At 36.9% G+C, this 53,198-nt stretch overlaps 7 protein-coding genes and 2 pseudogenes across 7 annotated transcripts; 1 reads left to right on the plus strand and 8 right to left on the minus strand.

Annotated features, from left to right (window-relative positions):
- Positions 1–513: 513 nt before the first annotated feature.
- On the minus strand, positions 514–3,379 carry LOC113758923 (disease resistance protein RPM1-like). The gene is made up of 2 exons (XM_027301598.1): positions 976–3,379; positions 514–866 (listed from the first exon to the last, which is right to left on the minus strand). The coding sequence occupies exons 1-2, from the start codon at positions 3,377–3,379 to the stop codon at positions 514–516; spliced, it is 2,757 nt and encodes a 918-aa protein (XP_027157399.1).
- A 3,243-nt stretch (positions 3,380–6,622) lies between these two features.
- LOC113758924 lies at positions 6,623–7,589 on the plus strand (annotated as a pseudogene).
- A 3,482-nt stretch (positions 7,590–11,071) lies between these two features.
- LOC113758932 lies at positions 11,072–11,698 on the minus strand. Its single transcript, XM_027301603.1, has one exon. The coding sequence runs from the start codon at positions 11,614–11,616 to the stop codon at positions 11,308–11,310; it is 309 nt and encodes a 102-aa protein (XP_027157404.1). The 5' UTR covers positions 11,617–11,698; the 3' UTR covers positions 11,072–11,307.
- A 2,862-nt stretch (positions 11,699–14,560) lies between these two features.
- Positions 14,561–18,217, minus strand: LOC113758912 (disease resistance protein RPM1-like). The gene has a single exon (XM_027301588.1). The coding sequence runs from the start codon at positions 17,643–17,645 to the stop codon at positions 14,760–14,762; it is 2,886 nt and encodes a 961-aa protein (XP_027157389.1). The 5' UTR covers positions 17,646–18,217; the 3' UTR covers positions 14,561–14,759.
- Positions 18,218–22,859: 4,642 nt separating this feature from the next.
- On the minus strand, positions 22,860–23,473 carry LOC113758913. The gene has a single exon (XM_027301589.1). It carries the CDS (start codon positions 23,400–23,402, stop codon positions 23,094–23,096), a length of 309 nt encoding a protein of 102 aa, XP_027157390.1. The 5' UTR covers positions 23,403–23,473; the 3' UTR covers positions 22,860–23,093.
- A 2,220-nt stretch (positions 23,474–25,693) lies between these two features.
- LOC113758925 (disease resistance protein RPM1-like) lies at positions 25,694–31,136 on the minus strand. The gene is made up of 5 exons (XM_027301599.1): positions 30,967–31,136; positions 30,060–30,153; positions 27,257–28,564; positions 25,878–27,083; positions 25,694–25,795 (listed from the first exon to the last, which is right to left on the minus strand). The coding sequence occupies exons 1-5, from the start codon at positions 31,134–31,136 to the stop codon at positions 25,694–25,696; spliced, it is 2,880 nt and encodes a 959-aa protein (XP_027157400.1).
- Positions 31,137–35,653: 4,517 nt separating this feature from the next.
- LOC113758914 lies at positions 35,654–36,232 on the minus strand. The gene has a single exon (XM_027301590.1). The coding sequence runs from the start codon at positions 36,194–36,196 to the stop codon at positions 35,888–35,890; it is 309 nt and encodes a 102-aa protein (XP_027157391.1). The 5' UTR covers positions 36,197–36,232; the 3' UTR covers positions 35,654–35,887.
- Positions 36,233–36,976: 744 nt separating this feature from the next.
- Positions 36,977–39,185, minus strand: LOC113758926 (annotated as a pseudogene).
- A 9,424-nt stretch (positions 39,186–48,609) lies between these two features.
- Positions 48,610–49,000, minus strand: LOC113758934. Its single transcript, XM_027301606.1, has one exon. The coding sequence runs from the start codon at positions 48,930–48,932 to the stop codon at positions 48,624–48,626; it is 309 nt and encodes a 102-aa protein (XP_027157407.1). The 5' UTR covers positions 48,933–49,000; the 3' UTR covers positions 48,610–48,623.
- Between the last annotated feature and the right edge of the window lie 4,198 nt (positions 49,001–53,198).

Consider the following 53,198-nt stretch of genomic DNA (forward strand, 5'->3'; position numbering starts at 1 on the left):
CTGTAAGCTGCCCTTTATTTGTTTAGTATTTTTTTTTTCTTATATACGCAACTAGAAGTTGAGGAGCTTCTTAAATCCCATTTTTATGCTCCTAAAAAATTGGCAAATCTAGAGAAACTTTTAGAAATAAATCAAAATTGGGATCAGACCCTTTTGTTATCCAAAATCGAAGAGTGAAAAGAAGATTGTCATTCTCAAATTTCGCACAATGCTATATGCATTGCAATCTTTATGCAGACTTATGGGCAAATTGATTCCTGTACTTAGTTATCGTTGAGCTCATGATCTCACAAGTGCTTATTTGGGGAGGTAGGTAAGAATGCTTCATTTGCTGAAGTTAAAATTAAAGAAAAACAGTTAAAAAAAAATACATTAACAAAATACAGCTTATGAACAAGATGACGATGCAATGCAGTGGAGAAGATAGAAAACATCAGAAACTTCTCAGAAAAATAGAAGAAGAAGAGAAAGGAAAGCCACGGGATGCTGCTAGTGCTAGGTAAGGATTGTTTTCTACTTCTTCCCCCACAGCCGGCGGATTATCCATTCCCCATCATCGGCATAGAAACCAATGTCAATTTCAGGAATGTGTGCTATTCTTCTGTAATCTTCACTGTCTTCCTTTTGATTCCCTACCTTTTCCATCAGTTGAGAACTCATCTCATACAAATAAAGCTCTTGAAGATGGCTCAAGTGCTGAATTCCCGAAGGTAAGTCCTCTAGTGATGGAAGTCGAGGAAGAATTAGTCTTTGGAGATGAGGGCATGCACCCTCCTCCACTGCCATCCATCTCAACCCTTCCATTTTCTTTAACCACAACCATTTCAGCTTTTGGAACCCTCCAGCCTTGAAACATAACCCTTCTCCTTGGTAACATCCACAGAAATTAATTGCATCCAAATTGGGCAAATGTTGGAGGGATTTAAGCGGATCCTCATCTGCCCTTAACCTACTCCAGCTCAAATTTATTTTTACCAAGTTTTGAAGATGAGTGATCCATACTGGCATCGTTTCTAAGCGGCCACGCACTAGTAGCAAACGAAGAGATTGAAGAAACGAACAAGAAGAAGAAGAAGAAAAGAGAACGTTGATGATGATTTAGATCGATTATCTCAAAATCATAACCTTTTCCAACTGAAGCAATCCTTAATTGCTGAAGGCTGGTGAGGTTGACAAGGGAGGAGCAGAGCTCCTTTCCATCTTCTCTTCTCAACTGTGTAATATATAACACTCTTAATTGGGTCAATTTTCCTATCTCTTTAACTATTACAGACCCACTACTTGCATCTATGGTGTTTAACCTTTGTAGAGCGAGAAGCCCTCCCAATTTTGACGGACCTTTAAACCCATGATATCCATAATCACTATCTGAGGGATCAACTTGTTGATATACTCTGAGATGCCGAAGCTTTAGCAGCTTTAGGATTTCCACGGGTAATTCCCTAACTCCAGTGTTCCCCAAATTCAGATGTTCCAAATGTTGAAGCTTTCCAATTGCTCTCGGGACTCTTGCCACTTTTGTACCATATAGGCTCAGATACGTGAGATGCAACAAGCTGAAAATCTCATTTGGTGTTTCCTCTATCTCTTCACCTCTCAAATCCAAAACCTTTAGCAACTTACTGCTCCTTAGAACCTCAGATAGGAAAGTTTTGGACAGTAATGGGTTGGTGGAACTAACTGCGATGAATGATCGAAGGTGTTCAAAGGAATAAAATTGTCTTTGTTGGTGGTATTGGATGTTGCTGCTGTTACTACTACTATGGAGTGCTAGACGGCGTACCTTCTCAGATGGCCACGTCATTGGTTGTCCAGTAGTAACTGTCACCATGTTTTGTTCCCTTGACTTGATGAGAATAACTTCTCTCAATAGGTCATAGATTTGACACTTGTCGGGCAATCCTTCATAAAACACTTTAGCTGCTTGAATTAGGCTTCTACTGATGAGTTCACTAAGATAACCCCAGGCTACATCTTCAATACTCATTCCTTCTCTCCATTCTACAAATTTTTCAGCAATCCATAAGGGAATCAGTGTCTGGCAGTCTATTAGATAATCCTCCGGATAAATGCTTAAATACAACAGACAGGGTTTGAGATGCGAAGGCAGATCGTTGTAACTCAGAGAAAGTATTCTTTTAACTCTCTCTAATTTACCGGTGCCTTCTAATTCACCCCCAAGACTGTGTTGAATCATCTCCCATTCATCTATTCTGCTCACGTCCTTCGAAGCCAAGAGCCCACCGATCGCAACAATCGCCAAAGGCAAACCGTCACATTTGTCCAATACAGCTTTTGCAACATCCATCAGGTGGGTGGGGCAACGATTTCCTTTAAAGATCTTGTTACAAAATAGGGTCCACGAATCTTCAATTGATAGTGGCTTCTTTTTGTAGACATAATCCTGAGATTCTGTGCAAGAGGCAGAGGCTACATCGGCTTTTCGTATTGTTAGCATGACGCGATTGCCGTAGTTACCCTCAGGCAGTGCAAATTTGATTTCATTCCAAAATTCCACGTCCCACACGTCATCGAACACAATTGCATACCTTCCAGCTTGTTGAAGAAAATCTTTGACAAATTTTTTCAACTCAATGATAGAAATAGATTCGATGAATTGTGGGACTGATTTGTTCAATTCCTTGTGCAACTGCCAAATCAAGTCTCTCAGGAGCTTCGGAAAGTCGCATGTTTGAGAGACGGTTACCCAGGCACGAACTGGGAAATTCTTTCTAACATCTGGATCTTCATGGACCTTTTTGACTAGGGTAGTTTTCCCTAGTCCAGCCATACCAACCACTGAAATAACTTTGAGTTGGTGGTCGTGCCCCTCGAGAAGCTTAGAAATCAGATGTTGTTTGGGCTGGTCAATGCCAACCAATTTTGCTTCCTCCACTAGAAATGCATCATCCCTGCTATAGCGCCATGAGTCGTTCATGGTTGAAGATCCAGTGACACGGTGGTCGATGCCAAATTCAACTTGGTATCTCTGACGTCCTTCTGAAATATTTTTGATCCTGGACTTTATGCTTTGAATTTCACTGGCAACCTGATGACGAGCTCGCAAGCTCTTAATGGCTTTGAGAATTCTCTGAAGAGAGCCACAGAATCCATGATGTCGGTAGCCAGCAAAGCGCAGTACAAATTCATCGAGAACATCTTCAATGTCATAAGCAGCTTCGCGCACTTGGTTGATCCATTCTTGGAGCCTGGGATCATCATCTTCTTTTGCTTCAGCCACTTTGAGGAAAGCTTTCATATGCCCCAACTCATCCTTGATTAGTTGGACCTCTTTTCGAAGCCCTCCCAATAGGCTTCCCTCCTCTCGGAGTAAGGTTGCGAGATGATTTGAAACAAAAGAGACAACAGTTGCTGCCATTTTCAGTCTTCCTTTTTAACCTAAGAATGTCGGGGAAGGCGGCTTCTGGTTTATAGGATAGGACAGTCCAGTTGTAATATCTTGAAAGGAAGAAGGAAGAGGAAGTTATACAGATTCATAAGCTGATGTTCTTCGGTGCAGTATTTATCAAAAAGAAAAACAGCGTCAAACAGAAAAAGAAAGAATTAACCAATTAGAAGAAACTAAAGCAAGAAACATCTGATTGTGAAAGACGAAGCTGCCTTACTTGCCACAATACAAAATCATGGACATTATGACATGTATAAGATCCTCCTTCTATGGAACTAATTTCTGCTTTTTTTTCTTTTGACCATTTGGACCATCTAGTATTTGTAATAAAAACGGATGGAATATATCAAGGAACAAACCAGCCCAAAGCGGTGTAGACGAAATTTACAGTATAGACATGAACGCGTGTTTGAGTAGTTAAAGTGGAAAGAGCACAAGAGAATGAGAAGAAAACCCCACCCCAAAAGAAAATTGACAGTTCTGAATCAAATGGAAGCCAGCTATGAGTTTTCCAGGAACATGTGATGCAGAGGAAGGTGAATTTCTTCGGAGTGGAACAGAAAAGCCAACTCAAGACTAAGGATGGCAGCGGATCAGCGGTAAGCCCATAGGTTTTTGCTTCAATGTTTAGTGGCAACTTAATGCAAGTCTTGGCAAAATTTGCTTCACAAATTTCATATCCTTGTTGCTGTTAGAGATAAACTAGACTTCTTGATCTTGTCCGTTGTTGTCACTGCCTCATCACATGCTAAGTCAGTCATTGGCATTATCTATTTCCTTGACTAATGAAAACAATCGCCTTAACAACCCCAAAAAAAAAAAAAAGAGGCCTTCAAGATGTTGAAATGTTGTTTTTTCTCCCCCCTTTTTGAGGCCGTATATCACAAACAAAATCCCTTTCTTTCTTTGTTTCTTTTTTTTTTTGGTCCCTTGGTAAGATAAAATTTGATTCTTGATCCACAGAATGGAGAATAATGGAGTTGATTTTTGAGGAGCATAAACTTAACCTCCAAAGTTAATAGTTAGTGGAATTTGTGTTTCACAAGAAAGTTAATACACTAATTTGGTGGTTGACTAAACATCGTGATATTGGCTTTTTTTCCCCCATAGCTAGCACCAGACTAAAGGATAAATAATTAATAGAGAAAAAAAAAAAATGATCAAGATTTTAAGATGATTTTGCTGATACATTATAACATATGTATAGCTATCTGAACATAAAAGCCAATCTCATTATTACTCACTAAAGAACTGGAGTTGTCTACCAACTAGTATACTTTTCATTCCTATTCTTATTGTAGAGTTGAATTTTCTGCTTTTTGTGAGAAAATGAAAAAAAAAAAGATAATAAAGAGAACTCTTTTTACAATAATAAATTCTGACATGAATATAATGTCTCATAGATTTCTTTCTAGAGTAATAGACTGTGATGCAGTGCAAAGTGAATTTCTTCGGAGTGGAACAGAAAAAGCAACTCAAGACTAAGAATGGCAACAGGATGGCCCGCAGGAGGCTACCCTGCCCGGCATCCGTTTAAAAAAAATAAATATATATGTGCATATAATTATATATAAAATATATAATTTAATTAATTATAAACTTATAATAATAATAATATTATTAGTTATATGTATTATATAATATCACTATCAATTATATTAATAATATATATATTAATAGAAATTATTAATTAGTTATATTAAATTTACTAATATATTTATATTAAATCTCTAATTATACTTAATATAATAATATTTTTTCTCAAAAAAAGCACAAGTAAAATAATAAATTAGTGATTGTATTTCTATCAAAAGTAAAAATTTAACTACTTTAATTGTATTTATTTTATCATATTGGATTGTATTCAATAATTTTTGTTTGATTATTTTTATAAGTTTCAATTGTAAAATTATAATGAATAATAATTTAATGATGTATTTATATTTTAATATTTGATTATTTATTAAAATTTAATTATAATAAATTTATATAATAAATTTTTATTAGCCCGTCAGGAAAGAAGGATGGGAACGGGACGGGGAGGGGGAGGGGTGGGACTAGGGCTGCAAATGAGCCGAGCCGAGTCGAACTTTGGCCTTATCGAGTCGAATCTTGACTTAATTTCATCGAACTCGACGAGTTGGTAATTTTCAAGTTCGAGCTCGAGCTCGAAAAAAATAAAAATAATTATTTTATTTTTTAAAAAAAATAAATAAAATAATATTTTTTCTTAATAAATAATAAAATATTAAGGATATTTATGTAATTTTACTATTAAAATAAAAATAATAAATAAATAAATATATATATACTCGATCTCACGAGCCGGCTCGCGAGCTAACGAACTTAATATTTTGAACTCGTGCTTGAATCGAGCCGCTCTGCACCCCTAGGTGGGACGAAGCTGCCTTACCTCCCACAATATAAAATCATGAAAGCTATTAAGAAGACTGTGCACATGTCTTCGGGACCTTCTTTCAACCGTGGGTTGGATAAAGATAAAAAGGAGCATCGTTCGACTGTGGGTTCTTTAAACAGCTCCCTTTAGTGGAATTGACCATCACTTTTAGTGTGGGATGGGAGGTTAAGAGTTCAACTTTTGCCTTCTATCATAGGTGGCCACCTAATGTGGCTGTGCTTAAGATTCATGTGGGTGCTTTGCACTCGTATGGTCCGATGGTGATTTAGTCCCCATCGGTTCCCTGTGACCCTGTTGGGTTACCTCCCCTTGTATAGGTTAGATTAGAACTAAGAGTAGGTGTAGACGTAGATGATGACAAATAATAATAAAAAAAAAGACTGTGAGGTTCTTTACAAGGGGAAGGACATTATTGATTTCATTGACGAAGAAATAAAAACCTTACTCTATGGAACTAATTTCTGCTGACCAATTAGTATTTGTAATATCAAAGAAATGTGAACTGTATTGATTTAAGAGGTCTATGAACAGCATGCAAATTTAGCAAAAAAAAAAAAAGGAATTGCAGAAAATGGTAAGGAGTAAATTAAAAATAATCAATTTTCTTTACAATTAAGGATTACAAATTTGTTGGAATAGCTGTACCACTCAATCATGACATGGCTTATTTCTATGCCCTTCACTTTGTCAATTAATTTAATGTCTCATTTATATCATCTTTGCAGCTATCTTTTTTAACTGCATAGGGAAAATTTAAGTTTCTTTTTTAACTCAATCAAATACCAATTAATATCATAAAGTCAGGGGGGATTGTATTGCAGATATTGGTAAGTTTACTGTTGATTGCAGCGTTAGTTATATAATGATATCTATTACTTGTTCTATGATAAGGAAGCTGCAAGATGCCTTGTGGCCTTTATTTCATGGTCATTGCTTCTTATTATCGCTTTGACTTTTGTTGCAGGCATGTGCTTTGTACAACAATTGGTGGCCAATGCTAACAGGTACAAGAATGTGAGATATTTGGCACGATGTCGATTACCTATTCTTGATAATTGCCTTCTTCATATGACTGTGATATCTTGGAATTTTCCTGCCATTTTGATAAAATAGGAATCTAGTTTCGTGCAACTTGCTCTTTTGGGCATATTTAATGTGGAAACCAGATTAACAGTTAAGAATGTTGTCTCAAAAGATGAGTATCTGCACTGATCTGCAAACTAATCCAAGAAGCCCTTTGTAGCTCAGAATTAGTTAATTTTGTTACATCAATGCCTTCTCAAAATGGTACAACAACTTACGATAGTGTCTGACGATTATACGATTGTCTGCTTGCAGTAATAATGTATGTGCCCTTAATTTTTTTGGCTGGTTTGGATACTTCATCTCTCTTCTCTGAATCTCAAAGTGGGTAAGGTTTTTTTTTCCCCTTCCGCACTGTGTCTCTGATGAGATGCTTTTATACAAGTTTATTTATATAGATTTTTTGGCCTTATTTGGTTTTCATGAACAATGTGGCAACAGCTGAGCGGATGTGACCAAATTCTTAACTGGGGCTTCGGCTATTGGTAGCATAGCAATACCAATCATCTTAAAGCATGCTGGAGTAATTGGGTGGGGGGCAATGGCAATGGAGCTCTCATCCTTTTTCACATTTGTTCTAGCAATCGTGTGTTTCATTGGAACGAGCGAAGATGATGGTTATAGCATCCTTTGAACGCGACTCTCTTTAAAAATTTTAACTTTTCCATTGTGCGGAAAACGTAGAAGTTTCCCTTTTTCTTGATTGCTGAGCATTGCCTCTCATTTTGTGCTTTGTAAATACAAGAGTGGTTACTTTTCTTCAGTGAATGAATGCCTGAGTTGCACATTAAATAATCTTGCCATTAAGGTCATATACCGCATCAGACACCACACTTGCTGTCCGTGTCAAATGTACAAGGTTGCAGAATTTCTGAAGGAACAAGCCATAATATCAAAGATACTCCTGAAGGCAGGCAATTTGTAACCATGAAACAGAAGTTGACCAGAATGTTGTATTACAAACACATCAGTGTTTGTTGTGCCAACAAAATTCTTGAAGCGGGTGCAGCTTCAAGCTCTTCGGACCGAATTTGAGACTTTACGCATGAAATCAAGCGAATCAGTCACTGATTATTTCGCAAGAACGATGGCAATCGCTAACAAAATGAGGATCCATGGAGAAAATTTGAAGGACGCCACCATTGTCGAGAAGATTCTTCGATTAATGACAACAAAATTTAATTTTGTTGTATGCTGTATAGAGGAATCGAAAGATATTGATGCAATTTCAATTGATGAGTTGCAAAGTTCTTTGTTGGTTCATGAGCAAAAAATTAACCAGCAAGAGAAAGAGGAGCAAGCACTGGTGGCTTCAGCAGAAAGTCACTCAACATGGAGAAGAGGCAGAGGCAGAGGTAGAGGAAATAATGATCGTAGTAACCAACAACAACAATACCAGCACCAAGAAAATCAATTTCAAGGAAGAAGAAGAGAACGAGGAGGCTATCCATTAACAAATCAAAGGCCAAAGTCAGCAGACAAGTCCAATGTTGAATGCTACAAATGTCATAGGTATGGCCATTATCAGTCCGAATGTCGAACTAATTTGAATAGACAAAATGGAGAAAGGACTAATTTTGCAGAAAAAGAAGAAGAAGTGTCTCTTTTGATGGTGTGCCACATGAGTGAAGAAACTCAACAAAACACGTGGTATTTAGACCCCGGTTGCAGCAATCACATGTGTGGAGATAAGAAGGCATTCTCTGAATTGGACGAGTCATTCCGTAGCACTGTCAAATTTGGTGACAACTCTACAATTTCTATTATGGGAAAATGAAGGGTAATTATCCAAGCTAAAGAAAATTCTTCTACCCACACTATTACTGATGTTCTTTTTGTTCCGGACTTAAAGACAAATTTGCTTAGCGTGGGTCAGTTGCTCGAAAAAGGGTACGAGATTTCAATCAAAGATGGTGTATGTCAGATTCGAAATGCCAAGTTGGGCTTAATTGCTCAAGTTAAAATGACAGCGAATCATATGTTCCCACTCTATTTGCAGAACTTGACTCATTCATGTTTCTCGACAAAATCGAAAGATGTGGCATGGTTATGGCATTTTCGTTATGGACATTTGAATTTTGGTGGATTGAAAACTCTGCAACAAAAGAATGTGGTAGCTGATTTACCTCAAATCACAACTCCTTCAGAAGTTTGTGAAGAGTGTGTTATTGGCAAACAACATCGGGATAGCTTTCCAAAAGGAAAATCGTGGAGAGCAAAAAATGTCTTGGAGTTGGTTCACTCTGATCTATGCGGACCCATAAATCCGTCATCTAATGGTGGAAAACGTTATTTTATGACGTTTACTGATGATTATAGTCGAAAAACTTGGGTCTATTTTTTGCAGGAAAAATCTGAAGCATTTTCAACATTAAAAAATTTCATGACTCTTGTCGAAAAGGAAGCAGGCAAATCCATAAATTTTTTCTGCAGTGATCGTGGTGGAGAGTATAATTCACAAGAATTTATAAATTTTTCCGCAGTTGCCTTTTTCTTGATTGCTGCCTCTCATTTTGTGCTTTGTAAATACAAGAGTGGTTATTTTTCTTCAGTGAATGAATACCTGAGTTGCACATTAAACAATCTTGCCATTAAGGTCATATACCGCATCAGACACCACACTTGCTGTCCGTGTCAAATGTACAAGGTTGCAGAATTTCTGAAGGAACAAGCCATAATATCAAAGATACTCCTGAAGGCAGGCAATTTGTAACCATGGAACAGAAGTTGACCAGAATGTTGTATTACAAACACATCACTGTTCATTAGGAGCCAAGACAAAGCATGGAAAACTTTCATTGTTTTGGTCCCACCAAGAACATTACAAGCAAAAAGATCCATGTACCTTTAACAAATAAGGATTGAACTGTGTCCTCTTTATCCTTAATTCTTTTTTCTGTTTCAACCAAGTTTAGCTGAATGTTGAGAATACATATCTTCTTGAACCATCATGTAACTACAATGACACCAAGAAGATAGCACCAGCTACGACTACTTAAGTGCAAGTCTAGACACTACATTTGGAATATGTACTAGAGGAATGATGATAATTGATAGCTTATACTACACTTATTAGCATGATAACGTTTTAAAGTATCTACAATCAGTTGCAGCAAATTTGAACTATGAATTTCAAGGAGCAAATGCTATTTAATCCACTTTAACCACAAAAAGCAAAACTGCTGCATTCCCACTATCATTTGAAAAAAAAAAAATTGTTTTCATCCATTCTACTTTTCAAATCAGTCCTTGGAAACTTCTACTTGGTACTTAATATTAACCAAAAGCTTCTAAAGTCTCCCTTCCCTCACAATATAGAATCCAAATCATAGAGTCAAATGTAAAAAATGAATGCAATTGCTTCAATTTTATTTGACAAACAAACCAAGCAAATGTAAAAGCAACTTAAAAAGCATGAAGAGTTTAGGCTCAAAGCTTTCTCTGCCCACATACATTTCAACATGACCTGATAAATGCTCTACATGGTACACCAATTCATATAAGCTCACCCTTATTGACATAGACATAGTTACATACACAAAACAAGAACACATACACTCCCCATCCTCCATCCTCCTCGCAACCCTGCCAACACAGTCGCAGGCACACACACAAAGCAGATCTAAACTACTAGACAGAGTGTCTATAAAAGCACTCATCCCATCCCATCCTTCCTTGAAACACTCTTAAGCAAAGAAAAGCCAAGTTCTTACATTGTAAAACGGGATAAAAGGACTCCAACAAATCTACAGCTTCTCCAGTCTCCACTCTGCCAAGTCCAGTTAATAACAGGGAAAGTTTCAAGAACAGGGCATGCTTGGAACCTTATTTGATAAAGAAAGCACAATGTTCGGCTATCTATAGAAGGCCTTCATGCCTGAAATGTATTTTCGTGTACACATACTGGTACATTTTGTACAAACGTCAGTGCAAATGCCCGTCACATTTGGCCTAAAAACCTGAACCCTTTACCGATTAGGGCTTCAAGGGCTCCCTTTTCCACGATAATTCTACAGCAAAGTGCAGGAAACAGAAGAAAATGTGCATCTATCATCCAACAACGCAATAACCAATCTATCACAACAAATTTCCTTCTTTCCTCTTCCTTCTCTTGTTTTCAAGCCAAATTTGGACCCAACCGAAAAAATGGGAAAAACAAGTGCAGTAAAGGTCTTTATCATATTCTAATCAAAGTGTCAAACAGAGCTAAATTACAGAGAAACTTCAAAAATGAAAGAAAAAAAATGATACAAGCTTTTTTGTTTCTTTAATATAGATAAAAACCCATATGAACTGAAGAAACTCTACTCAGGATTGGGATTTAATCCTCCTCACCATTTCCTCAAAAGCTAAGCTGAAAATTCTCCCGTTCTTTTTTTCGCCAATTATTTTTCCGTCAAAAGACTACGCGAAATTGAGGGGCGTCGGAGCCTTGAGCCGGCAGAATCTCCCAGCAGCAAGGTTCGAGCTCGTCGGAAACAGGGCAGAAGCCGGCGAGGGTGACCTTATCGGCAGAAGCGGCAACGGAACCGAATTCGAAAACGGTGATATCAGCTGGTGGTGGGCCTGGCCGTCGGACCTCCACTGCTCCGTTCATGCCTGGAACTTCAGAAGCGGATTGGGTTTTCACCGGTTCGGATTTTTGGGTCGCGGGTTTGGAGTTGGTATCGTTTTTGGTTCCCTTGAACCATGAAAAAATACCCATTGGTGGTGAATCAGTAATGTTGCTCACAAAATGAACTAGTTAGAACTTCCAGTGAGAGAAAGGGTGGAGGGGTTCTAGGCAATCCAGTTTTATTTGAGGAAGAAACCAAGAAAGAGGATAGCTTCCGTTGAGGGCAAAATGACGAGAACGCCATTTAATTTTTTGTTACTAAAATATTTTAGGACAGAAATAGAAGGATATTTAACTATTGGATCATCATATAGACAGTATTTAGATTTTGGGCAAATTACATTTTACCCTGTGGTTTAGATTTTTATATAACCCGTATGGTTTTAAAAGTTATACATACATTTCTCATGGCTTAGATTAAAGTATCAAAGTGACGGAAATAGTCATCCGTAACGGAACTTCTGAAAATGTCAAAATTACGCTTATAAATACATGACATACTAACCCTGTATGATTTTTATATTTTAACATATAATCCCTTTATGGTTTAATACTTTACCATATAACTCCCTTATAGTTTTCAGAATATACACTTAACCCCCCTTAATTAATAAATAATTTTTAACTTTACATAAGGGTACTTTTTACATTTTAGGTGACTCCGTTACGAATGATTATTTCCGTTACTTTGACACTTTAATTCAGATCATAAAGGAGTTATATATAGGTTTTGAAATTATATGGAAGTTATGTAAAAAATACTAAATCACAGGAGGGTAACGTGGAATTTGCTCTTAGATTTTCAATGTTATTTCCACGTATAATAAACCAAGGAAAATCTGATGCATATTTTATTTTTCTCTATCTGGTTTGGAAAAATACATCTAGAAAGCTACACATTTTTGGATTGAGGAATAAACATCATGATTCTGTGGCAAGTTATTCATGTTGTATGATGGATGGATTTGCATTTTGGCCTTCAACTCTTTGGTGAGCTGCATCTGCTGTAGCCTGTAAGTCGCCCTTTATTTATTTATTATTTTTTTCTTATATACGCAGCTAGAAGTTAACGAGCTTCTTAAATCCTATTTTTATGCTCCTAAAAAATTGGCAAATCATTGTAACTTCGATAGGAGATTAAGGAAAAAGTCTAGTTACTTGAGTGGAAAGTTTTACTCTAATTATTCCTGCTTATGTACTCAAGATTTTGCCTAGGCAACTATCTCTACAATGTTATGTGTTTTCAGTCTGATGAAAATAGGAACAATTTGCAATGATGATGATGAACACAGGTTTGCCGTGTTAAGCACTTTAATGATTTCACCTAGGACCACTAAGCATTTGATTACTACTTACTAGTCTTCAACAACCACACATTAGGATAGAATTTATTCTGGATTTTTCTCTCACTAAATCAGAACATTATCTAATAACCAAACATTATTATTGTTGTTGTTGTTATTATTATTATTGGTGAAAATGGTTTTTTTTTTTAAGGGTTAGGAAAATTTGTTGGTGAAGTTCGTATGGGAGAATTACATACTCATATTGGTTATCAGTTTCGTGATAACCAACCCGAATTAGATATCATTGCACAAATCACTATGGAGTAGGGGTGCAAACGAAACTCGCAAGCGGCTCGATTCAAACTCGACTCGAGCTGGTCGAGTCAAAGTCAAGCTCGAACTAGAGCTCAAAATATTGAGCCGGCTCGCGAGCTCAAATATATATATTTTTTTATTTTTTATTTTAAAAGTAAAATTACATAAATATCCTTAATATTTTATTATTTATTAAGAAAAAATATTATTTTATTTATTTTTTAGAAAATAAAATAATTATTTTTATTTTTTCGAGTTCGAACTCGAGCTCGAGCTTCAAAATTGTCAGCTCGTCGAGCTTGAGGTCGAGTTCGAGTTCGACAAAATTAAGTCAAGGCTCGACTCGATTAGGGCAAAACTCGACTCGACTCGTTTGCAGCCCTACTAAGGAGTATCATTCACAAAATATTATGTGCGATTCCAGCAATATATAAGTCATCGGTTTAATATTGAACTTTATGAGTCTAGGGGAAATAAATGATGATTTGACAAATAAAATAGCAAGGATTAAGGCACTTGCCGTGCATTATTATTTTATCTATAGTACACATATTCATAGAAATAAAATTTGGTTAATTTAGATGTTACCAGTTTTGCTTGTGACGGGAACTAAATAAGTGCAATTCATGGCATATACATCAAACATAATCATATGAAAAGAAAAATATGCAGTTTTTGTAAAAAAAATATATTGTAATGATTTGATATATATAAAATAAAAAGGTGATTGGGGAATATGGTCAAAAAAATGTAGAGATTTTTTGATAGAAAAACTTCCTGTAAGAAGTTAGAGAATAGAGGACATATTCATTTATGTGCGATGTTTCTTTGTCATGTTGAGGTGAAGTCAAAATACTGTTGAACTAACTGCATTTATGTTTTGACATCTTTAAACCATTATGTTTATGAATTATTTACTACTCATATCTGATCTACTCCATCCTTGTCTATCTGGTTATTGTTTAGGCACTTGCGAAAAACTTCAGGCACTCCAGTCCGCTCTTTTCTTCTGTTCTGTTTAATAAAATGACTAACACCTAAAAATAGTGTCTGTTCTGTTCTGAAATATGATTATGTTTGATGTATATGCCATGAATTGGACTTTATTGTTTGATCGAGTCACCCATCTAAACCTATAAACCTATTTAAAATTCATTGCGCATACAATATAATCGAATTGTAATTTACAGCTATACGTACGTACGTGGAAGCATATAATCGAATTGCTTAACAGATTGGGATAAGACCCTTTTGTTATCTAAAATTGAAGAGTGAAAAGAAGATCGTCATTCTCAAATTTGGCACTATGCTATATGCATTGCAATCTTTATGTAGACTTATGGACAAATTGATTCCTGTACTTAGTCATCATTGAGCTCATGATCTCTCAAGCGCTTATTTGGGGAGGTAGGTAAGAATGCTTCATTTGCCGAAGTTAAAATTAAAGAAAAACAGTTAAAAAAAAATACATTAACAAAATGCAGCTTATGAACATATGAACGCAGTGGAGACGATAGAAAACATCAGAAGATCACTTCTCAGAAAAATAGAAGAAGAAGAGAAAGCAGGATCGTCAACAACAGGGAGGGAAAGCAAACAAAGAGAAAGGAAAGCCACGGGATGCTGCTAGTGCTAGGCAAGGATAGTTTTCTTCTTCTTCTTCCCCCATAGCCGGCGGATTCTCCGTCTACCATCATCTGTATAGAAGCCAATGACAATTTCAGGAATGTGTGTCATTCTTCTGTAATCTTCACTTTCTTCCTCCTGATTCTCGACCTTTTCCATCATTCGAGAACTCATCTCATACAAACCCAGCTCCTGAAGATGGCTCAAGTGCTGAATTCCCGAAGGTAAGTCCTCTAGTAATGGAAGCTGTTTCAGAATTAGTCTTTGGAGATGAGGGCATGCACCCTCCTCCATTGTCATCCTTCTCAATCCTTCCATTCTCCTTAGCCACAACCGTTTCAGCTTTAGGAACCCTCCAGCCTTGAAACACAACCTTTCTCCCTGGTAAGATCCACAGAAACTAATTTCACCCAAATTGGGCAAATGTTGGAGGAATTCAAGCGGATCCTCCTCAGCCCTTAACCCGCTCCAGATCAAATCTAATCTTACCAAGTTTTGAAGATGAGTTATCCATACTGGCATCGTTTCTAAGCGGCCACGCACAAGTAACACACGAAGAGATTGAAGAAACGAACAAGAAGAAGAAGAAGAAAGAGAATGTTGATGATGATTTAGATCAATTATCTCATGATCATCACCTTTTCCAACTGAAGCAATGCTTAATTGCCGAAGGCTGGTGAGGTTGACAAGGGAGGAGCAGAGCTCCTTTCCATCCTCTCTTCTCAACTGTGTAATACATAACTCTCTTAATTGGGTCAATTTTCCTATCTCTTTAACTATTACAGATCCGCTGCTTGCATCTATGGTGCTTAATGTTTGTAGTGAGAGAAGCCCTCCCAATTTTGATGGACCTTTAAACCCATGAAATCCATAATCAGCACTTGAGGGATCAACTCGTTGGAATACTATGAGATGCCGAAGCTTTTGCAGCTTTAGGATTTCCACGGGTAATTCCCTAACTCCAGTGTTCCCCAAATTCAGATATTCCAAGTGTTGAAGCTTTCCAATAGCTTGCGGGACTCTTGCCACTTTTGTACCATATAGGTTCAGATACGTGAGATGCAACAAGTTGAAAACCTCATTTGGTGTTTCCTCTATCTCTTCACCTTCCAAATCCAAAACCTTTAGCAACTTGCTACTCCTTAAAACTTCAGATAGGAAAGTTTTGGATAGTAATGGGTTGGTGGAACGAACTCTGATGAATGATCGAAGGTGTTCAAAGGAATAAAATGGTCTTTGTTGGTGGTGTGGGATGATGCTGCTGTTACTACTACTATGGATTGCTAGACGGCGTACCTTCTCAGATGGCCACGTTATTGGTTGTCCAGTAGTAACTGTGACCATGTTTTGTTCCCTTGACTTGATGAGAATAACTTCTCTCATTAGGTCATGGATTCGACAAAAGGAGGGTGTTCCTTCATAAAACATTTCAGTTACTTGAATTAGGCTTCTGCTGATGAGTTCACAGAGACAACACCAGGCTACATCTTCAATACTCATTCCTTCTCTCCATTCTACAAATCTTTCAGCAATCCACAAATTAATTAGTCTTGCGCATCCTATTTCGCAATCCTCTGGGTAGATACTTGTGTACAACAGACATGTCTTTAGATGCCAAGGCAAATCACTATAACTAAGAGAGAGTATCATTTTAACTCTCTCTAGCTTACCTGTTCCTTCTAATTCACCCCCAAGACTGTGTTGAATCTTCTCCCATTCATCTATTCTGCTCGCGTCCTTCGAAGCCAAGAGCCCACCGATTGCAACAATCGCCAAAGGCAAACCGTCACATTTATCCAATACAGCTTTTGCAACATTCATCAGGTGGGCGGGGCAACGATTTCCTTTAAAGATCTTGTTACAAAATAGGGTCCACGAATCTTCAATTGATAGTGGCTCCTTTTTGTAGACATAATCCTGAGATTCTATGCAAGAGGCAAAGGCTACATCGGCATTTCGTGTTGTTAGCATGACACGATTGCCGTGGCTACCCTCAGGCAGTGCAAATTTGATTTCATTCCAAAATTCCACGTCCCACACGTCATCGAACACAATTGCATACCTTCCAGCTTGTTGAAGAAAATCTTTAACAAATTTTTTCAACTCAATGGTAGAAATAGATTCGATGAATTGTGGGACTGATTTGTTCAATTCCTTGTGCAACTGCCAAATCAAGTCTCTCAGGAGCTTTGGAAAGTCGCATGTTTGAGAGACGGTTACCCAGGCACGAACTGGGAAATTCTTTCTAACATCTGGATCTTCATGGACCTTTTTGACTAGGGTAGTTTTGCCGAGTCCTCCCATTCCAACCACTGAAACAACTTTGAGCTGGTGATCGTGCCCCTCGAGAAGCTTAGAAATCAGATGTTGTTTCGGCTGGTCAATGCCAACCAATTTTGCTTCCTCCACTAGAAGTGCATCATCCCTGCTATAGCGCCATGAGTCGTTCATGGTTGAAGATCCAGTGACACGGTCGTCGATGCCAAATTCGGCTTGGTATCTCTGACGTCCTTCTGAAATATTTTTGATTCTGGACTTTATGCTTTGAATTTCACTGGCAACCTGATGACGAGCTCGCAAGCTCTTAATGGCTTTGAGAATTCTATGAAGAGAGCCACAGAATCCATGATGTCGGCGGCCAGCAAAGCGAAGTACAAATTCATCGAGAACATCTTCAATGTCATAAGCAGCTTCGCGCACTTGGTTGATCCATTCTTGGAGCCTGGGATCATCATCTTCTTTTGCTTCAGCCACTTTGAGGAAAGCTTTCATATGCCCCAACTCATCCTTGATTAGTTGGACCTCTTGTCGAAGCCCTCCCAATAGGCTTCCCTCCTCTCGGAGTAAGGTTGCGAGATGATCTGACACAAAAGAGAGAACAGTTTCTGCCATTTTCAGTCTTTCTTTTTAACCTAAGAATGTCGGGGAAGGCGGCTTCTGGTTTATAGGATAGGACAGTCCAGTTGTAATATCTTGAAAGGAAGAAGGAAGAGGAAGTTATAGATTCATAAGCTGATGTTCTTCGGTGCAGTATTTATCAAAAAGAAAAACCGCGTTAAACAGAAAAAGAAAGAATTAACCAATTAGAAGAAACTAAAGCAAGAAACATCTGATTGTGAAAGACGAAGCTGCCTCTTGCCTGCTTATACAATACAAAATCATGGAAGCTATTAAGAAGACTCATTTCTGTTTGCACGTCTTCAGGACCTTCTTTTTCTTTTGACCCTTTGGACCAACGGATGGAATGTCAAGGAACAAACCAGTCCAACGCAGTGTAGACGAAATTTACAGTATAGACATGAACGCGTGTTTGAGTAGTTGAAGTGGAAAGAGCTAGCACAAGAGAATGAGAAGAAAACCCCACCCCAAAAGAAAATTGACAGTTCTGAATCAAATGGAAGCCAGCTATGAGTTTTCCAGGAACATGTGATGCAGAGGAAAGTGAATTTCTTCGGAGTGGAACAGAAAAAGCAACTCAAGACTAAGGATGGCAGCGGATCAGCGGTAAGCCCATAGGTTTTTGCTTCAATGTTTAGTGGCTACTTAATGCGAGTCTTGGCAAAATTTGCTTCACAAATTTCATATCCTTGTTACTGTTAGAGATAAACTAGACTTCTTGATCTTGTCCGTTGTTGTCACTGCCTCATCACATGCTAAGTCAGTCATTGGCATTATCTATTTCCTTGACTAATGAAAACAATCGCCTTAACAACCCCAAAAAAAAAAGAGGCCTTCATTCAAGATGTTGAAATGTACATTGTTTTTTCTCCACCCTTTTTGAGGCCATATATCACAAACAAAATCCCTTTCTTTCTTTGTTTATTTTTTTTTTTTTTGGTCCCTTGGTAAGATAAAATTTGATTCTTGATCCATAGAATGGAGAATAATGGAGTTGATTTTTGAGGAACATAAACCTAACCTCCAAAGTTAATAGTTAGTGGAATTTGTGTTTCACAAGAAAGTTAATACACTAATTTGGTGGTTGACTAAACATCGTGATATTGGATTTTTTCCCCCATAGCTAGTACCAGACTAAATGATAAATAATTAATAGAGAAAAAAAATGATAAAGATTTTAAGATGATTTTGCTGATACATTATAACATATGTATAGCTATCTGAACATAAAAGCCAATCTCATTATTAGTCACTAAAGAACTGGAGTTGTCTACCAACTAGTATACTTTTCATTCCTATTCTTATTGTAGAGTTGAATTTTCTGCTTTTTGTGAGAAAATGAAAAAAAAAGATAATAAAGAGAACTCTTTTTACAATAATAAATTCTGACATGAATATAATGTCTCATAGATTTCTTTCTAGAGTAATAGACTGTGATGCAGTGGAAAGTGAATTTCTTCGGAGTGGAACAGAAAAAGCAACTCAAGACTAAGAATGGCAACAGGATGGCCCGCAGGAGGCTGCCCCGCCTCAGCATCCGTTTAAAAAAAATAAATATATATGTGCATATAATTATATATAAAATATATAATTTAATTAATTATAAACTTATAATAATAATATTATTAGTTATATGTATTATATAATATCACTATCAATTATATTAATAATATATATATTAATAGAAATTATTAATTAGTTATATTAAATTTACTAATATATTTATACTAAATCTCTAATTATACTTAATATAATAATATTTTTTCTCAAAAAAAAGCACAAGTAAAATAATAAATTAGTGATTGTATTTCTATCAAAAGTAAAAATTTAACTACTTTAATTATATTTATTTTATCATATTGGATTGTATTCAACAATTTTTATTTGATTATTTTTATAAGTTTCAAATTATAATGAATAATAATTTGATGATGTATTGATATTTTAATATTTGATTATTTACTAAAATTTAATTATAATAAAATTATATAATAAATTTTTATTAGCCCGTCAGAAAAGCAGGAAAGCAGGATGGGAACGGGGACGGGGACGGGGACGGGGACAGGGGAAGTGGGAGGGGGTGGGACGAAGCTGCCTTACCTCCCACAATATAAAATCATGGAAGCTATTAAGAAGACTGTGCACATGTCTTCGGGACCTTCTTTCAACCGTGGGTCGGATAAAGATAAAAAGGAGCATCGTTCGACTGTGGGTTCTTTAAACAACTTCCTTTAGTGGAATTGACCATCACTTTTAGTGTGGGATAGGAGATTAAAAGTTCAACCTTTGCCTTCCATCATAGGTGGCCACCTAATGTGGCTGTGTTTAAGATTCATGTGGGTGCTTTGCACTCGTATGGTCCGATGGTGATTTAGTTCCCATCAATTCCCTGTGATCCTGTTGGATTACCTCCCCTTGTATAGGTTAGATTAGAACTAAGAGTAGGTGTAGACATAGATGATGATAAATAACAAAAAAAAAAAAAAAAAAAACTGTGGGTTCTTTACAAGGGGAAGGACATTATTGATTTCATTGACGAAGAAATAAAAACCTTACTCTATGGAACTAATTTCTGCTGACCAATTAGTATTTGTAATATCAAAGAAATGTGAACTGTATTGATTTAAGAGGTCTATGAACAGCATGCAAATTTAGCAAAAAAAAAAAAGGAATTGCAGAAAATGGTAAGGAGTAAATTAAAAATAATCAATTTTCTTTACAATTAAGGATTACAAATTTGTTGGAATAGCTGTACCACTCAATCATGACGTGGCTTATTTCTATTGCCCTTCACTTTGTCAATTAATTTAATGTCTCATTTATATCATCTTTGCAGCCATCTTTTTTAACTGCATAGGGAAAATTTAAGTTTCTTTTTTAACTCAATCAAATACCAATTAATATCATAAAGTCAGGGGGGATTGTATTGCAGATATTGGTAAGTTTAGTGTTGATTGCAGCGTTAGTTATATAATTATATCTATTACGTGTTCTATGATAAGGAAGCTGCAAGATGCCTTGTGGCCTTTATTTCATGGTCATTGCTTCTTATTATCGCTTTGACTTTTGCTGCAGGCATGTGCTTTGTACAACAATTGGTGGCCAATGCTAACAGGTACAAGAATGTGAGATATTTGGCACGATGTCGATTACCTATTCTTGATAATTGCCTTCTTCATATGACTGATATCTTGGAATTCTCCTGCCATTTTGATTAAATAGGAATCTAGCTTCGTGCAACTTGCTCTTTGGGGCATATTTAATGTGGCAACCAGATTAACAGTTAAGCATGTTGTCTCAAAAGATGAGTATCTGCACTGCTCTGCAAACCATCCAAGAGGCCCTTCAGCTGTTGGTAGCATAGCAATACCAATCATCTTAAAGCATGCTGGAGTAATTGGGTGGGGGGCAATGGCAATGGAGCTCTCATCCTTTTTCACATTTGTTCTAGCAATCGTGTGTTTCATTGGAACGAGCGAAGATGATGGTTATAGCATCCTTTGAACGCGACTCTTTAAAAATTTCAACTTTTCCATTGTGCGGAAAACGTAGAAGTTGCCTTTTTCTTGATTGCTGAGCATTGCCTCTCATTTTGTGCTTTGTAAATACAAGAGTGGATATTTTTTCAGTGAATGAATACCTGAGTTGCACATTAAACAATCTCGCCATTAAGGTCATATACCGCATCAGACACCACACTTGCTGTCAGTGTCAAATGTACAAGGTTGCAGAATTTCTGGAGGAACAAGCCATAATATCAGAGATACTCCTGAAGGCAGGCAATTTGTAACCATAGAACAGAAGTTGACCAGAATGTTGTATTACAAACACATCAGTGCTCATTGGGAGCCAAGACAAAGCATGGAAAACTTTCAATGTTTTGGTTCCACCAAGAACATTACAAGCAAAAAGATCCATCTACCTTTAACAAATAAGAATTGAACTGTGTCCTCTTTATCCTTATTCTTTTTTCTGTTTCAACCAAGTTTAGCTGAATATTGAGAATACATATCTTCATGAACCATCATGTAACTACAATGACACCACTATCATTAAAAAAAAAAAAAAAAAAATTGGACTACTTTTTCCTCATTATGGCGGAAAGTACATACTTTTCATCACATTCGACCATATAGTGAAACCTACCAATATTGATCTTGCATTTCTTTTCTGTGATAACAATGGTTCATTCGTCATTAAGCAATCCAATAAACACTTGCAATCATAACTTTGCCAAAGAAAGAAGAAGAAGAAGAAATGATTGACAAACCAAATAAAATCTGAAAACTTAACGTTGTAATTATCACGCCCTCTATGCGTTGTTCCATAGCTGAATTTTCCAAAGAAACAGGCAACTACACACCCTGTATGCCTTTTTTACCTTAATAGCTGGCAAACATGCAGTGTTTTCATCCATTCTACTTTTCAAATCAGTCCTTGAAAACTTCTACTTTGTACTTAATATTAACCAAACGGTTCTAAAATCTCGCTTTCCTCACAATATAGAATCCAAATCAGAGTCAAATGTAAAAAATGAATGCAATTGCTTCAATTTTATTTGACAAACAAACCAAGCAAATGTAAAAGCAACTTAAAAAGCATGAAGAGTTTAGGCTCAAAGCTTTCTCTGCCCACATACATTTCAACATGACCTGATAAATGCTCTACATGGTACACCAATTCATATAAGCTCATCCTTATTGACATAGACATAGTTATACACTTACATACACAATACACGAACACATACACTCCCCATCCTCCATCCCCCTCGCAACCCTGCCAGTGCAATCACAGACACAAACACAGAGAGTCTATAAAAGCCCTCACGCCATCTCATCCTTCCTTGAAACACTCTTAAAGCAAAGAAAAGCCAAGTTCTTACCTCGTAAAACAAGATAAAAGGACTCCAACAAATATACAGCTTCTCCACTCTGTCAAGTCCGGTTAATAACAGGGAAAATTTCAAGAAAAGGGCATTGCTTGGAACCTTATTTGACAAAGAAAGCACAATGTTCAGCTATCTATAGAAGGCCTTCATGCGTGAAATGTATTTTCGTGTACACATACTAGTACATTTATCACCGTATATACACAATAACCAATCTATCACAATTCACAACAATTTTACTTCTTCCTCTTCCTTCTCATGTTTTCAAGCCAATAGTACCCAAATTTGGACCCAACCAAAATAAAGGGAAAAACAAGTGCAGTAAAGGTCTTTATCATATTCTAATCAAAATATCAAACAGAGCTAAATTACAGAGAAACTTCAAAAATGAAAGAGGAAAAAAGATACAAGCTTTTTTGTTTTTTTAATATAGATAAAAACCCATATGAACTGAAGAAACTCTACTCAGGATTGGGATTTTACTCCTCCTCACCATTTCCTCAAAAGTTAAGCTGAAAATTCTCCCTTTCTTTTCCCCAATTATTTTTCCGTCAAAAGACTACGCGAAATTGAGGGGCGTCGGAGCCTTGAGCCGGCAGAATCTCCCAGCGGCAAGGTTCGAGCTCGTCGGAAACAGGGCAGAAGCCGGCGAGGGTGACCTTGTCGGCAGAAGCGGCAACGGAACCGAATTCGAAAACGGTGATATCAGCTGGTGGTGGGCCGGGCCGCCGGACCTCCACTGCTCCGTTCATGCCGGGAACTTCAAAAGCGGATTGGGTATTCACCGGTTCGGATTTTTGGGTCGCGGGTCTGGAGTCGGTATCGTTTTTGGTTCCCTTGAACCATGAAAAAATACCCATCGGTGGTGAATCAGCTATGTTGCTTACAAAATGAACTAGTTAGAACTTCCAGAGAGGGAAAGGGCTATAGGCATTCCAGTTTTATTTGAGGAAGAAATCAAGAAAGAGGATAGCTTTCGTTGAGGGCAAAATGACGAGAATGCCATTTAATTTTTTGTTACTAGTATCATATTTTGGGATAGAAATAGAAGGATATTTAACTATGTGATGATCATATAGAGTATTTAGATTTTCAATGTTATTTCCCTGTATAATAAACCAAGGAAAATCTGATGCAATTTTTATTTTTCCCTATCTGGTTTGGAAAAATGCATCTAGAAAGCTACATATTTTTGGATTGAGGAATAAACACCATGATTTTTTGGCAAGTTATTCATGTAGTATGATGGATGGATTTGCATTTTGGCCTTCAACTCTTTGGTGAGCTGCATCTGTTATATTTATAGGTGGCAAACAAATTCATTTTATTAAATTTATCCATACTCGCTCATGAATAGATGAGTATGAATATCTTAAGTTTTTGCATCTAAGTATAAATGAGTTATCCAATAATATCCATTTAACCCATCTAACCTATCTAAATGAGTATAAATGAGTATTATTAGGTAACTCATCTAACCTAATTAACCAATTTAGAATTGTCTTCCCCCAAACCTCCTCTCTTTCCCACCCATTTTTTTTTCAAAATTTTCATTTTATCACGATGTTAACTAGTTTCGTTTCATTATTATTAGTATTATTATTTATTAGTTTCATCTTATCATTTTCTTTTCTCTTAGTTTGTTAACTTGTTCAATTTTTAGCATTATCAATTTGTGACAAGTTTTAACTTCTTTTCCTACCTTTTCAAAATGAAAATTTAAATTTATACACAAAAAAAAATGCTAGAATATCAAAAATTTTGGATTAAATTTTTATGTTAACTTTTATAGTGTTTAGTTCAAATTTTTATATTCTTATTGTTCCATTATTAAATAGTATGTAATTTTGCAACATACAGTACGCAAGGGGAAAAAAATTAGTAATTAGGCTCATTGAGCATTATAAGTAAACATTTAAAACTAATGATGGGTGCAAAAGATGGGATAAATTGATAACTTAATTTGCAAAAATAAATTTAAATGAATTTACGAAAATTTAAAATAAATGGATTATAAATAGATAATTGGGTTACCCAATTCATTTTTTGACTTACCCATTTATACGCATTTAATTAGATGGGTATAAATAGGGGTGGGCGCGGGTCGGGTACCCGCCCCATTCACCATTTGGCTGACCCGACCCGCACCTTGCGGGTCAGCCATTTTTTGACCCTTACCCGCCCCGCATATCAGCGGGTACCCTATAATCGGGTACCCGCTGAGATAGGGTCGGGTCAACGGGTACCCGTCCCGCCCCGCCCCATTTATCATTTAATTTTAAAAAAAAAATATTTATACCAATTTAATTTTATATTTTACACATTCATCTAAGATTTAAGAAATGTTTTTTTCTAAAAACAGGTTTCCCACCAAGAAACAAGCATGTGAAGAAAATATAAGATAAAGGAAAAAAATTAAAAGAATTCGAAATCAATAAAAGTTTGAAATAAGTAGCACAATTTTTAATATATATGTTCCACATTAATTAAACATTTTTCTATAAAATATAAGATCATGGTCTCTACAAATGAATCTTGTAAATAAACTATAGTCTCTCATATTTGTAATGCAATTTGTTCAATAAAATTACTTATTTAGTTCTTATTATTTTATAGTGTGTGTATAAAAATAAAAAGAAAATAAAAAATATATATATGCGGGGCGGATCGGGTACCCGCGGGTTTTTATTTATGTGACCCTAACCCGCCCCGCATTTTAGCGGGTACCCGACCCTCTTTTGACCCGATCAAATAATAAAAATCGAATATCTTAATTTTCGGATCGGATCGGATCGGATATGACGGGTTTTCGGGTTAGCGGATAATTTTGCCCACCCCTAGGTATAAATGAGTTGACTTACTTATACCCATTACCTATTTTAACCAACCTAAACCCGTTCAAATCACCCATTTTGACACCTCTACACATAAGTCACCCTTTATTTGTTTAGTATTTTTTTCTTATATACGCAGCTAGAAGTTGAGGAGCTTCTCAAATCCTATTTTTATGCTCCTAAAAAATTGGCAAATCTAGAGAAACTTTTAGAAATAAATCAAAATTGGGATCAGACCCTTTTGTTATCTAAAATTGAAGAGTGAAAAGAAGATTGTCATTCTCAAATTTCGCACAATGCTATATGCATTGCAATCTTTATGTAGACTTATGGGCAAATTGATTCCTGTACTTAGTTATCATTGAGCTCATGATCTCACAAGCGCTTATTTGGGGAGGTAGGTAAGAATGCTGCATTTGCTGAAGTTAAAATTAAAGAAAAACAGTTAAAAAAATACATTAACAAAATGCAGCATATGAACAAGATGATGATGCAATGCACCATACTACATGCAATGGAGAAGATAGAAAACATTAGAAACTTCTCAGAAAAACAGAAGAAGAAGAGAAAGGAAAGCCACGGGATGCTGCTAGTGCTAGGCAAGGAATGTTTCTTCTTCTTCCCCCATAGCCGGCGGATTCTCCATCTACCATCATTTGTATAGAAACCAATGACAATTTCAGGAATGTGTGCCATTCTTCTGTAATCTTCACTTTCTTCCTGCTGATTCTCAACCTTTTCCATCAGTCGAGAACTCATCTCACACAAACCCAGCTCTTGAAGATGGCTCAAGTGCTGAATACCCGAAGGTAAGTCCTCTAGTAATGGAAGTCGACTAAGAACTAGTTTACGGAGATTTGGGCACGCACCCTCCTCCACTGTCATCCATCTCAACCCTTCCATTCTCCTTAACCACAACCGTTTCAGCTTTAGGAACCCTCCAGCCTTGAAACACAACCTTTCTCCCTGGTAAGATCCAGAGAAACCAATTTCACCCAAATTGGGCAAATGTTGGAGGGATTTAAGGGGATCCTCATCTGCCCTTAACCTACTCCAGCTCAAACTTATTTTTACCAAGTTTTGAAGATGAGTTATCCATACTGGCATCGTTTCTAAGCGGCCACGCATAATTAGCATACGAAGAGATCGAAGAAACGAACAAGAAGAAGAAGAAGAAACAGAATGTTGATGATGATTTAGATCGATTATCTCATAATCATCACCTTTTCCAACTGAAGCAACACTTAATTCCCGAAGGCTGGTGAGGTTGACAAGGGAGAAGCAGAGCTCCTTTCCATCTTCTCTTCTCAACTGTGTAATAGTTAACTCTCTTAATTGGGTCAATTTTCCTATCTCTTTAACTATTTCAGACCCACTACTTGCATCTATGGTGTTTAATGTTTGTAGAGCGAGAAGCCCCCCCAATTTTGACGGACCTTTAAACCCATGATATCCATAATCAATATATGAGGGATCAACTCGTTGGAATACTATGAGATGCCGAAGCTTTTGCAACTTTAGGATTTCCACGGGTAATTCCCTAACTCCAGTGTTCCCCAAATTCAGATATTCCAAATGTTGAAGCTTTCCAATAGCTTTCGGGACTCTTTCCACTTTTGTATCACATAGGCTCAGGTATGTGAGATGCAACAAGTTGAAAACCTCATTTGGTGTTTCCTCTATCTCTTCACCTCCCAATTCCAAAACCTTTAGCAACTTACTACTCCTTAAAACTTCAGATAGGAAAGTTTTGGATAGTAATGGGTTGGTGGAACTAACTGTGATGAATGATCGAAGTGTTCAAAGGAATAAAAGTGTCTTTGTTGGTGGTATTGGATGTTGCTAGTGTTACTACTACTATGGATTGCTAGACGGCGTACCTTCTCAGATGGCCACGTCATTGGTTGTCCAGTAGTAACTGTCACCATGTTTTGTTCCCTTGACTTGATGAGAATAACTTCTCTCAATAGGTCATGGATTCGACAAGCGTAAGGTAATCCTTCATAAAACACTCCAGTCACTTGAATTAGGCTTCTATTGATAAGTTCACTGAGATAAGCCCAGGCTACATCTTCAATACGCATTCTTTCTCTCCATTCTACAAATCTTTCAGCAGTCCATAATCGAACCAGCATTCTGCAGTGTATTAGATAATCCTCTGGATAAATGCTTAAATACAACAGACAGGGTTTGAGATGCGAAGGCAGATCGTTGTAACTCAGAGAAAGTATCCTTTTAACTCTCTCTAGCTTACCGGTGCCTTCTAATTCTCCCCCAAGACTGTGTTGAACGATCTCCCATTCATCTATTCTGCTCGCATCCTTCGAAGCCAAGAGCCCACAGATCGCAAGAATCGCCATAGGCAAACCGTCACATTTATCCAATACAGCTTTTGCAACATCCATCAGGTGATCGGGGCAACGATCTCCTTTAAAGATCTTGTTACAAAATAGGGTCCATGAATCTTCAATTGATAGTGGCTCCATTTTGTAGACATAATCCTGAGATTCCGTGCAAGAGGCAGATGCTACATCGGCATTTCGTGTTGTTAGCATGATTCGATTGCCGTAGTTTCCCTCAGGCAGTGCAAATTTGATTTCATTCCAAAATTCCACGTCCCACACATCATCAAACACAATTGCATACCTTCCAGCTTGTTGAAGAAAATCATTGACAAATTTTTTCAGCCCAGCGGTAGTCATGGACTCGATCGATTGTGGGACTGGTTTCTTCCCTTCCTCGTGTAACTGCCAAATCAAGTCTCTCAGGAGCTTCGGAAAGTCGCATGTTTGAGAGACGGTTACCCAGGCACGAACTGGGAAATTCTTTCTAACATCTGGATCTTCATGGACTTTTTTGACTAGGGTAGTTTTCCCTAGTCCAGCCATACCGACCACTGAAATAACTTTGAGCTGGTGATCGTGCCCCTCGAGAAGCTTAGAAATCAGATGTTGTTTGGGCTCGTCAATGCCAACCAATTTTGCTTCCTCCACTAGAAGTGTGTCATCTCTGCTATAGCGGCATGAATCGTTCATGGTTGAAGATCCAGTGACACGGTCATCGATGCCAAATTCAACCTGGTATCTCTGACGTCCTTCTGAAATATTTTTGATCCTGGACCTTATGCTTTGAATTTCACTGGCAACCTGATGACGAGCTCGCAAGCTCTTAATGGCTTTGAGAATGCTCTGAAGAGAGCCACAGAATCCATGATGTCGGTAGCCAGCAAAGCGAAGTGATAGGTTGCAATTTTATCATTTATTTTATTATTAATTTTCCCTATTACCTGACCCGATATGAATTAATTGCTAAATTCTACTCACTTTTGATATTTTGTATTTATTTGAGGAAGTAGAACGAAAATATGATAACAAGTACCAATTTAACAAGAAAAGAGCCCAAATAACAGAGCTTATCCCAGGGGCATTATTGGCAAAGGAAGACTTTTGCCCATTTTGGTAATTTCAAAAGAAGAGAGCAGGGCAGAGGCTTCTATTTTTACTGGGGGGCTGGAGCGCCGCACAAGTCTTCTTCTTCCTCTCCGGAAGCGGGCCGCCGCGCAAGGAGAGCATTGGAATAGGATTTAGATAGAAATTTCCGTTCAGTAGCTTAGGCTTGTTTTCTTTTTGACTTTTCCTTTGTATGCCTTTCTACCCTTTTGGTTTTCTCCGTGAATGTGATGAGAAAAGGATTAGAGAGCTTTTGACTTTTCCTTTTTCGTCTTTTAGTGGTTTGCTTCCTGCGGATGTCCAGACCGAAGGAAAACTATGAAGTACCTTTTGTAGCTTTCTTTCTTTATTGAATAGACGAATTGAATTCGCCCAACTTCCGAATTGATGGCCGCAGCTTTTGCTTCAATTTCTTGTGGATTTTGTTCATCAACTATGAACTAATTTTCTCACCCTAGTCAAGGGACAACGGATGCTTTGGGTCGCCTAAAATTATGAGATCGATTTAATTTTATCTTTTTCTTTTATTTATTGGTATTCGCATATTTCCTGGTTACAGTGCTTATGATTGTTTAATTAATTGATTGTCTTGGATCCGGATAATTAGTTAATTTGGTAATCTATTGTCAATTGGGACGTTAAATCCGTAATTGTTTAATTGTCTCAAAATAGTGACGACTGGCATGATTGGGTTCGTGTCAGGGGAATACGCGGGCTAATCTAAAATAACCCTGGTAGTGCATTATTTGATTAGAATAGGGCTCCTCTAATACGTAAGGCAATTGGGGAATTAAATTCTATGGGCGTACCTAGGATTATTTCTCAATTAGAGCAGTGATTAACGGGCGTACCTTAATCATCGACACAGTAAGGAGGGGTTGACTGTCATCGCTTGTTTGACAGTTATAACCTATTTATTAGTAAATAATTGGAATTGCCTTTGCTTATCGATGATCAATTAGGTGCACCATTGCTGAAGTTATTTCTTGGCTAGATCCTTAATTATCACTCATTTGATTTTAGTAATTTGTCATTTAATTTCTAGTTGGCTATTTTATTTTTATTATTTTACTTTTAGTTGAATTGTTTAAATTGTTACCCCTGATATAAAAACAACCCCCTTGTCACTGTGAACTTGAAAAGAAATAATTACTCCCAGTCCCTGTGGATTCGACCCTGCTTACCGCTATCTACAGAAATTACTTTTAGTTTGAGCAGGTTTTTATTATTGCACAGGTTTCGACACCCTGTCACGAAGTACAAATTCATCGAGAACATCTTCAATGTCATAAGCAGCTTCGCGCACTTGCTTGATCCATTCTTGGAGCCTGGGATTAGAGGTGTTAAAATGGGTGATTTGGACGGATTTGAATTAAGTAAAATGAGTAATGGGTATAACCGAGTTAATCCATTTATACCCATATAATGGATATAAATGGGTAAGTCAAAAAAATAAATTGGGTCACCCAATTATTCATTTATTTTAACTTTTTGTAAACTCATTTAAATTCTTTTTTGCAAACTAAGTTATCAATTTATACCGCTCTTTGTACCCATCATTAGTTTTAAATATTTACTTATAATGTTCAATAAGTCTAATTACTAATTTTTTTCCCATTGATACTCTATATCGCAAAATTACATATTATTTAATAATTGAATAATAAGAATATAAGTACTATAAAAATTAATATAAAAACTCAATCCAAAAATTTTGAACCCCTAACATTTTTTCATATATAAATTTAAAATTTCATTTTAGAAAGATAAGAAAAAAGGCTAAAACTTATCATAAATTGGTAATGCTGAAAAATGAGTAAGTTAACAAACTAAGAGAAAATAACATAATAAGTTAAACCAACAAATAATAATAATAATGAAACAAAAGTAGTTAATATCATGACAAAATGAAAAATTTGAAAGAAAAAAAAAAGGGTGGGGGAAAAGAAGAGACCTGGGGAGAGAGAATTCTAAATGGGTTAATTGGGTTTGATTGGTTACCCAATAATATCCATTTAGTAAATAGGTATTATTGGGTAACACATTTATACCCATATAAAAAAATTTATGATACCCATACTCATCTATTCATGGGTGGGTATAAGTAAATTTAATTAAGTGGATTGGTTTGCCACCCATACCGGGGATCATCATCTTCTTTTGCTTCAGCCACTTTGAGGAAAGCTTTCATGTGCCCCAACTCATCCTTGATGAGTTCGACCTCTTGTCGAAGCCCTCCCAATAGGCTTCCCTCCTCTCGGAGCAAGGTTGTGAGATGATTTGAAACAAAAGAGACAACAGTTTCTGCCATTTTATAGTTTTTTGTTATTTTTTTTTTCAAGAAGAAGAAGAAGAAGGAGGCAGGGTTTTAGCTTCTTTTTATATGATTATGAGTAGAAGAATGGTTTTAACTTCATATATTTTTTGGTGCCTGAGAAGCATTTATTATGTAGGAAGGAAGACCTTGGTGGGGATCAAGTTGATTCCATTGGAAGTAATGCTCTTTTTCTACCTTCCTTGTTCCCCATGGTTGGGAATTTGTACAAAGAAAGTTGAAATGATTTATTCTTTCTTCACTTTCGAAAATTAGTATCATAGTTAGAGCTGAAGCACCACTTTAGGAATAAATCAGCCCTTACGAGTAAGAAAAAGAGATGAACAAACATGGCTTTATTCTTCTTGTCCTTTGTATTCTTACGTCAAGTCTTAGCTATATCATCTTCAAAGGCTTTCAAATAAAAGAAGCACATTCTCAGTGGGTCTCTATTATTCTCATCAATGACATTGCTAGTAACTAGTCCCAGAGTAATGCATTTTTTTTTGGGTCAAGAGTCATGTTGCTTATGATCTTTGAGATGCTAAATCTTCATTTGACCGGAAACTGAAAGCAACTCAATTCAGAAATAAAACTAATCCGGTTCGATTTTCTGTGTCGCCCCACAATAAAGGAGAAACTAGTTATAGTCTCCGCAAACCTTTTGAAACTTTTATAGTCAGACTCAAGAAGATTGATGATGGTGCAAAGCTAAATTAATTGTTTGGTCCCTGCTAAAGAGTTTTGTAAGTTTGTCCACGCTCAGAGGAATTCGACATAACACTTTCATGCTCAGAGGAATTCCAGAGGACTTCGATCTAGTCTATTTTCGAACATCCAATCGATGAATGCTGTTCCTTTATGGAGGGCTGTTGCAATTCGGAGGAGAATATATAGCACAACTACCATAATTTGATGTGCCATTACTTGAACTGATCTGAGCAATCTTTTTTTTTTTTGACTGTGGATTGTGCATCGAGCAACAAAATTGAGATGCATGTTGGAGCCAAGTCTGCCTTTCTATATTGTACTACCAAAGAGTAAGGAAACAGATTTGAGCATTGTTAGTTCGTCTCACAACATTTGCTGCAAGACAAGTTTGCAATGAATCAGGCTAACCAAAAAAATATTTTGGAATTAAGGGGAGAGAATCCACTTTATAGAAAGCAAGAATTTTTCTTCTTACAGTAAATCAGGCTTAACTGTGCTATTATTAAGGACCCTCCAGTTCATGTTAGCCAAGAATTATTCATGATTTACCGTCTTCCTGCAATAACTTATTCCGTAGGGTAGATAGAATCAACCTGAAATGTACTATTCTTTCTTCAGTATTGCAAAAGAGTATCATTTAGGGTCTGTTTGGTTGGAAGTAAAATGTTTTCCTTGGAAAAATATTTTCCGTGGAAGTAATTTTCCATGAAAATCATTTCCCTTTCATCATTTTCAGTTGTTTGGTTAGCTTATTGAAAATATTTTCTCACTTCATTTTTCTGGTGTTTGTTTAACTTTTGAAATATTTTCACTTTTATCTCTATCTTTACTTTCTACACATTATAACTACATACTTCTTCCCATGCAAAATAAGAAAATTTATTTCATTGTTTAACTTTAAAAAATCTTGGAGAAATGTATATATAAATAAAAAATATCTCCTTAAGCAATAAACAAATTGCTGGCCATTTAGTGTCAAAAATCAATCATATGCAATGTTTATTGTGACATATATCTTGAACTCTCACTGCTGAAAGTTTCTCTAGAAAAGAATGTTCCTATTATACATAATTAATTACTAGCATAGGATGAGCAGGATGAGGTTTTTTTTTATTTTGAATATACTAGGGGGAGGGTTGGGTTGGGTTGGGTTGGGTGGTACGGGGGGGGAGTGTAAGGAAGAGGTTTTGGGTTCGAATCCTCCTGTTTACATTAAAAAAAAAAAAACATACTACAAGATATTTTCAGTAAGTTTGGAACATACTACAGGCGGGATGCATGCATTTCGGAAAAAAAGTTGTTTTCCATAAGATGAGTGAAAATATTTTACATAGGAAAATGTTTTCAGTAACTTTTGTGCAACCAAACACGGGAAATTAGGAAAATATTTTCCTGGAAAACATTTTTACCCGAAACAAACGGACCCTTAAGGTTGAAGCACCACTTTCTTCAATACTGCAAATGAGTACTAATTACCTCATGGGAAATAATTCTTACTTCACCTCTTCTGTTATGCTCTTTGATTGAGTTCCAAGAAAAGAATATACTTTCTTGATTATTCTCTATTATTTTGCGTGACATTGCTTATACCGGGTGCCAAGTGTTGTTGCTTATGATATTTCATGTGCATAATTTTTCATTTTCACCAGAAAAAACATTATTGTAAGTGAGAACCAATAGGAATTTGAAGCAACTTAATTCAAAAAAATAAACTAATCCATACTTCAAAAAAATCCAGTTCAGTTTCTATGTTGCTCCTAGATAATGGAGAAAATAATTATGGGTCGTTGAAACAATTATGGTTTGTAACTTAAGCGAGGAAAGAAGCCCTCTTAATTCAGATGGAACTTTAATAAGTAACATCCATTATATTCTAGATATTCTATATTCTGAAGCCCTCAATGCATTTGGGATTGTTTTTAACTTTTGTTCTTCTTCATTTGGGATTTCTTTAAATTGCGCAGCTCCAAAAATCCAAAACCTCAATCAACTTACCTGATAAGAGAGCAGATTTTGGATAGTGACTCCATGGACCAATCTATTATCTGTTACTATATTAAAAGTTCGATGAGTATTGGCATCATATGTTATAAGCACTTTTTTATCTTAGTTTTTGTTGTACCCATATCACCCTCATATTTCAATTAGAGTTATTACATTTTAATTTTGGTAGTAATTAAAAATACGAAACATTTCAAATGATTAAACCTCGTTAATAATGGTAATTAAAATGAAAAAACTCCCTATTAAAACTATTTAGCGACCCTTGTACTCCATCTTCAATTCTTATATGTGTCAAAGTTTCTTATCCAAAACAATTTCTTACTTGAAATTATGTGACCAATTGCATTAGCCACAAATTTGATATCGTAAAAAATATTAATATAAAAAATAGATGCTCTTGGAAAAAAGAGAAATATATAAGAAGAAAATAGTCCATATTCATTTGAAGAATCTTGATATTAATATCATGTGACAGATATATAATTATGTGCTTTTTATCGGTATTGAGAAATACTAAGAGAAAAGAACAAATAAAAGAATCCAACTATTTTTATCAATTGAATGTCAATAGACAACTAAGTAGACAATCTAAGATAATTAAGCAGTATAGATCATTTACATTCTTTATTAACCTCAATAAAACTTAAAAAAATGTAAATATTCCAAATTCAATAATACGCCTCACATTATTCAATTCAAATTCACAAAAAGAAATAAAAGTTCAACTAGAAAGATATAAAAACCTTACTCTATGGAACTAATTTCTGCTGACCAATTAGTATTTGTAATATCAAAGAAATGTGACCTGTATTGATTTAAGAGGTCTATGAATAGCATGCAAATTTAGCAAAAAAAAAAAAGAAATTGCAGAAAATGGTGAGGAGTCAATTAAAAATAATCAATTTTCTTTACAATTAAGGATTACAAATTTGTTGGAATAGCTGTACCACTCAATCATGACGTGGCTTATTTCTATGCCCTTCACTTTGTCAATTAATTTAATGTCTCATTTATGTCGTCTTTGCAGCTATCTTTTTTAACTGCATAGGGAAAATTTAAGTTTCTTTTTTAACTCAATCAAATACCAATTAATACCAATTTTATTTGACAAACAAACCAAGCAAATGTAAAAGCAACTTAAAAAGCATGAAGAGTTTAGGCTCAAATCTTTCTCTGCCCACAATTCATATAAGCTCATCCTTATTGACATAGACATAGTTATACACTTACATACACATACACTCCCCATCCTCCATCCCCCTCACAACCCTGCCAGCGCAAATTACAGACACAAACACAGAGCAGATCTAAACTAATAGACAGAGAGTCTATAAAAGCCCTCACGCCATCTCATCCTTCCTTGAAACACTCTTAAGCCAAGAAAAGCCCAGTTCTTACATTGTAAAACAAGATAAAAGGACTCCAACAAATCTACAGCTTCTCCACTCTGTCAAGTCCAGTTAATAACAGGGAAAATTTCAAGAACAGGGCATGCTTGGAACCTTATTTGACAAAGAAAGCACAATGTTCAGCTATCTATAGAAGACCTTCATGCGTGAAATGTATTTTCGTGTACACATACTGGTACATTTTGTACAAACGTCAGTCCAAATGCCCTTCACATTTGGCCTAAAAACCTGAACCCTTTGTTGATTAGGGCTTCAAGGGCGCCCTTTTCCATAATAATTCTACAGCAAATTGCGGGAAACAGAAGACAATGTGCTTCTTCCTCTTCCTTCTCATGTTTTCAAGCCAATAGTACCCAAATTTGGACCCAACCAAAAAAAGGGAAAAACAAGTGCAGTAAAGGTCTTTATCATATTCTAATCAAAGTGTCAAACAGAGCTAAATTACAGAGAAACTTCAAAAATGAAAGAGAAAAAAAGATACAAGCTTTTTTGTTTTTTTAATGTAGATAAAAACCCATATGAACTGAAGAAACTCTACTCAGGATTGGGATTTTACTCCTCCTCACCATTTCCTCAAAATTTAAGCTGAAAATTGTTCCTTTCTTTTCCCCAATTATTTTTCCGTCAAAAGACTACGCGAAATTGAGGGGCGTCGGAGCCTTGAGCCGGCAGAATCTCCCAGCGGCAAGGTTCGAGCTCGTCGGAAACAGGGCAGAAGCCGGCGAGGGTGACCTTGTCGGCAGAAGCGGCAACGGAACCGAATTCGAAAACGGTGATATCAGCTGGTGGTGGGCCGGCCCGCCGGACCTCCACTGCTCCGTTCATGCCGGGAACTTCAGAAGCGGATTGGGTTTTAACGGGTTCGGATTTTTGGGTCGCGGGTTTGGAGTCGGTATCATTTTTGGTTCCCTTGAACCATGAAAAAATACCCATCGGTGGTGAATCAGCTATGTTGCTTACAAAATGAACTAGTTAGAATTTCCAGAGAGGGAACGGGCTCTACGCATTCCAGTTTTATTTGAGGAAGAAATGAAGAAAGAGGATAGCTTTTGTTGAGGGCAAAATGACGAGAATGCCATTTAATTTTTTGTTACTAGTATCATATTTTGGGACAGAAATAGAAGGATATTTAACTATTTGATGATCATATAGAGTATTTAGATTTTCAATGTTATTTCCCTGTATAATAAACCAAGGAAAATCTGATGCATTTTTTATTTTTCCCTATCTGGTTTGGAAAAATGCATCTAGAAAGCTACGTATTTTTGGATTGAGGAATAAACACCATGATTTTATGGCAAGTTATTCATGTAGTATGATGGATGGATTTGCATTTTGGCCTTCAACTCTTTGGTGAGCTACATCTGCTCTGAGTCATCCTTTATTTCTTTAGTATTTTTTTCTCTTATATGCGCAGCTAGAAGTTGATAGACTTATGGGCAAATTGATTCCTGTACTTAGTTATCATTGAGCTCATGATCTCACAAGCACTTATTTGGGGAGGCTGCATTTGCTGAAGTTAAAATTAAACAAAAACAGTTAAAAAAAATACATTAACAAAATGCAGCATATGAACCATACTACACGTAGTGGAGAAGATAGAAAACATCAGAAACTTCTCAGAAAAACAGAAGAAGAAGACAAAGCAGTGTCGTCAACAACAAGGAGGGAAAGCAAACAAATAGAAAGGAAAGCCACAGGATGCTGCTAGTGCTAGGCTAGAATTGTTTCCTTCTCATTCCCCCATAGCCGGCGGATTCTCCATTCCCCATCATCGGCATAGAAACCAATGACAATTTTAGGAATGTGTGTCATTCTTCTGTAATCTTCACTTTCTTCCTCCTGATTCTTGACCTCTTCGATCAGTCGAGAACTCATCTCATACAAATACAGCTCTTGAAGATGGCTCAAGTGCTGAATTGCCGAAGGTAAGTCCTCTAGTGATGGAAGTTCATTCAGAACTAGTTTTCGGAGATTTGGGCACGCACCCTCCTCCACTGTCATCCATCTCAACCCTTCCATTCTCCTTAGCCACAACCGTTTCAGCTTTAGGAACCCTTCAGCCTTGAAACACAACCTTTCTCCCTGGTAAGATCCACAGAAACTAATTTCATCCAAATTGGGCAAATGTTGGAGGGATTCAAGCGGATCCTCCTCAGCCCTTAACCCGCTCCAGTTCATAACTATTTTTACCAAGTTTTGAAGATGAGTTATCCACACTGGCATTGTTTCTAAGCGGCCACGCATAATTAGCACACGAAGAGATCGAAGAAACGAACAAGAAGAAGAAAGAGAATGTTGATGATGATTTAGATCGATTATCTCATAATCATCACCTTTTCCAACTGAATCAACACTTAATTCCCGAAGACTGGTGAGGTTGACAAGGGAGGAGCAGAGCTCCTTTCCATCTTCTCTTCTCAACTTTGTAATATATAACTCTCTTAATTGGGTCAATTTTCCTATCTCTTTAACTATTACAGACCCACTACTAGAATCTATGTAACTTAATATTTCTAGGGCAAGAAGCCCTCCCAATTTTGACGGACCTTTAAACCCATGATATCCAAAATCTTCATTTGAGGGATCAACTTGTTGGAATACTATGAGATACCGAAGCTTTAGCAGCTTTAGGATTTCCACGGGTAATTCCCTAACTCCAGTGTTCCCCAAATTCAGATATTCCAAATGTTGAAGCTTCCCAATAGCTCTCGGGACTCTTTCCACTTTTGTACCATATAGGCTCAGGCATGTGAGATGCAACAAGTTGAAAATCTCATTTGGTGTTTCCTCTATCTCTTCACCTCCCAATTCCAAAACCTTTAGCAACTTACTACTCCTTAAAACTTCAGATAGGAAAGTTTTGGATACTAATGGGTTGGTGGAACTATCTATGATGAATGATCGAAGGTGTTCAAAGGAATAAAATTGTCTTTGTTGGTGGTGTTGGATGTTGCTATTGTTACTACTACTATGGAGTACTAGACGGCGTACCTTCTCAGATGGCCACGTCATTGGTTGTCCAGTAGTAACTGTCACCATGTTTTGTTCCCTTGACTTGATGAGAATAACTTCTCTCAATAGGTCATGGATTCGACAAGTGTAGGGTAATCCTTCATAAAACACTTCAGTTACTTGAATTAGGCTTCTCCTGACGAGTTCACCGAGATAGCCCCAGGCTACATCATCAATACTCATTCCTTCTCTCCATTCTACAAATCTTTCAGCAATCCATAATAGAATCAGTTTTCTGCATCCTATTAGATAATCCTCCGGATAAATGCTTAAATACAACAGACAGGGTTTGAGATGCGAAGGCAGATCGTTGTAACTCAGAGAAAGTATTCTTTTAACTCTCTCTAGCTTACCTGTGCCTTCTAATTCACCCCCAAGACTGTGTTGAATCATCTCCCATTCATCTATTCTGCTCGCGTCCTTCGAAGCCAAGAGCCCACTGATCGCCAGAATCGCCAATGGCAAACCCTCACATTTATCCAATACAGCTTTTGCAACATCCATCAGGTGGTCGGGGCAAGGTTTTCCTTTAAAGATCTTGTTACAAAATAGGGTCCACGAATCTTCATTTGATAGTGGCTTCATTCTGTAGACATAATCCTGAGATTCTGTGCAAGAGGCAGAGGCTACATCGGCATTTCGTGTTGTTAGCATGACACGATTGCCGTAGTTACCCTCAGGCAGTGCAAATTTGATTTCATTCCAAAATTCCACGTCCCACACGTCATCGAACACAATTGCATACCTTCCAGCTTGTTGAAGAAAATCTTTGACAATTTCTTTCAGCTCAGCGGTAGTCATGGACTCGATCGATTGTGGGACTGATTTGTCCAAGTCCTTGTGCAACTTCCGAATCAAGTCTCTCAGGAGCTTTGGAAAGTCGCATGTTTGAGAGACGGTTACCCATGCACGAACTGGAAAATTCTTTCTAACTTTTGGATCTTCATGGACCTTTTTGACTAGGGTAGTTTTCCCTAGTCCAGCCATACCAACCACTGAAATAACTTTGAGTTGGTAATCGTGCCCCTCGAGAAGCATAGAAATCAGATGTTGTTTGGGCTGGTCAATGCCAACCAATTTTGCTTCCTCCACTAGAAGTGCATCATCCCTGCTATAGAGCCGCGAGCCTTTCATGGTTGAAAATCCAGTGACACGGTGATCGATGCCAAATTCAACTTGGTATCTCTTACATCGTTTTGAAATATTTTGGATCCTGGACTTGATGCTTTGAATTTCACTGGCAACCTGATGACGAGCTGGCAAGCTCTTAATGGCTTTGAGAATTCTCTGCAGAGAGCCACAGAATCCATGATGTCTGTGGCCAGCAAAGCGAAGTACAAATTCATCGAGAACATCTTCAATGTCATAAGCAGCTTCGCGCACTTGCTTGATCCATTCTTGGAGCCTGGGATTAGAGGTGTCAAAATGAGTGACTTGAGCGGGTTTAGATAGGGTAAAATGGGTAATGGGTATAAGTGAGTCAATCCATTTATACCCATTTTATTAGATGTGTATAAATGGGTAAGTCAAGAAATGAATTGGGTAACCCAATTATCCATTTATAACCCATTTATTTTAACTTTTTGGAAACTCATTAAAATTCTTTTTTGCAAACTAAGTTATCAATTTATACCGCTCTTTATACCCATCATTAGTTTTAAATATTTACTTATAATGCTCAATAAGTCTAATTACCAATTTTTTTTCCATTGACACTCTATGTCGTAAAATTACATATTATTTAATAATTGAATAATAAGAATATAAAAATTTGAACTAAATACTATAAAAATTAATATAAAAACTTAATCCAAAAATTTTGAACCCCTAACATTTTTTTCATATGTAAATTTAAATTTTCATTTTAGTAAGATAAGCTAAAACTTATCATAAATTAGTAATGCTGAAAAATGAGTAAGTAAACAAACTAAGAGAAAATAAAATAATAATATAAACCAACAAATAATAATAATAATGAAACAAAAATAGTTAACATCATGACAAAATGAAAAATCTAAAAAAAAAAAGGGTGCGAAAAGAGAATTCTAAATAAATTAATTGAATTTAATGGGTTATCTAATAATATAAAAAAATTTAAAATACACGTACCCATTATTCATAGACGAATATGAGTAAATTTAATTAAGTGAATTGGTTTGCCACCTATACCTGGGCTCATCATCTTCTTTTGGTTCAGCCACTTTGAGGAAAGCTCTCATCTGCCCCAACTCATCCATGATGAATTGGACCTCTTCTCGAAGCCCTCCCAACAGGCTTCCCTCCTCTCGGAGTAAGGTTGCGAGATGATTTGAAACAAAAGAGACAACAGTTTCTGCCATTTGTATTGTTTTTTGTTATATATATATTTTTTTCAAGAAGAAGAAGAAGGAGGCAGGGTTTTAGCTTCTTTTTATATGGTTATGAGTAGAAGAATGGTTTTAACATCAAATATTTTTGGGTGCCTGAGAAGGATTTATTATATAGGAAGGAAGACCTTGGTGGGGATCAGGTAGATTCCATCGGAAGTAATGCTCTTTCTCTACCTTCCTTGTTCCCCATGGTTTGGAATTTGTAGAAAGAAAGTTGAAATGATTTATTCTTTCTTCACGTTCGAAAATTAGTATCATAGTTAGAGCTGAAGCACCACTTTAGGAATAAATCAGACCTTACGAGTAAGAAAAGAGATAAACAAACATGGCTTTATTCTTCTTGTCCTTTTTATTCTTACGTCAAGTCTTAGCTATATCATCTTCAAAGGCTCTCAAATATAAGAAGCACATTCTCATTGAGTCTCTGTTATTCTCATCTATTATTCTCATTGAGTACTACCAAAGTATGAGGAAACAAATTCAGTAGCAGGTTATTTGTCTTTTCTATTTACAACGTTTGATGCAAGACAACTTTTGCAATGAATGAGGCTAACCAAAAAAATATACATATATTTTGGAATTAAGGGGAGAGAATCCACTTTATAGAAAGCAAGAATTTTTCTTCTTACAGTAAATCAGGCTAACTGTGCTATTATTAAGAACCCCTCCAGTTAATGTTGGCCAAGAATTATTCATGATTTACCTTCTTCATGCAATAATTTATTCCGTAGGGTAGATAGAATCAACTTGAAATGTTGTTTGGATAGCAAATTTTTCTTCAAAAATTTTTCGCTTCCATCATAAACACATTTCTCAATCCATCTTTTTATATTCCCAATCATATTTTTATCTTACATATATCGCATCAGAAAAAATGTTACAGTAATTATTCCAAATAATTATTTGAAATAATACTCTATCCAAATATTCTTTCTTCAATACTGCAAATGAGTATCATTTAAGGTTGAAGCACCACTTTTGGTGTCAATAATAAGATAAATAAAGATGGCTTCATTCTTCGTATCCTGAATATTCTTACTTCAACTCTTCTGTTATCCTCTTTGACAGCTTTCGAAGGAAAGAATACACTTTCTCGTGGACAGCTTTTTACTTCATCAACTCAAAGAGGATTACTCCACAGCACTTGGAATTCGGATCTCATCCCCCTCGTAACAACTAACAACGCAGCAGTATACAAGTACAACCCCACGGGATGACTGCTTCATTGGCACGCGTCGCGAGGAGGTGGATTAGGATTAAGTGTAGCAAGAAAGAAAGAATGAGAGATCAAAGACGGTAGTCGGAGTATACAGTCACGCTGCCGGCCGGAGCAGTAATGACCGAATGTGCTCATGCAGATGCACTGCACCAAATGAAATATGTCAGCCGCGGATGATGATAACGTTTTGCACGCTAAAAGTGAAAAAAAAAAAAAGAAAGAAAAAAATCTAATTTGACGATCGAAGTGGTAAAGACTATGTTTGGGCCGGTACACAATGAAGTGGGCTCATCGAAGGCATTCTCTCGTGGACTTGACTGGTTAATCCCAATCTAACATGGACCCCGATACATTCGTAATTGTTTATCACTTTCCGCTGCAGATATTTACCTATATCTCCTTTTTTTTTTTTTAAAAAAAAATTTCTGGATGGACAAACACTGCTCGAGAATCCCCAATGAGCTGCTTGCAAGAATTAAATCCATAGCCTCTGGCTGCCTTTTGCAGTTTTAGCTCTCCCTTTTTCTATCCCACTTTTCTGAAGCAAAATAGGCTAGCCTGTTTATCTGTTTACCCGAAGAGTGGGGGATTTTGCAATTTCAATGTTCAGTAGTTCGAACCAAACATCATACCAAACAAATCACTAAAAAAAAAAAAAAGAAAGGAAATTAGACTCAAAATCGGGCTAAATACTAGACAATAACAGATAGGATAAAAACAGAATTTCTAGTAACAGATAAGATAAAATCTCATTCTTTTCCTGTTAAAAATAAATAAATTTTTTTTTTTAAAAAAAAAGATAAGTAAAGAAAAGTGAAAATGAATAAGCAGTAGACTAAACGCTAAACAAAAAGCACGCCTTTCCGCAGTCCCAGGCTTGTAGGTGAATTTCAGTAATCTTCGAGGGGTAGAAAAGAGGGAAAGCCCCACACTTACCGACAACCCAAACAAGGCGGCCTGAATTGATGATTGCGTGGTCGTGGACAGCTTTTTTGACCTCCAATTCTGTTATAGGCCTGGTCAGTAAGGAATTCATTTGATCAGTAATGACCTGTGGGATACCCTGAATGATTGGTGCAAATTCCTCAGGATTGGAAGATGTGAAGAGCCTGTCAAAGTATCCATTTATCTCCCCCACCACTTCCTCCTCATCTTTACACCACTCTCCTCCCCCCTTCTGCATTGCTGTGATAGTGTTCCTCTTTCTCCTCCCAGCCACAACAGCATGAAAGTAACTAGAGTTCTTATCCCCTTCTCGCAACCAGTTCACTCTAGCTTTTTGCCCCCAAAACAATTCTTCTTTCTTGTATACATCAGCTAGCCTCCTCTTTAATTCCCACAGTCTTTGTTGCCTAGCTGGGGTACTCCTTTCTCACACCTCTTGGATTTCTTGCTTAATCCTATCAATCTCACACCTGGCATTGTTCTTCAGGTTCTTGTTCCAGCTCAACAATGCCATCCTACATTCCTTAATTCTATTTTTAACCTGAAACAACCTCGATCCCATCTGCTCCTTACCCCAAGCCCTCTCAACCACCCCATGCACCTCCTTATACTGTAACCATCTCCTATCAAAATAGAACCTTCGTTTCCTGTTTCTGTCTTTTGGTTCAGTGTGTAGCAGGAGCATACAATGATCAGAAGCTTCATTGTGAATATGATAGCATTTTGCTTTTTCAAACTTCCTCCTCCATGCTCTACTCCCAAGCATTCTATCCAGCCTCTCCCTCACTTCTCTCTCATTATCCCAATTATTGCTCCAAGTCCACGGCTTGCCTTCGAATCTAATATCTATCAGTTCGTTCATACTAATGAAATCTCGAAATTGTTTAAAACTCCTTTCAGATCTCTGTATCCCTCCCCATTTTTCCCCATTACTTACTATGTCATTCATATCCCCAACCAGCAACCATCTGTTACCCCATAAGTTCCTTCTATTCCCAATAATCTGCCACTGCTGCCCCCTAGTCACATCATCTTTGCTGGCATATATGCACACCAACCACCAAGAGATCCTTTTACTTGCGTCCTCAATGCATAATTCTATAGTAAAATTCGTGTATAAGACTCTCTTAACCTGGACATCCTTTTTCCACATGACAGCCAAGCCCCCCGACCTTCCTACTGGATCCACAACAAACAGATTATCAAACTTTAGTTTCAGCTTCAACTTGTTCATGTAACACTTCTTATTTTTAGTCTCTACCAAGAACCATATTTCTGGGAAGTGCAGTCTATTTACCTCCTCCATTTAGGAAACTGTCAACGGTCTTCCCGCACCTCGACAATTCCACACCATGACTCTCATGGGCACTGTGGAGCCCCATTCAGGTTGGGCTCCCCCCCTTTTACTGGTTCACTCCCCTGACCCTCTGCCATCAGTTTCCTATGTTTCCTATGGTCACTCTTACTATCTTCCCTACAATCACCCTCCCTGTCCACACTTTTCCTTTTCCCCTTATCCGTTTCCATTTCTGTCACCCCGTTCTCATCAGTGAGTGGCTTCATCCTTCCCATCTCATGTACCAGTCTTTTCCACGCCCTGGTCCCTTTATACTTGCCCACTTGATTTTCCTTCCCTCTGCTAACTCCAATTAAACTATCCTCAGTTTCTAAACGTTCCTGTTGCCCTGCCCCCCTTTGTGACATCCCCTTTTCCAGGCCTCCATCTATCCACATTATATCCTGCTCCTCACCAATATCTTCCCTTATCATAACCTCCCTCAACTTACCCCCTGTCACTTCATACCCCTCTTCCTCCCTCCCTTGTATCCCTCCCCACTCTATTGTCTCATCCCCTTTTCTCTGCTGCTCTGATCTCCCTCTTATGCCCCCATCCCTTTCCATCTTTCTCTCTATCTGCACTGAAACCCCCACTTCTCCCCTCGCATTCCCAGATATATCCTTCGACCCTGCATTGAAATCACCCCCCTCTTCCCTCCCCTCCTTCCTATCGCCTACCCCCACAGGCCTCCAAGTCAACAAATACTGTCCCTGTCCCCTGTTTTCCGACTGATCAGCCCTCTCCTCCTCCCTCATTCTAGCTGCCTTTTCTGCTGTCGACTGCCTTTTATGCGGGCTCTTAGGCCCACTGGCCTTCAACCAAACTCCATACTGTGATTCCTTGTGCAAATATATTCCTTTATCTTTGCAGTTCCTCTCATTGTGTCCCATACGCCCACAACAGTAACAGAAATCTGGACACTTTTCACATTTGAAATCGATCCATCTCCCCACTCCATTCATTTTGACTGTAGTTCCCCTTAGCAGGGGATGGGTCAAATCAATTTCTACCAAAGCCTTTATATGCCTTCCTTCTTTCCCTCCCCCATTTGGAACTATGACTTCCTTTACCACTCCACAGACACTACCAATCTTCTTCCCCGCCTCCTTAGAGATCCAATGCATAGGTAGGTTCCACATCTACAGCCATATCCATGTTTTAGTAAAAACTTCTACCCTATATTCTATCCCCTCCCTCCACGGCACTAGTATCAGAGGTTGGTTATAAAAAATCCATGGTCTGCCCCCCAATACCTTCTCCTTATCATACATATTGTCAAATATGAACTGGAACTTATTAATGCCAATTTCCACCACCTTCATATTCTTCGCAAAAATCCACATGTTACTAGCAAAGCTTCTAATTCCAGCTATATTGGCCACCTTGTCCCCAAAAACCTTGCCAATAATACTTCGATTACATTCCTCCAAACTCTGAGAAACATCCTCCCCTTCTATCTGTATCCCTCCAGCTTCCCTATCAGACAATACAAACTTCCGCATCACCTCTTCCAAATCCTCGACCATTTATCCCAATCTCAGATTCCCACAGAGTCACTACCAATTACTAAACCAGGCCTGCACCAGAAACAGAACAGAACCTAGAACTACTCGATGCGAAGCAAAGCAACCGAGTTACGATTCAATCTAACACAGGACACAAGAGAAATAATTATCAAGGAGAAAAACAGCGAAGCAGAACGTAATCAAGCGATCCGCACAGAACAAGAAGACAGACAATAACTACACAAACAGAGCAGGATCAAAGATTGCAACTAACAGATCAGAAACAAAGTCGAAAACGCACTGAAAGAGAAAAGAAAACCAGAAACCAAAGAGAGACAAACAACACAGAAATTAACGATAGAGCTCCAGTGGCATCTATACCGCCTATGCAACTACCGCCACAATGTAAGGACAATCACGTATTCAAAACGATCTGAATCGAGCTAGGACAAACTGGACGAAACCTCCGAACTCATCTAGCTCAATCCAGATCAATCTGGACAGCTTATATTCCTCATAACGCAAAGCATATTCTGATATATGATTCTGATTGCACAGACCTTCACACTAATTTGAATTAACCGAGGGTAATCATTGAACAGTAGATATTATTATGTTTTGAAAATAGGGAAAGTTTGAACTTCCACGCGGGAAGAGAGAACTCTCAGGTTAGAGAGAGAAAATGCTCTCACTAGAGGAGAGATCAACCTACCAGTGATGAGATGCTTTTATTCAAGTTCATTTATATGGATTTTTTTGGCCTTATTTGGTTTTCATGAGCAATGTGGCAACAGCTGGGCAGATGTGACCAAATTCTTAACCGGGGCTTCGGCTGTTGGCAGCATAGCAATACCAATCATCTTAAAGCATGCTGGAGTAATTGGCTGGGGGGCAATGGCAATGGAGCTCTCATCCTTTTTCACATTTGTTCTAGCAATCGTGTGTTTCATTGGAACGAGCGAAGATGATGGTTATAGCATCCTTTGAACGCGACTCTCTTTGAAAATTTTAACTTATCCATTGTGCGGAAAACGTAGAAGTTGCCTTTTTCTTGATTGGTGAGCATTGCCTCTCATTTTGTGCTTTGTAAATACAAGAGTGGTTATTTTTTCAGTGAATGAATACCTGAGTTGCACATTAAACAATCTCAGCATTAAGGTCATATACCGCATCAGATACCACACTTGCTGTCAGTGTCAAATGTACAAGGTTGCAGAATTTCTGAAGGAACAAGCCATAATATCAAAGATACTCCTGAAGGCGGGTAATTTGTAACCGTGGAACACATCAGTGTTCATTGGGAGCCTACAATAACACTTATTAGCACGATAACGTTTTAAAGTTGAAGCAAATTTGAACTATGAATTTCAAGGAGCAAATGCTATTTAATCCACTTTAACCACAAAAAGCAAAGCTGCTGTTTTCCCACCATCATTAAAAAAAAAAAATCGGATTACTTTTTCCTCATTCGACCATATAGTGAAACCTAGCAATATTGACCTTGTATTTCTTTTCTGTGATAAAAATGGTTCATTCGTCATTAAGCAATCCAATAAACACTTGCAATCATAACTTTGCGAAAGAAGAAGAAGAGGAAGAGAGAGAGGACCGGGTTGGGGGGGGGGAGTGAACATGATTGACAAACCAAATAAAATCTGAAAACTTAATGTTGTAATTATCACGCCCTCTATGCGTTGTTCCATAGCTGAATTTTCCAAAGAAACTACACGCCCTCTATGCAACTACACACCCTCTATGTCTTTTTTTTTTCTAATATCTGGCAAACATGTATTGTTGTCATCCATTCTACTTTTCAAATCAGTCATTGAAAACTTCTACTTGGTACTTAATATTAACCAAAAGCTTCTAAAGTCTCCCTTCCCTCACAATATAGAATCCAAATCATAGAGTCAAATGTAAAAAATGAATGCAATTGCTTCAATTTTATTTGACAAACAAACCAAGCAAATGTAAAAGCAACTTAAAAAGCTTGAAGAGTTTAGGCTCAAAGCTTTCTCTGCCCACATATATTTCAACATAACTTGGTATATGCTCTATATGGTACACCAATTCATATAAGCTCATCCTTTTTGACATAGACATAGTTACATACACAAAGCATGAACACATACACTCCCCATCCTCCATCCTCCTCGCAACCCTGCCAACACAATCGCAGACACACACACAAAGCAGATCTAAACTACTCGACAGAGGGTCTATAAAAGCACTCATTCCATCCCATCCTTCCTTGAAACACTCTTAAGCAAAGAAAAGCCAAGTTCTTAAATTGTAAAAACAAGATAAAAGAACTCCAACAAACCTACAGCTTCTCCACTTTGTCAAGTCCAGTTAATAACAGGGAAAATTTCAAGAACAGGGCATGCTTGGAACCTTATTTGACAAAAAAAGCACAAGCTATCTATAGAAGGCCTTCATGCGTGAAATGTATTTTCGTGTACACATACTAGTACATTTTGTACAAACGTCAGTCCAAATGCCCTTCACATTTGGCCTAAAAACCTGAACCCTTTATTGATTAGGGCTTCAAGGGCGCCTTTTTCCATAATAATTGTACAGCAAATTGCACGCAACAGAAGAAAATGTTCATCTATCATCCAACAACGCAATAACCAATCTATCACAACAAATTAACTTCTTCCTCTTCCTTCTCATGTTTTCAAGCCAATAGTACCCAAATTTGGACCCAACCAAAAAAAAAAAGGAAAAACAAGTGCAGCAAAGGTCTTTATCATATTCTAATCAAAGTGTCAAACAGAGCTAAATTACAGGGACTTCAAAAATGAAAGAGAAAAAAAGATACAAGCTTTTTTGTATTTTTAACATAGATAAAACCCATATGAGACTGAAGAAACTCTACTCAGGATTGGGATTTAATCCTCCTCACCCATTTCCTCAAAAGCTAAGCTGAAAATTCTCCCTTTCTTTTTCGCCAATTATTTTTCCGTCAAAAGACTACGCAAAATTGAGGGGCGTCGGAGCCTTTAGCCGGCAGAATCTCCCAGCGGCAAGGTTCGAGCTCGTCCGAAACAGGGCAGAAGCCGGCGAAGGTGACCTTATCGGCAGAAGCGGCAACGGAACCGAATTCAAAAACTGTGATATCAGCTGGTGGTGGGCCTTGCCGTCGGACCTCCACTGCTCCGTTCATGCCTGGAACTTCAGAAGCGGATTGGGTTTTCACCGGTTCCGATTTTTGGGTCGCGGGTTTGGAGTTGGTATCGTTTTTGGTTCCCTTGAACCATGAAAAAATACCCATTGGTGGTGAATCAGTAATGTTGCTCACAAAATGAACTATAGTTAGAACTCCCAGTGAGAGAAAGGGTGCAGGGGCTCTAGGCGGATACCTTTATGGTGGGAACGGGTTGACCGTGCCTATGGCAGGAAGGCCTCCAGAGGCCGACACGTGTTGCAGGTGGATGGATTGCAGACGGAGCCGTTTAGCTGTGGCATCGCGCGTGGAGATGCAACGCCCGGTTGTTGTCTGCTGCTGCAACTTAACAGAAGAGGTTCGTACAACCAATTTGCGTTTTCCAACGCAGTTTGGTGGGCCGGGGCAGTGTAATTGCAACTCAGAACCACTGCTCATTTATACATTTGCAAATCTACCCGTAAGCAAGGGGAAAATGCTGCCAAGGCCCTGGGCAAAAAATTATGCGTAAAGAACGAACCGAACTTTGAACAAATAATAAATGTAAACCGCGCCTGCGAGCGGGATAATAACTTGGAAGAAAGAAAAGCAGAGGAGAGGTATCCGTACTACTCCCTCCATCGTACTTTGATAATCCAATTTTGCTCTTGCGTCTGTCCGAAAGTCTAGTTCATTTTTCAATTGAATTGAAAAATTTAGTTGTATTTAAATTTTCGTAAAATAGGCTTATTAAATGTAAGTTGTTGTTACTATATACCCACTTTATATAATGAGAGTTGATCCTTTTTTTACCATTACTTGAAGATTCCATAAAGTTGTAATGTAATTGATGTGATGGTATTTTAGGAAAAAAGTTAGTTAATTTGCGTTGTTCGAACAAAATTAACTGTTTTTTCTTAGATCGTGCGAAAAACAAATTTGAACAGTAAATGTGGGACGGTGGGTGTAGTTTCGAGACAACGGCTCCAAACACTACCTTTATGGTAGGAAACCGTTGAGCAAGCGTAACTTAGGCAAACCCGTAACAGGTGTATTTGTAAAATGAGGAGTTGACGGTTTGTTATCTTGCAGTGGTAACACCCGTGCAGATAAACAAAACAAGACGTATGCGGATGCGGATGCAGGCCTTTTTCCCTCCAATTGCTGCGTTAAATGTGCAGTGTTTCCCCACTCCTTTAATACATTTTTAAAAATTGTGAAACTATAGTTTTGTAATAAAATGAATAATAACATACCAACAACAAATACCCATGACATAAATATACCTAGCAATTACAAAAATATTTATGATTATGCACATGTAGTTAACAATTTGCTCACAAACACCGTGGAACTAAATTTTTCATTAAATTTGAAGACAGTACGGGAAAAAGACTGATTAATGAAAATACGATGTTAAAAAATTTTGAATTCACCGTCACAAAACATGAATTGGTGGGCAATACCAAAAAGCAGGGTACTTTAATCATATAATGAAGCAAAGTCATAAATTTGAAGGCAAAGTTTTCATTGATACAAATGGCAGCTCTTCACCGCTTTGTTATCAGGCGTCCGATGTATGCGGAAAGGGGCAATGATTAATGTGGTAATTTATTCGGTTTATATAAGTTTTAAAATTCTTTTTGAATGTGTGAATGTGTTTTAACTGATATCCATTGATATGCTAAAGCATCGTTATCCCACGAAATACTAGCACCTTAACACCCATTTTTTCCATAAACAAATTTATTGATGACATAAAATAAAACTAGACCCATTTTCCAATAAATGGGTATTTCTTTGAAATACGCAGTGTATTATTGGAAAATGGTTTTATTTCTATTTTATCCAATTAATAAATTTGTTTGTGGAAAAATGGATAGTATGTTGTTGTAATAGATAAAGCCATAAAGAGGTGGGGTTGTATTCCAAAACAAGTACATTAAAATTTAATCGGGTTAAAGAACTTGTATTCGGAATAATGGGTTTTAAAGAGATGAAATTTGATGACAAAATGATACCTTACGATATCAATGAATAACAGTTGAAACACATTCACAGACTTGGTATTTCAAATCACAGTATTCATTATTTAAAATACCAAGTTTGGGAAAGTATTTGAACTGTTATCGAATGATTTCGTCAAATATATTTTTTGGTGAAACAGCAGTTGTTGAACAGCTGTTTTGCCACAAACAAAATAATGTATCGGAATAAAAGAATCCGTCATCGAATAAAACACCAGCTTTTTATGGCTTTTATGTATTACAAGAACAGAGTCTCCATTTTCCCATAAAACAGCAGCCTTTTACGCCTTTTATCTATTACAAGAACAGAGTACCCCTTTTTTTTTACATACAACAAAGTTATTTAATGGATGAAAATTATGGTATAAAACCCATTTTGTAAGACAAAGCACAAAAGTCAATTTGATTGGTGTGTTAGGGGAAAGATTATCAGATATGTAATGTACCTGTATTTGACGTTCAAAATACGGCAGTGATGTTTGCAAAAAACACCGTAAAAAACATGTAATTAAAATGGAACCAAATTTGATTAATTAAAATACCCAATATGTGAATGTGTTTTAACTGATATCCATTGATATGCTAAACCATCGTTATCCCACGAAATACCAGCACCTTAACACCCATTTTTTCCATAAACAAATTTATTGATGACATAAAATAAAAGTATACCCATTTTCCAATAAATGGGTATTTCTTTGAAATACCCCGTGTATTATTGGAAAACGGTTTTATTTCTATTTTATCCAATTAATAAATTTGTTTGTGGGAAAATGGATAGTATGTTGTTGTAATAGATAAAGCCATAAAGAGGTGGGGTTGTATTCCAAAACAAGTACATTAAAATTTAATCGGGTTAAAGAACTTGTATTCGGAATAATGGGTTTTAAAGAGATGAAATTTGATGACAAAATGATACCTTATGATATCAATGAATAACAGTTGAAACACATTCACAGACTTGGTATTTCAAATCACAGTATTCATTATTTAAAATACCAATTTTGGGAAAGTATTTGAACTGTCATCCAATGGTTTCGTAAAATAATATTTGTGGTGAAATAGCAGTTGTTGAACAGCTGATTTGCCACAAACAAAATAATGTATCGGAATAAAAGAATCCGTCATCCAATAAAACACCAGCTCTTTATGGCTTTTATGTATTACAAGAACAGAGTTCCCATTTTCCCATACAACAGCAGCCTTTTATGGCTTTTATCTATTACAAGAACAGAGTACCCGTTTTCCCATAAAACAGTAGCTTTGTATGGCTTTTATGTATTACAAGAACAGAGGACACGTTGTTTTACATAAAAAAAGTTATTTAATGGATGAAATAAAAAAAACCCATTTTGGAATAAAACAGCAGTTATTTATTTTAAATACCTATTTATTGGATAACGGATATAATTTTGTTTGTATGCGATAAAGATATTTTATGTATGATTAAATGGTTGTTAAATGGCTTAATTTTGATGGAAAAATGAAACTTTACGATACCGATGGATAACAGATAAAACACATTCACAGATTTGGTATGTTTAATCATAGTCTTCATTATTTGAAATACGAATTTTGGGAATATATTGTAATTGTTATCCATTGGTATCGTAAAAGATCAAATTTCATGAAATAGTAGCTGCTGAAAAGCTATGTTCCATAAATAAAAAAATGAATCGGATTAAAAAATTAAATCCGTTGTCCAATTAAAAAGGAGCTGTTTATGGGTTTCCTCTATTACAAAAACACAGTACCCATTTTCCCCATAAACGGCAGCTGTTTATGGGTTTTATGTATTATAACAACACAGTACCCATATTTCCATAAATAAATGTATTTATTGGAAGAAACAAAATTAACCCATTTTTGAATAAAACAGCAGTTATTTATTTGAAACAGCTATGTATTGGAAAAGGGGTATAATTTTGTTTGTATCCGATAAACATAATTTTGTTATGAAGAAATGGTTGTTAAAGAGCTGGTATTTGATGGAAAAATGATACTGTATGATACCGACGGATGACAGTTACAACACATTCATAGATTTGGTATTTGAAATAAAGGAAAATTGTGGAAAACGTTAGTCATATTTTGCAAATTAACTTTTTTCGGCCGCCGCTCTAAAAAATGTAATTTTAAATCGCTTACAAAAGTACATCGGTCAAATTTGGTACGTACTCAATTTTCGGAGTAGTTTTTTGATCGGAATTGAACCCGCGCAACGCACGTGGTCATGTTTTATATACAATTGGTCAAAGCAAATTTGATATAATTGGATTCATAATTTCTGACATTTGTTAAAATTTATTGATCATGTGTGTCATTAGTTTTATTTTATAAATCAGTGTATATATGAATTTAATTTCAC

This window comes from Coffea eugenioides, unplaced genomic scaffold (assembly GCF_003713205.1).
Source record: "Coffea eugenioides isolate CCC68of unplaced genomic scaffold, Ceug_1.0 ScVebR1_78;HRSCAF=398, whole genome shotgun sequence".
Lineage (NCBI taxonomy): Eukaryota > Viridiplantae > Streptophyta > Magnoliopsida > Gentianales > Rubiaceae > Coffea > Coffea eugenioides.

What these genes read in the sequence shown, in the direction of transcription:
- LOC113758923 (XM_027301598.1), bottom strand. Translation starts at nt 3,379, where the DNA reads ATGGCAGCAACTGTTGTCTCTTTTGTTTCAAATCATCTCGCAACCTTA. An exon ending in TCACTCATCTTCAAAACTTG is followed by an intron (nt 867 to 975) that starts GTAAAAATAAAT and finishes GATGTTACCAAG; the next exon opens with GAGAAGGGTTATGTTTCAAG.
- LOC113758932 (XM_027301603.1), bottom strand. Translation starts at nt 11,616, where the DNA reads ATGGGTATTTTTTCATGGTTCAAGGGAACCAAAAACGATACCAACTCC.
- LOC113758912 (XM_027301588.1), bottom strand. Translation starts at nt 17,645, where the DNA reads ATGGCAGAAACTGTTCTCTCTTTTGTGTCAGATCATCTCGCAACCTTA.
- LOC113758913 (XM_027301589.1), bottom strand. Translation starts at nt 23,402, where the DNA reads ATGGGTATTTTTTCATGGTTCAAGGGAACCAAAAACGATACCGACTCC.
- LOC113758925 (XM_027301599.1), bottom strand. Translation starts at nt 31,136, where the DNA reads ATGGCAGAAACTGTTGTCTCTTTTGTTTCAAATCATCTCACAACCTTG. An exon ending in AAAGAAGATGATGATCCCCG is followed by an intron (nt 30,154 to 30,966) that starts GTATGGGTGGCA and finishes CTCTAATCCCAG; the next exon opens with GCTCCAAGAATGGATCAAGC. An exon ending in GTGACAGGGTGTCGAAACCT is followed by an intron (nt 28,565 to 30,059) that starts GTGCAATAATAA and finishes GGCTCTCTTCAG; the next exon opens with AGCATTCTCAAAGCCATTAA.
- LOC113758914 (XM_027301590.1), bottom strand. Translation starts at nt 36,196, where the DNA reads ATGGGTATTTTTTCATGGTTCAAGGGAACCAAAAATGATACCGACTCC.
- LOC113758934 (XM_027301606.1), bottom strand. Translation starts at nt 48,932, where the DNA reads ATGGGTATTTTTTCATGGTTCAAGGGAACCAAAAACGATACCAACTCC.